This window comes from Sardina pilchardus, chromosome 20 (genome assembly GCF_963854185.1).
Source record: "Sardina pilchardus chromosome 20, fSarPil1.1, whole genome shotgun sequence".
Lineage (NCBI taxonomy): Eukaryota > Metazoa > Chordata > Actinopteri > Clupeiformes > Clupeidae > Sardina > Sardina pilchardus.
The window spans coordinates 6,789,387-6,860,337 of record NC_085013.1 but is presented as its reverse complement, the minus strand read 5'-3'; the positions used below and the strand labels follow the sequence as shown (position 1 = coordinate 6,860,337).

The window sequence follows — 70,951 nt, the reverse complement described above, 5'->3', positions numbered from 1 at the left end:
TTTATTATCAATGCTATTTCTTTTTTAGATGCTTTTCAATGCTTTTTTAGATGCTTTTTGATACCATTCTAGTTTGTAAATGAACTTCAGTAGCTAACTAAATTGCAATGTTGTCCGTTTCATTACTCTATGGCCATGTAATCATTGGGCTACTAATGTGTGAAGTCATCTCAGAGTTCCTAGGGTGTGCGGATGAATGTATATGTGGTGTACTGAAGAAGACTGAATGTGGTCAAGCGGATTGAGTCTCCGGTGATTAATACATGGTCTTGACAAAGTAATAATGCAACTCTAGACAAAAGTAAATGTTGTGGGGCTATTGAAACAACACATGGTTAATGCATGAATGTGTCATAATATAATTATAGTCAAGAGTGGTCCAATAAAATGGTAGATAATAAGTGAGTGGGTCAGTTTTTTTTGGTTGGGTGTGAAAAATGGGCAACTGGCTCCACCTCCTGGCCAGAGTTTGAACTGTGCAATCAACTGCTCCATTAAGGGCAAACGACTGTGGGGGTGAGCCAACAAAGGCACCACAGTTCTCACCCTTGGTACCCCTCTCTCCAAAACCACAAACATGTATCTTGAGACACAGGACATTTTGTATGGGACAGTGTATACATTTAGATCAGACTTAAGTAAGTCTGAGGTCTCTGCATGAGAGAGAGACTGAAAGAGAACGCTTTGTTAGACACCTTCCAACAGAAAACAAAGCCAAGCAAAGCAGAGCAATCAAACAAAGCTTCAGTGGAGAGAAAACCTCCTCCTCTAGTTCAGATATATTTGATTAAGATTAAGCCCAAGCCTGTTTTTATTTTATTTTTTTTATTTTTTATTTCTATTTTTTTTTTTTTCATTTTTTCCAACTACATAAATCTTAGGATGTCTCTGTTGATTTTGCCAGTAGAGTATTGTGTAACAGATTTCCTGTTAGGGTGGTTCCACATCCTTTGTTTGATGACTCACTGTAACATCAGGACACTTCTAACTACAGTGCTCGGCAAGAGTGACAAACCTTAAGTAAGATTAGCCATACATTTAATTGTTTACACTCATGCTTTGAATAAATGCAAATGTCAACGATCAGTCTGAAAAGAACTCAGAAATGAATAGATCACAGTGTGAAGCTCCAGTGCATCTCTATGGAGGGGGAGGGGGATGATTTGGCTTTGTTTCTGTTTGAGATGGGCAATCACCATGTGGAGGAATGCCCCTTAGGACCTATCTGTTGTCTTTACAATGGAGGATTCTCTTTCCTCAGGATCTATCTCTCTTTCTCCCCCATCTTGGTCTCTCCCCTTCGATATGCTTGTAGTTTGGTCCTTTTTTTAGCATGACATCTAGAGTGGGTGGTAGTGGTGTCACAGGGGTGAGGGGTTGAGGTGAAAGGCCATGGTGTTGGAGGCTATGGGAGAAATTTCAGTCTGATTCTCACACACAAAATGAATGGGCAGAGAAAGGATTTTCTCCCTCATTAGATACAAACCCTGTCCTTGTAATAAAATATTTAAACAGTCATATGAACGTCCATTACTCTCCATGTGCCTAGTCTGCCAATCTGAGCAGTGAGCTTAGTTTTTGCCTTTGGTTATTTTTATGATGGCGTCATTTTTTGTATTCTCTAGTATTTTACATAATGTGATGTTATCTGGGAAAACCCATCATATGGTGCAATTTTACCAACTTATGACTCTGGTACCGTCCTAGCAACATCCATGATTTTGAGAGGATGGAATCAATTTAGCTAAGGAACAGTGTCAAGAATGTTGCTAGGATGATATCGGAATCTTAAGTTGGTCAAATTTCTCCAGGGAGGGTTGAAATGGAGCAAAAATCAAAGATTTTTGAGTGGGCCTTGTGATGGGTTTTCGTAGATCACATCACATATTCCATTTGCGATTTTCCTATGAAGTCTCTGCAAAGGCAATCACATGAGGCAATATGGACAAATACGATAAAGTGATGATATCGTCCATGTGTATTCCGACAAGCTCTCTTTGCCAAACACATCAGCGATGCAACAGTTTATACCTCTGTGTGAATTTCATCATGTTGAGGCACACTGGTTGAAAACGACTCTTCTATTGACATTTTGGAGAGGAGTAAAACCTGTGAGTAACTGTGGAAAAACCATGAGAGTGGCCTCATCAGGGCTTTACTCCACAGCTGATTCTCCACTCACCACTTCACCCAGCGCCTCCCTTTGTTCATCTGCACAGGGCTCACCAGAAGTGGGTAGGCGTGGGGGTGGGAGAGCTGAAGCAGGACCGAGGGGGTAGGATGTAGCATCAGCTGTAGCTGGTTTGGGGCGGGGGATGGGTTGGGAGGTCTTGGATGAGTCCTTTGAGGGCATTGTTGATTTGGAGCTTTGTTGCGAAGAACAATTCAGTATGCGTGTTTCTCTTTTGCAGGGTAAAGTGGTGGCTCAAACAGAGAATGAGAGAGAGAGAGAGAGACTTATGGAGATATTGAATATAGGAAGAGTGGAGGGACGAGAGTATGAGAGTTAAGCAGCTGCTGAGATTTCTACATTTTAAAGTTGTGAAACGCATCAGATTGTCTTGATAATTTCCACAGTGGCTTTCACTGTTGGATGATGGGCATAAACCTCCAGTTTGCAAAAACAATGAGTAACACCGTAAAAAATTCTATCATACCATGAGTGGTCCCTTCTTTCATTGCAACACAATATGTCTCAATCTGTGTTGCATTATTTAGTCAAAATATTAAGTTAATTGAGAGAGAGAGATACAATAAATTCCTGGATTTCATCTCAATTTGGGTCAGTGCAATGACTGTCCTGAAGTTTAATTAAGATTTTCTGTTTGGTATTAGGATCATAATCTGCCAGTTTAGGATATGAAAACAGTAGCTCCAAATACAATTGTTGTGCAAACTTTGTTATGAGAATCTGAGCCAATCTGAGTCACACTAATACTCATGTAATTTTGGCTATCGTTGGAATTAACACTTAAACAGTGAGAAAATGACATGAAAATAACGGTGTTCTTAATTTATCCTCAGCCGTTGTGGCATCAAGTGATGGATCTATACGGGGTGAATCTGATGAGTAAAATAACTGACCCATGCGTTAAGCAAAATCTGTTGGTCTATAGTCAGTGGCTAGGTGATGGTGACCCCTGCGATGGCCTGTCGCCTGACCTTAGTCTGGGCAACTCTGTGGTGGCTGGGGCAACAGCTTGAAGCAGAGTGTGCGAGGGGGTGTGCCAGGCATGAGGTCTGCACGAGACAACAGTTTGTCATCAATCGTTAGCTTGTGGGTTGTATATGGGCGTGTGTACATGTGTGTGTGTGTGTGTGTGTGTGTGTGTGTGTGTGTGTGTGTGTGTGTGTGTGTGTGTACACACCAATATGAGGGCTTATGGTGGGGGATGGGGGGACATGACATTCTATTCAATTTTCAAACAAACTAAACTCTTAGAGAGAAGCTGAGAACTCAGTGACCTAGTGAGCCTGCATGTCTCAGAGTTGTGATATTTCACATTTCCTTCCAACTGAAACAAAATCCTGTGAATTTTGCAAAGCAATACAAAAATACTTTCTTTTCAAAATAAAACACTCTTATGTCAAGGGTTTCAGTATACAGCCTGTATGATATTAGAGAACAGTTAAAAAAAAGAACAACCTAGAATTCATTCCCTGCATTTAAAAAATTTTCTCATTCTGCTCCACTGCTTGTCTTTCAGTTCAGTAGCCTGACCTACCTGCCTTTGCTCCTGTCACCCCACTGTGAACAGGGCATACCGCCCAGGCATCCTCGTTCCATAGCTTTCACACTAGGCACAGAGGTAGAGGGCTAGTGGTCCTTTCTCAAATGCAAAGAACCCTAATTAGCACCTAATTGACAACTCACATCACATGCATGGAGCTTTTTAAGAGCACTTGGAGAACAGTTGGAGACTCATAAATGACCTCAAAAGACAGAATTGAATTATCATGAATAAAATGATTGGAATGCAACCAGGGACATATTATGAGGAGGGAACTTGTTAAATGTGAAGACGATGTGTGAGGACACATGTGAAGTGACTACCAAAAGCCCTAGAATTATGAGAACCCTGTCAGTTCCATGTTCAAAAGTCAACTAATTTATCTTAATGAACCTTTCCTGCATTCTGAAACAACTCTAGACTGAATACTAGAGGGATATTCTGACGGTTGATATTCAATATTCTCACCAGGGGGCCAGACAGCATTTACTGAGCACATAGATTATGGGTCCACGGCGCCCCTCCCTACACACGCGCACGTTGTACGCATGTGAGCTCGATCTTAGGAGATATGAATATGGAGGAAAATCTCAGGCATGCATTTAAATTATTTGACAGAGAAAAGTTGATATGACATGGCACCTCTTCACTGTATAGCCTACAATAAAACCAAAAAAGACGTTGTGTGACCAAAATAACACAAGGGTCATTAGTATGGCTCTAAGGGCGTCGGTTTTCAGGCTACTCACTGCGGCTGAAAGATCATAGGCGCTGCTTCTTTAAAACATAGGCGCGGTTGGAGATTATTCTCCGCCCTCTTTATGCAAATAACTTGTTCTGTTCTCCACAAAGCCTAAGACGCACTGGCGGGAAAACGCGGCATGCGACATGCGTAAAAGTCAGAGAGTGGGTGAAAACGGAGCTGTGAAAATATCGGGGTGGATTTGATAATTAACACAAGGCTTTTGGAAACCTGCAGCGTGTTGTGGAATTTATTTGAGACGTTGGTCGACGTCAGGTGATTTCTCACAGACTGCTCAAGGACTTTTATAATAGCCCGCAATCGACGAAGTATTACAAAGGGCGACTTCACGGAATACGTTGCAGCTATTGTAGCCTATATTTACACACAGCTGATTTTTTTGCGGATGTGCTTTTACCATCGATAGCTATTTTGTGTTATGGTGCATTGTAGCCCTGATGACCCGGTAAGATTTTCAGTCTTTTTCAATATTGTGCGATTCAATATATCCCGTACAAAGATTTCATTAAGTTGCTGAACATTGGGTTCTATTGTTTTGCGTTTTTAACAATTGAGTGGTTGTCCAGAGCTGCCACTCCGGACTTTCCAAATCCGCAGAGCATTATGAAATTATCTTGTATGTGTGGTCTAGAGCCAGATACAGTTCAGCAACAAACGTTATGTTATCTCTAGGCTACAGTGTTTAGGTAACCTTGCAGCAGCATATGGTATGGGAGCGGCCGTAACTTATTGTGTTGCTCTTATGCCGCACTACCGGTAGTTAGAACGCAGTCTATGAAGGCTAATCGCAACGCCTACTTTTGCCGGTCAGTGGGACACTGTGTAACCTATAAAGTTGCGTCAAAAGGCAAACCAACTAAGATTATATTTGAACTTTACCCCTAAACAATGTTACATTTGTATTGAGAGCAGATTACTCCTGGCAACAATGTGGCTCTACATTTGAAGAGCTATCTGTTTCTCTAACACATTTTAAGACTCCTTCGTTTATTTAATTAAAGCATGCTCCTGCAAGGATTTTCTTATAGCTTACAAGGAAGTGGGATGTGAGCTATAGCTTCAATGTTATCTTGATAATCTCTAAACACAATCCTTTATCTCTTTAGACGGTGAGAAGTTACTGATAAGAACTGGAGTTGCTCTTCCACTCATGAGATGCCCGGAGCCAACGCTATAGCACCGTTTCGTGAGAATTGGGAAATGGAGTTTGACCGTTATCAACATTATTTTTACGACCGCCTTGATACGGAAGAGGATTTCTTTAAATCTACAGCGCCGAGCGAGGATATATGGAAAAAATTCGAACTCTTGCCCACCCCGCCCATGTCTCCTACACGGACACTCGATGCCGCTGCTGTGCTGCCGTCACCCGATAAACTGGGATGGGCCTCCAAGCTTTTGGCACAAGATGAAGACTTTGAGGAATGCTACAAAATTGACTCTAAAGACATTTTTGGAAACCTTAGTTCTATAATCATCCAGGACTGCATGTGGAGTGGTTTTTCGGCGAGTCATCGTTTGGAGAAAGTCGTGGGTGAGCGCCCACTGATCAGACCTCTGCCCAGCATGCAAACCAGTGCCCTCACTGTAAAGGCCACTAACAGTGTGGCAGACACGACCGTCATCTGTGCTCCTGCAAGAGACTGCGTGAACCCGACTGCTGTCCTCAACATCCCCTGCAATAACCTTAAGAGGCTTGCATCCTCGGGGTCTGAGTCTCGTGCTGACTCCTCCGGTAAGAAATCGGTCCTGCAGTAACTAGATTGCCCGACTATATGTAGAAAGCTTAAATGTCTCAACAGGCGATGTATGACTGTTTCAGTTGATTTTCACTTGGAAGTAATACCTAAACTTGTCTAATTAGAGACAACCGCAGCAGCTTCAGACCTCATGCGCTTTCATCCCGCCATGTCTCACATCTCATTTGCACATATTGACTGATTGGCAAGAGATTTGGCCTAGCAGCAAACTCCACACCCAGTTCAGATATTATGCAGTGGCACGCCCTGTCATGGGTTGGAAGCATGGCGGTCTACAACTGCATAAGACCATCCCTTTCAACCTTCCCCGTTGCAGACCTAAAGCAATTGGGATCATCTTTAGTTGCACTTTACACTTAATGCCCAAATGAAAGCTAAGAACAGTTTGACATCAGTGATGGGCACTCCAAGTACTTTCCAATGCTGTTGCTTTTTACAATTGCGCTGCTGTTCAGAAATGTAAAGGACTTATTGAGCAAGGATCTGATTACTTGAATTGTATGGGCTAGATGCACAATGCCTGTCACATTTTAATTAAATAAACCTACTTTTGTAGTTCTTGTGATTGTTAGAATGGAAACATTACTAATCATCAATCAAAATCTTTGTATATGGTTTCGGTGCAGTGTTTTGAGTTTGTGCTCTCTTCATCTCAGATGATGACGATGAAGACGACGATGAGATCGATGTGGTGACCGTGGAGAGCCGACCAAACAGAACCCTCGTCCCCGTGACCATCACGGTGACCGGGGATCCTCACGGCCCTGGCACCAAACGCTTCCACGTGTCCGTGCACCGGCAGCAACACAACTATGCGGCGCCATCGCCGGACAGTGACCACGAGGATACAGAACACGCTGATGGTGACCATGGTGACCATGACGACGACGATGATGACGACGATGACGACGATGACGACGACGATGACGACATTGATCTTGGCCTCCCGTCCAGGAAGCGGCCCCACATGGAGCAGGATCACCTGTCCTCCTCTTCCTCCTCCTCGTCGCCCAACAGCCCGCACAGCTCCGACTCCGAGGACGTCACCGTGGGCGAGCGGCGGCGCAACCACAACTTCATGGAGCGCAAGCGGCGCAAGGACCTGCGCTCGCGCTTCCTGGCCCTCCGCGACCAGATCCCCAACCTGGCCGACTCCACCAAGACCCCCAAGGTGGTGATCCTCACGCGGGCCGTGGACTACCTGCTGCAGCTGCACTCCCGCGAGCACGCCCAGGCCCAGGAGAGGAGGCGGCTGCGGGCCCGCCAGCAGCAGCTCCTGCGCCGCCTAAGTAGCCTGAAGAAAGGCAAGCCCACAACAAACACTTAGAGCAGCAGGGTTGCCAAATGCAAACGGTCTCTGCTTGACTGACATGCCAGAGCTGCCATCCCCAAACTAGACCACGCAAGAGCTTTTGGTTGCTGAGTAGTATCACAAGGACCCCACACATGAACACGGGCTGAAGTGAAACCAACAGGGCTATTGGGAAGGCATTAAACGGACGTTTACGCTTTTACGCTTTTCGACATGTGCCACACTGGGGGAGAAGTGGTTGTGTTTTTGTTATGGGAGATGTACATTAATTCGACATTCTCTGGCCATGGACATCTATGTGGGAAGATGTCCTTTTGCGGTGAACCATAGATTTAGGCCTTGTCTATGGGGTCAATTCTTGACTCCATTGCCAAGTTGGAGTTTTCAGTGGGACTGGCATGTGTGTGTGTGCGTGTGCGTGTGTGTGTTTGTATAGAGAGGAGCTTGTACAAAATCACTCTGAAACTTGCACATTTTGTTATGAATTTCATCTGTACAAATTCCACTGTAAATACAGATTCTATTTGAGGACTACCTCTTGACCTGTATAGAAGCTACACGACTACTTAAGATGAAATATATTTTGCTAAAAAAAAGAACACCAATCAAAATGGGTGTTGAATAAAAACCACTACCATTACATTACTTTTGTATTTGTGGTTTTGTGTGTGTGTCCATTATGTGAACAATCATCCCTGCAAAGTTTTTAGTCTCAGTGCTGATGGGATAGACCCCTCTTTGTCTGATCAGACACTCGTCAGTCAGACAGCTCTGTAAGGGACATAAGGGAAGTGGGGAGAGCTGGCCATCTGACTACAAGAGTACTGGAGCCAACTGTCCTACATTGTGCCTCAGAGAAAGCTTGCCTTTGGCTCAAGGTGTTGCCAGCATTAAGTTACAGTTACAACATATGGAGAGTGGATCACTGTGGTAGTGATGGTCCAGCAGGCGTAGGAGTGAGCCACTGCTAGCACCTGTCCCGCACGGCCACACCTACCCAACAGCCCTCTTTATTTTCACACATGCAAAACGCAGGTGTGTGTTAGAAAAGCTGTGCTGGCTTCACGAGGGTGTGGCTCTGGCAACTTTTTTGAGGATGTCAGTAACCGCTGGTAACGTATCCTGTGTGTGAGACCTGATATACTGGCTCGCCATTTAGCCAACTGTCACTAAGATTTGTCCTTGTGCATACAGGAAAGAGATTCCTCTGGAAAGTGCCAAGGTCCCGTGAGTCTTGTGCCAAACCATTATTTGGGTTATTTGGGTGCGTCAGATATAGTGACAAGAATGTGTGGCACAAAACAATGTTTTATACTGAAAACAACTTTCTGTTGGGTGGGAATCAAGATGATTAAAAAAGGACAAACTGTAGCACTCTATAGTGATTTACCAGAGAGGGCTTCTGGACCTTGAAAACATTTTTGTGTCAATGAGAATGGAAATGTTTAAATGAGAGGAGGAAAGTGAGTGTGCCTTCAATTCATAGACCTAAGAACATGCTGGAAGCATCCAGAATTCACACCTTTCACCTGTCTACCATGCAGGAAGCCATTGTCTGAATTAAGTGAAAGTCTAACAGAGACTTTGATTTATCTCCTTTCGTTATCAGACCAATCAAGATCAACATCCTGCAAAGCACACAACGAAAAGAAGCAACTCTTTCTTCTTTGCTGCTGTTGGACATCTACTTTCACTTTCAACCCCATGTCACTGGATAAGTCAAACTCCCGCGTCTGGTTTGTGCAGTGTGAAGCCATTCAATCCAGGCTGTTAAACTCCTCTGTCCTCACCAACCAGCTTTTCTGCTTCCCCTGCCAGACTCCAGCATCGATCACAGCCCCACATGCATATTCAGGCCGCGGGCTGGCGGAGCCTGGCGCTCCATTCCAACCGCCTGCTTTCTCTGCGTTTGTCCTGTTGAGCTCCTATACAAAACCCGCCTAATGCCATGCATTGAATAGCTGCGGCATTCCTGTCTGCTGGTGGAGCTGGGGACCAGAGTGGGCTTTTGAGAGGCCAAACACAAGCGGCTCTTTCTCCCCCCGGCTGCTTCCGGGTGTTGTGATTGCAACACACGTGTCTCTGCTGCGACAATGTACGTGTGAATTGTGCAACTTCCAATCGACCAACTCCCTGAAAAGATTTCACAACTGATTTCTGTGACACCCTTGTTTGTACTCTGTATTCATAACATGGAACATGGAGTCTTATTTGAGAGTGTAGTACTTACAGATGCATATGACAATATCTGTGTATGCGAGTGTGTGTGTGTATGCGTGTGTGAGAGAGACAACTCCCCGTGCTCCACTTTTGGATTGAATGTTTACACCGTTCCTAGACTTTGCCCAGGTAATTTCTCTGCCAGTTTGTCAGTTGGCCCCAATTGTCTTTTGTCATAGTACAAACGGAAGTAAACACTTGGGCTTTGTCCTCGGCTTTATCCTTTGATGATTTGAGGTTTTCATCCAGTGCTAACTGCCAAAAAAGTTTGGTGAGGTGGGAGAGCAGATGAGGAGAGGGGAGGGGAGGAGCGGGGAGGGAAGGAGAGGGGAGGAGTGAGAACAAGGAGGAAGTGAGAGGAGTGGAGGAGCAACTGTGGGAGTGAATGACTGCTGGGAAACATCAGCACATCCGGAAGCCTGCTAGCCGTTTGTGTTATTGTTGCGCTGGGAGAAGTTGCTCTCTTTTGAACAGTTTCTCCTGCTGTTCCTGTGTGGCATGAGAATAGGCTTGTGCTGCTCGCAAATGGTTAAAAGGTTACATAATTTTTCTTACAAGCTTCCTGTGCGGAGACCTTATAGTGTAATGTGAGAATTGTTTGATAAACATACTTCAGTGTGTCTATTTTTATTCTCTCTCTCTCTCTCTCTCTCTCTAACTAACTCTCTCTCTCCCGCTCTCTCTCTCTTTCTCTCCCGCTCTCTCTCTCTTTATCTCTCCCGCGCTCAAAGTGCAGCCCTCTTAGCACCACTTCTGCCCACTGACCTAGATTCCATCTCCATTGTGGTACAGGAAGTCTGGCAGTCCACTGATCCTAATAAGGCCAATGGAATCCCTCCTCCTTTCCCTCACTTGCTCCCTCGCTCTCTCCGCGTCCCTCTCTCCCAAACACACACCTTCCTCACACATCTACTCTCTCTCCCGCTCTTTCTATGTTTACTCCTGGTTCTCTGACTGTTGTTATTCTATCTCCGTGTCCGCAAACGCGGAAGTCTTTCAGAAAGAAGTATTGCAGGCACATCAGGATTTGGGTGGCTTATCTGATTTCCGTTGCCATTTGATTTTACTATTGTTTTATTATTCTCCAACTGTCTGTCCTGCCCCCGGCTGCCTTAAAAACAAGAAACAAAGCCTGTCAGTGCATTTTTCAGAGGAGAAGTTTGACACAGATCAGAGATTTTTGTGGGCACAGCTCACAACACACATTCTCATACACACAAACAAACACACACACACACACACACACACACACTTTCTCTCTCTTTCCCTCACACACACTGTAAACACATTCTGTGCTCTGTAGGTCATTGTTTCCCGAGGCCAGTGTTATGTAAGAAGGATCACTGGGTTCATGTGCAGTCAAAGCGCTGTTACGTCGTGTTCTATCCACCTAGCTACAGCCATGCATACTCAGGAAGGTCTGCCTGTGTATATATGTGTGTGTGTGTCTCTGCCTTCGTTTGTGTGTGTGTGTGTGTGTGTGTGTGTGTGTGTGTGTGTGTGTGTGTGCGTGTGTGTGTGTGTGTGTGTGTTTGAGGGAGGGAGAGAGAGAGAGAGAGAGAGAGATTTTATGACCATGTTCTTTGCTTAGTGAAGTGGAGATAGAGCTTTTCATATGTTGAATAATTGATATTGGGGAGGAAAATGCTTAAACACCCCCAGTTTGTTGAACAGAGGAGAGGCTCACAAAACTGGATCTGCGGCAAGAACAACTAAGAAAGCTAGAACAGCAAAGGTGGAAGGAGGACGACATAACAGAAATAGTAACTCTCTTTCTCTCACACACACACACACACACACACACACACATACAGACTTTACACACATTCAAGTCTAACTGACTAGTCAGTCAGCGTGTCGGTCGATGGGATTGGCTCCCAGCATCGCAGCCTAATCAGAAGATAATCCTAATCCCATTAGTTGAAACGCCACCACCATCTGGGCCTGACCAGACCGGGTTACTGTCATGAAGTCACCAAGGATCCACTGCCAGATTTACAGGGACTGCCCTTCTGCATCATCAGAGTCAGAGAATGATAGAAGACTCAGTGATTTGACAGCTTAAACCTAGAAAGGGCTTGTTGTTGCATGTGTATGCCTTTTCCACAAAAGTGTTCTGGGTTGCATAACTTCTGATCTTTGCTCCCGTGTACTATTTTCCGTCCCTGTCGTTGTTCGTCTGTTGGATTGGTGTATTTTACATGTGTGTATGTTTCATGCACAGGTCTCTCTCTCACACACACAGTTGGATACTTTAAGGGGTAGTTTAAGGTGGTGTATTTGAGCACTGGGCTGAGTGAGGGAAAGCAAGAGAAATACAATGTGCAGTCTGTACGGGTGCTTTAGCAGGCCTATGCATCTGTAAATGGTGTGCCAGCTTTCATCTGTGTGCCTGCTGAACATATGTGCGACCGGAAAGGCACTATAGTTTATATTAAAGAAGCGGCGAAGAGTTAAAGTCTCAAAGCAAACTACCTAAAAGGCATGGAAAACCTTCCAGAAAACCACCAACAGTGCAGTTGCCACTGATTAAAGCCTTAAACTAGCAATATACTTGGTGTTGTTGAGCGGCGAAAGCTTGCCTTAGATTTTTAGCATCTTGTAACACAGAACTACTCATGTCCTGTGGAAAAATTACACATTTGTGTATCTATCTATCATATAATAATATAGCAGCAGAATTAGTTTAGAACTAGAAGTTACCCATAAAAACATACCTTATCATGTGACACAATGTGGAATGATATGTGAAGGGCATAACCTCATTGAGAAAATAAAATGACCACATGTGCAGTTGTGTGAATTTGACCGTTAGGCAGTAATTGTCCACAGACAGAATACTTGAGGAGTCTTCCTCTGTATCTGCTAACTGATGGCCTTTGAAACCCACGTGGAGGCACACTTCCTCTTGAAAATGCTTGAATGGAAAATGGTACTTTGTGGAGATCTTGTTACAGACTCTACCCTTGTTTCAGGCAATAGAGCGTGTGGGCTGAGATTGAGTTTCTGTCTGAGTGCCTTTCTCCTTGCAGGCAAGCAGATGTTGCTTTGTGTGCTAGCTTGCCCCACTGTTAATGCTGCTGGTGGTCGCCTGGGAGATGGCTGCATCGTTTGAATTTGCTTCACCTGATTGGCTGAGGGGCCTCTCTGGCCAGACAGCATGGGTGTGACGCAGGGCTTTTCTCACAGATCCCTTTGTCCTCCTGCTCTTTGTCTGTAACGAGGCATCAATGAGAACCTAACCCTAACAGCCCCTCACCCATGACCCCCCTGCTGCACCTTAACCTCCATGCATCACGGGGAGTGAGGGATAGAGGGCGGGAGACGGAGAGATAAAGGGAGAGAGAGAGAGCAGTTGTTTTACAGTTAGAAAGACCAGTGCACACACAATGCTTTGCCCATAGTTGCTAGGTGTCTGTTGCGATCTACTCAACTGGACATTTTAACACTGGACATGGTTTTAGGAAGGGTTTAGCCAAATTATTTTTTATCATCCATCAAAAATATATTTCTGTGTCAAAGGTTTGTTTTACTCATAGAGAATGTTTTACCCATAGAGAAAAATCAAGGGGGTATGTGTGCAATTTTACAACCGAGAGGCATAAATACCATGTTCAGGGTGTGGAGGCATTACATTTCATTTCAAGGGTAAAGCCCCCAGCTGTCTCTAGGTCACTGTAAGTGTGTATTGGAACATTGTTGTGGACTCACACGCCTATATATAGCTACAATAACAGCATTACGTAAGCATTTTCAACGTATGTCAAAAGCTGGTCTGGCACACATGTATACTTTTATATATATTTGATTATGACCACGCTATTATATAACAATGTACTTTTACATGTGTATTACATTTCTGTTCCTGAAATTGACACGGGAAACTCAAGTACATGGCTTTCAACTGCCATTTTGTTTATAAGCGGATTTTACGTGAAAAGGTAATGGGAGACAAGTGAAAGCATGATGTGTAGATCCTTTCAGAATGTGTGCGTGTTTATGTAGGTCAGTAGGATCAGTATAAGGGAGTGAGCGTGCAGATATGCTGTCTGCTGACTACTGGCTGTTATATAACAGCTCACTTTGTGCCTCTCTCTGAGCTTCACAGAGAAAACAGTCATTTCCTGCTTGCTGCATTTGGTGTTTCTTCTTCTCTCTCTGTATGTGTGTATGTGTGTGTGTGCACTTTCATGTGTGTAGATCTGAGAGTTTGCTTCCTCTGTAGGTCTGTTGATTAGTGAGGCTGTTTGAGGTGTTCTCTTTTAAACTACTTGTGGTTACGCCAGTCATGCTCTGGAAGTTACCTTCAGTTCCCATAGTGGTGGAAATGTGTATGACATCTGATGGGTTGAGACCTCGCTGCTCCTTTTGGTAATCACCTACTGGGCTAATTTCAGACAGCTCACTCATGGCGCTTATGTAAGACAGATGACCATCTTTGAAAAGAGAACTTCTGTTGACATTTTGTGCATAATCAGTGTTCTTCTTCATAACTCAAAACTCAAAACTGCACAGGCTAAACTCATGTACAACAGTGTAAATGAGTGTTTAACTAGGGGGGGGGGACATTAGAACAGTTAATAAAGGACAAAGGATAAGAATGCAGATCCCTCAATGCAGACCCCTCCTAGAAGGAGTCCAGTCATAGAATCTTCTGGACAGTGGAACCCTCTGACTCGGCATTGTGTCTGAGCCAAGACCCGGCTGCTGCAATAACACTGACAATAACTGTTCTTCCCGCGGCCGGCTCCACTCTGCAGTGCAGAGGTGTGGCCATAGCAATCTCCCGCCAAGGCAGATGCAAATTCATTTTCATGGGCGCTGCCAAGCAGGTTCTCTTAAAGGGCCATGTAGTCCAAACTTCTGTTATGAAGGCTACATGAATTGGATTTGTACCAGAAGGCAGATTCAGTGTGCAGTTTTAGTAACAAGTCTGGGTAAGTCAACTCAGAATGGTAACCCCCCATAAGAGCACAATGGCTTCTTTCTCCTTGCAAAACAAAGCCATTGGACTCTTCTAAAGAGGGGATTACAATTTACTCAATTTTTCCGGGGTAGTTCCCACTAAACCATATACTTCAAATACCCCTCAGTTCTACACGATTCAGGGCAAAGTGTTTTAGTGGATCAGCTATAAGTCACAAAGTATATGCAGATATTTAACAATTACACATCCTACTTTAAATATTCTGGTATAATTACTTGTCCAAAACCCTGAAGTAAGTTTCATTGATGAAAATTATTTCGTGTTACCATTACAGGCCTCTCTATAATTGTCATTTGATGTCATATTCACCTAATTTTCTTTCCAGGAGCCCAAGATGTTCAGATGCTGCCCTCTAGTGGTCACTGGATGCAAGTACATTATAGCCATACTTGAATGAATGAACGACCTGGCTCTCTCAAAAAGTTGAATCAGAGAAAGCTCACATTTGCACCAAAATGCTGTCTTGCCTTGACACAAATGTCTGTTTGTTATGACAGTCGAAGCACATTAACACATAGTATCAGGATATAACCATGGAATCGTCTAAATTACTTTTTCAAACAAACATCATGCAAATACAGCATTATGTTGATTGTTTTGCATGCCACTCAGCAGCACTGTCAGTTGGCAGTTGGCAGCCCTTGGCTGAATTAATATAAAAGTGAAATGGTGTCCAAGATGAACAAAGGCAAAACTCTGTCTCAGAAAACCCTACCTTCTAGGGCTGACCTGTATTCTGGGCCGTCGTAATAGGCCAATGTCTTATGAGCAACACCAAATAGATGACAACGATGAGGTCCAAAACCCAACAACTGTCAACCAATCCATTTTCTCCTTTCTATCTGGCTTTTCAGTGGGTGACAGGTGTGCCTAAAAAAGAAAATGTATTTTACAAGAAGCCATGCAGGCTGTGCAGCATACAGAAGTAGTGATGTTCTGCCACCTCTATAGTGTTCCTAGTAGCATAGTATGTCCCAAAATACTATAAGATTCCTATAACCTAGTTCTTTTTCGTAAGGTTGCACTCCCATTCATGATACAAAAGTATGAAGGCCTGGACATCTGCTTTTTTTCCAGCAAAGTTATTTTCTTTTCTTTCTTGTAGGCTACCAAATGTCACCTATTTCAATACGGTATATCATAATTTTCTATTTTGCCAATAAAAAAGTATAGAGATGTTAGTGGTATTATCTATTGGATAATCATCTCTTTTAAGACATTTGGCACGTGTTCATAATATTCTCTGCATTGTGGCATATAGTTCTATTCTTGTTACAGTAGGCCTACTTCCCACAATGTCAGTTACATTGTAACCTATGATGTGATGAGATGTAATGTTACAATGTCATAGAAATAAACTACCGGTATGTTACAATGTTACAATGTTACAATGGTGGGGCCCACAGTATTCTTATATCTTAGCATCCCTAAATGAGAATTAGACCATTCATATAATAGGCATAGGAAGATAATTAACGGTATACAACTATTGTAGCCTAAATGTACAGAAACAACTAAACTTTACTACACAAGTCTGGGAACGTCGGAGATTTAAGTAAATAAATTACTCGCAGTGAATGTAATTGGACAATGGCTGAGAAATCTGGTGGAACTTTTTTAGCTCTAAGTCTTGATAATATAATTGATGACAAAATGTTTTGGGATGAGGTTGCTGGCAACAGGCAGAATGTAAGGCAAAGATCAGAGAGTGAAGGGGATTCCATAGAATCAATCGTTTTGGCAAAAAAGAGTAAAACTGACGGTAACCGAGTTTTGAGAAATCAGGATGATGTGTGGAAAGTTATTTTGGTGTTTGATCAAAAGGGAGGACCAGATCTTCATCCAATACATATCACAAAGGCAATAGAAAAGGAAATAGGTAAAATAAATCATGCACGGTTTATGGGGAACGGGAGGATCCTGATCTTTGCCAATTCAAAAGAACAACAAAGTATCATTCTTAACAAAACTACGCTTAACAAACTCAAGGTAACGGCACACATTCCAGGTACAGCATCCAAGGTAAGAGGAGTGATATCAGGTATTCCAACATCAGTTTCAATGGAGGAGATCATGGAATGTTTAAAGGAATATGATTTGGTTGAAGCTAAACGATTGACAAAAGGTAAAGATAAAACAGAAAGCTTATCGATTTTGTTAAGCTTCAAGAAAGAACTGCCAAATAGGGTTCAAATGGGATACATGTCTTACTCAGTACGAGAATATATTCCACCGCCATTAAGATGCTTTCATTGCCAAAGGTTTGGCCATGCTGCCAGTCAATGTAGAGGTAAACTTAGATGTGCGAAATGTGGAGGAGAACACGAGTATGGTCATTGTGAGCAAGATGCTGTGATAAAATGTTGTAATTGTGGTGGTAATCATAGTGCTGCTTATGGAGGTTGTGAGAAACACAAGGAGGCAAGAGAAGTCCAGAAAGTCAAAATTACTCAGAAAGTGTCATATGCAGAGGCTGCTAAGAAAGTTGAATGTGAGAAGAAAGGTTCTAGCTTTAATGTTCCCCCCTCTATGACAGAACAAGCTTCTAGCAATCCAATAAGTAGAACTAATTACAAGAGTTATCCTAAAGAGGGTAGGCCTACTCAACAGATCAGTAGACATAGACTTGACTCTCATCCATCAGAATGCTGTGATCTTAAAAGCAAAATGTCAGAAGAAGTAATGTTGGTTAAGAAAAATGACTTCCTTGCCTTTATGTATGCTGTGATTACTAAAGCAACTGAACTTCCTCAGGGAAGTGACAAGATCAAAGCAATTGTAGATATTGCAAATGACTTATTAGGATTTAGTTCACAAGCCAGTGAAATTCAAGAGATATTGAAGTGTAAGTCTGATGGTCAAAAGTCTAATTAAAATCATTATGGTATTCCTCATTCTACAATGGAATGCCAGAAGTCTAATTGCAAATGGTCAAGAATTTAAAAGATACATTCATGAACTGCAAGAAAAACCTGATGTAATATGTATTCAAGAAACCTGGTTAAGACCACACCTTGACTTTATATTAAAAGGGTACAATGGTATTAGATATGATAGAGAAAAGGGTAGAGGTGGAGGATGTATGACATTTATTAAATTGGGAATTCCATATAGATTCATTAAAACCAAAGATTATGAATGTGTGGTAACTGAAATATGTAATGAAGGTAGTGGTAATTTTACTATCATTAATTATTACAATCCATGTAAAGCATTAACTAATGAATTATTGAAGGGTGTTGTTAAAAGAAACTATAGAGAGATCTGGTGTGGGGATTTCAATGCGCACAATAGTTTATGGGGTAGTAAACTGACTGATTTGAATGGAGAGGCAGTGGAAGAAATGATGAATGATAGAATGTTGGTGTGTCTAAATAATGGATGTGGTACTAGAATTAATGTATATAAAAATGAAACTTCTTGTATAGATTTAACTCTAGTTGATAGAACAATTGCAAGTAGATGTGAATGGGTAATAGATCAAAGCACAAGCATGGGTAGTGATCATTTCCCAATCATATGTGAAGTGGGTATAGAAATCAAGATTGAACAGAGTAATGTGCCCCATAGATGGAATTTTAAAAAAGCAGATTGGAAGAAATTTGTAGAAATTTGTGAGAATGATGATATATCAATAAATGATGATCAGACAATTGATGAAATGAATAGCAAGGTAAGTTCTTTTATATTGATTGCAGCCAGCCAAAGCATTCCTATTAGTCAGAATCAAAAGAAACAAATCAATGTTCCATGGTGGAATGATAAATGTTCTGAGGCTATAAAGGAAAGAAATAGAGGTTTTAAGATCCTGCGTAGAAATCTAACAATGGACAATCTTTGTAATTACCAAAGAAAAAAGGCGTTAGCCAGGAAAGTTATTAAGGAGGCTAAGAGAGATTCATGGAGACAGTTTTGTACAACAATAGGGAAAGAAACTACTCTAAATAAAGTATGGATGATGGTTAAGAAAATGATAGGCAAATTTAAGCCTCCTCATATTCCTGTTTTAATTAAAGATGGGAATCAAGCAATTTCAGATATTGATAAAGCCAATATGCTTGGTAGAGCTTTTGCAGACATACACAAGGGTAGTCATCTGGAGGAGCGATATAAGAGAAGGAAAAAAGAGGTAATGGAAACAAATAAAAATATTTTAAATGCAAAGGAGCCAGATATGTCTATTATGGATGCTGAAATTAATATGTCAGAACTTAAGAGGGCATTGAGTAATACTGCTTATTCTGCTCCAGGGACAGACAATATCTGTTATGCTATGTTAAGAAAATTACCTGATAATATATTAACTAAAGTCCTTATACTGTTTAATAAAGTATGGAATGAAGGTAAATTACCAAGCATATGGAAATGGGCAAGAATCCTTCCTTTTTCTAAGCCAGGTAAAGACTCAAGTGATCCAGGAAACTATAGGCCTATTGCACTCACTTCACACCTTGGGAAATTATTGGAAAAAATTATAGTAATGCGTTTGAATTATTTCCTTGAATACATAAATCCACTTAAAGGCTATCAAACTGGATTTAGGAGGTGCAAATCAACAACTGATGCTTTGGTTAAAGTAAGTAATGAAATTGAAAAATCTTTAATTATGAAAGAAGTAATGGTAACAGTCTTCCTGGATATTGAGAAAGCATATGATACTATGTGGAGAGAAGGTCTGCTGATTAAATTAGAAAAAATGAGAATTAATGGAAAAATGTATAATTATATACTTGACTTTCTATCTCAGCGTTCTATCAGAGTTAAAGTGGGTGATGCAGTGTCTGATGAGTTTATTGTTGAAAATGGAATTCCTCAGGGAAGTGTCATCAGCCCTATATTGTTCAACATAATGATTAATGATATATATGAAAAAATGGGAGAGAATTATGAAGGCCTATTATATGCAGATGATGCTGTCATTTGGAGAAGAGGGCGTAACATTTCATATGTTAATGAGAAAGTACAAAAGGACATTCACTTGCTTGAAGAGTGGGGAGTTGATTGGGGTTTCAAATTTTCTGTCTCAAAGTCACAGGTTGTATATTTCACTAGGAAAAAAGTTCCTGAAACATATAAAATGACATTGTACAATCAACAGCTTGAAAGAAATGAAACATTTAAGTACTTAGGATTATGGTTGGATACCAAACTAACATGGAAATATCACATCCAGTACATAGAAACTAAGTGTAAAAAGGTCATTAATCTCATGAGAATGGTCTCTGGGCAAAAATGGGGAGCAGACAGGCAATCTCTCATTAACATATATAAAGCATTGATTCGATCAAATATTGACTATGGTTGCATAATTTACAGTTCAGCATGTAAAACATCAATAAAGAAAATTGAAAGTATGCAATTTAAGGCTTTGAGGATTGCTCTGGGTGCTTTTAAAACAACTCCCACAAGTGCTTTACTGGTGGAATCAAAGGAACCCCCTATTAGCTTAAGGTATGAGAAGTTGTCCTTAACTTATTGGGTTAGGTTAAAAGGAAGTTTTAACAACCCAGCTCTGTCAGTTTTTAATGATTGTTGGGAGTATTCTAAATGCTCCAGTGGTTTTGGCTGGAATATAGACAATCTAGTAAATCAATATGGTTTGACAGAGTTGAAGTATGGCCCAGCATTAGCTCTAAGCAGTGTTCCTCCATGGTTACTCCCTGCTCCTGAGGTAAACATTGAGTTATTAGCAGATAAAAGTGAGCATCTCACCAAGCAAAGTTATTCTGAAGCCTGCTTAAGCTATTTAAATAGGACATATTATGGATACCTGAAAATATATACAGATGGTTCCAAAGATCCTAAAGGAAGATCTGGTATTGGTATTTATATTCCAGAATTTGACAAAAAATATGGGTATAGAGTGAGTGACTTTTTATCAGTTTACTCAATAGAGATGACTGCAGTAATAACTGCCCTCAGATGGGTTGAAGAGGTTAAACCTCTTAGATCAGTTATATGTTCTGACTCTATGGCTGTTCTACAAAGTTTTATATCAGGTCATACTATTCGTGAAGATTTGATTTTGGAGGTGAAACATCTTCTTTTAAATATTATTAATCTTGGATTAACTGTTCAATTCTGTTGGATTCCAGGACATTATGGAATTGATGGCAATGAAGTTGCAGATAAATTAGCTAAAAAAGCTCTGGAATTAGAACAGGTTGGAATTCATATTCCATTGGGTAAAGGAGATGCTAAAGCCTTACTTAACACAGAAATCATGCTGAGATGGCAAGATGAATGGGAGTCAGAGAGTAAGGCCAGACATTACCATGGGAATCAGAACTGTGTTGAAGGGAAAAGAATCACCTCATTGGGTCTAAATAGACATGAAGAAGTTGTTTTCACCAGACTGAGGTTGGGCCACACAGGTCTTAATGCTACATTATCCTTAATAAATAAAAGTAATGGTATATGTTCTGAATGTAAAGTTTTGGAGGATGTTAATCATGTATTGTTTAGTTGTATAAAATATGAACAGTTCAGGAAAATATGGAAAGACTTGGATATAGGAAATAACATTCATGACATATTACAGGACCAAGGAATGCAGGGACAAAGAATTAAATATTTTATTATGTATCTTAAAGATACTGGTTTAATTAGAATAATATAGGGTTTATTTATTTATTTATTTTTATTTTTATTTATTTTTATTTTTTTTTTATTTTCTATTTTATTTAGTTATGTTTTATTTTTTATTTTTATGATTTTATGATTTAAGGTATCTCTTGCCAAACGTCCTTTTACACACTCCTGTGTAGTAGTCCAGTAGGTGGCGGTATATATTGAGGAAATATGACCCGCCATTAAACAGAAGAAGAAGAAGAAGAAGTACACAAGTCTGTCATAGGATGGCAGTCGTTTTGTATGGGGCGCGCGCCTCCTGTCTACAGCATTTCCCTGGTGGCAGTGTTCGCTCCAGGCGTCCGTACGTAGCCGCTATCCCACAAAGATGGCTGGTGTTCGAGCATTGGGTGTACTCTCCAGACTTATAACGAGGAGATACCACTTCCCCTCAGGTACCAGTGCTTCGCTATACTGACTGAGTATGGATACTGAGTGTGAAATAGCTATACTTATACCTTTTATTGAAGTTCTACATTAGCCTGTCGAGTTGTAAAATACCTCTAACTGTGAGTCTAGCTAACGTTAGCTTAGCCATTGCTAGGATACATAACTAAGCGGGGCGTGACTGATTATTACCTCAGCTTTTGTCTTCTGCTTGGTATGGCATCAAGAACAAAACTTAAGGGGCAAAAACAGACTTGTTAGGTTTATGTGTAGCAGATTGAACGCGGTTAACATTAATCTACAAGCCAGCAATCACCTCGGGGACAATCACTCAGCTGACACCATGTTTATGAATGAATGGAATGGAATGGGCGGCCGCCACCGGCCACCCGGCTAATTTGTTCGGATATGGCCAACGTTAATGTTTATTAATTCACTAATGCATAAGCCAAATGATGAGGGAGATGAACTGGAGTTTGTGGAATTCTATTGTTCCAGTGAAGCAAAATAAATCACTCTTCACCACATTTGTTAGCTGTATGGTCTCACATTGACTGTAACGTTAGGTTAAGCAAAGGTGAGATGACATAACGTTACAGTTGGAGTGCGTTAAGTGTTCGCTACCTAAAGTTACGTTGTGTACGCGTTCACTTTTAATTCCAATAAGTCTGCTTTATATTACAAAAGCATCCGCCCGTTTGATGTACAGCATCGCTTCCACTGAGGGGAATGTATGGCACTTTTTTGGAATCTAGGTGAAAGGTCCAGACTCTGTCTGACTCCAGTGCCATACACTGACAGGCAATTTCTGGAGAACTGTGATGAATTGTGATACTTTGTTTCAAGTCCAGTCTAATTTAATGGTACTAACATATATCTCTCTGTAGGTCCCTGCCTCCGCAATTTCACAGTGGCCTCTTCTGTGATGGGTAAATATTATGACAAAGTAAACCTCTATGACTGATCTTTAATGGAGTGCTTCTGAATATTTGAAGAAGCCTATGCAGTGTATTTAACCAATGCCAGCGAGTCATGATTGATTTGTTTACAATTTGACATTTATAACTCCCCATTAAATGTGTTGCTGATGGTGTATGCTTTTATAGTGTGCTTCAGTACAGGGTCATACAAAAAAAAGAGAGACCCCTTGGTCTATTTGTTTATTCTGTCTTTCTAAATCAGCTCGAACACATGTCAACTATGAGATCAAGGGGGATGTTGCGGTGGTTCGTATCAACGACCCTAATTCTAAGGTAATATCAAGAAAACTAAAAATGGCGTGCATATTTTGAGTGGAATTCTTTACATTACATTAATGCATGAAAGCACATCAACCTTTAATGTCATAGAATAAATATGAACACTTTATGATTAGATTAGCGATGGAACGATTAACTTAATATTGCATGCTCTTGCAGGTGAACACACTTTCAGAGAAGATGCAGGCAGAGATGACTGATGTGATGGACGAGATCTGGGGCAATGATACAGTGAAGAGTGCTGTACTCATCTCCTCCAAACCTGGCTGTTTCATCGCAGGAGCAGACATCAAGTCAGTCGGGCTCACTGACTAATATATACTCTCTAATGTACTCTTTCCTAGATTAGGATATTCTTACACCTTTAATCCATATGAGGGTAATCCAGGATTTAAAACCTAGAATTCTCTTGTCAAGCCCGGTGCTGTTTTTTTCTTTGTTGTGTTACTGTATGTAAGTCATACCGTAACCACTGTTATATGAAACAGTGAATAATGGATAGTTAATGCAAGAGTTGATCATTTCTATTCATGTTCTGCTTAGACATGGTGTAAATAATAATAATAATAATAATAATAATAATAAAAATAATAAAAAACTTTAATTCAGAGCCAGTCAATCTGGTTTATCATAATGTAGTCATACTTGCAAAAATTTAATCATTTTTCCATTCTAAGTCCACTTGTTTCTCCAACTTGTCTGCTCGTCTTTTTCCAAGAGAGTGCTCTAATCTTGTTTTGTGTTTTTTCAACTGGGCTCCACAGCATGATCCAGGCTTGCAAGAGTGCAGAGGAGGTCACCAGTCTCTCTCAGGAAGGCCAGAAGATGTTTGAGAAAGTGGAGAAGTCACCCATCCCTATTGTGGCTGCCATCAACGGCTCATGCTTGGGAGGGGGGCTTGAGGTGGGAGCACAGTACGCCTGTTTAATTCTAATTTTATTCACACTATGTTTATGAACCGTTCAAAAGTTTGGAGTCGCTTAGAAATTTTGATTCCGCTCTATTGTAGACAGAGCACCAGCTGACAGCTTCTTCCTTCCCTACATGCTTGTTGCATATTTTGGAGCTGTGTATTTTGTCACTCCTCTTTTTGGATGAAATTGGCTCCAATCAAATGCAGTCCACAGGGTGGTGTATGTTGCTGCTAGGGATCCCTTCAACCCTTCATCAAGATCCCTTTTATCTGTTCAATATCCCCACTTTGCTACCATCAAAGCTCCCCAGATCATTCTGTGCAACTTTGTCTCACCCTAAATGTTTGAATGGTAAATATATTTGTTTATGCCGGCATTGCAAATGACAATATGTTTTTGACTCATTTGGTCAGCTGAATCATAGTGAACTGCAGTAGTGCAGTTGAACTTAAATCAGTCTGAAGATCTCCACTATCCCTTGTAATCTCCGGGCGTGTTGTGTTGTGTTGCAGCTAGCCATCGCTTGCCAGTACAGGATTGCCACCAAGAGCAAGAAGACTGTGCTTGGCACCCCAGAGGTCATGCTGGGGCTGCTGCCAGGGGCTGGAGGAACCCAGAGGCTCCCCAAAATGGTGTGTATCCATGACAACCCCTCAAATATCTCCTTCCAGTATCCCCAATAATTTGCTGAAATGTTTTGTTTCTGTTCAGTATTGTTTCACGTTGCTTTTTGATGACGTTTAAAGGAGTGTGAAAATCCTGTATTAACATACCAGCATATAGTTGTTTGCCAGTGAGGTTTTTAATCATTGCCAGTGTGTCACTAATTTAACGGACTGTTATGATCACAGGTTGGTCTACCCAGTGCCTTTGACATGATGCTGACTGGAAGGAACATCCGTGCTGATAAAGCTAAGAAGATGGGGCTTGTGCACCACCTGGTTGATACACTAGGCAAGTTTCATAAATGAGACTATGTTTTTAACATGACCATCTAACAGGTTCTCACAAGAGTGATTTCAGAATAAGAAACAATTTTAGGCTTGAAGTGTGTTTAAGGCAAATAACCTGTAATAAGCTGTAAAGTCCCCTTTTTAGCCAATTTGACTGAAAATACATGGGCCCTTTGGAATTGAATGATCTCTGCTGACATTACTGTGAACTTGTTTAACTCTGGAGTTGTTTCTCTTGTAGCTCCATACATGGCCTCTCTTTAACTGTCTTGGTGGGTTTCTGGCAGGACCTGGACTGAAGAGCCCAGAGGAGAGGACCATTGAGTACCTGGAGGAGGTGGCAGTGGATGTAGCCAGAGGCATCGCCAGCAATTCGGTCCCTCTCACAAAGGAAAAGAACCTGATGCAGAGTGAGTACTGAAATGTCAGATTAAGAATATGGGATCAAGGCACCCCTGACTTTCTTAAATGTTCTTATATGAAACCAGTTAACAGCGAGGTAATCTCTTTCTGTTCAGTGTTGTGTATGTAATAGATGTAAGATGTGAAGTATTGCGATATTTATACTACAGTTCTTTGTTTTGTCTTCAGAAATTCAGGACTATGTCATGAGCTATGAGATTGTGCGAAAGCAGATCTACAACACAGTTAAAGGCAAGGTCATGAAACAGACCAAAGGCTTGTACCCAGCACCACTGAAAATCATAGAGGTAAGTATTCCCTAAGGAACAGGTTAGAGGATGGCCCTTCAGCCTATCAATCTTACTTTGTGGAAATATACATTGTATTGAACTATTAACATTACCAATCAAAAATAACTTCTGTGATTTCTATTATGGTTGACTTGACAGTTGCTATGAAATTGCACACTCAGTTAATATACAGTAATTACTTAATAAAGCAGAAAGCACTGCTGTTGATGAACTAAAGCTTAATTGCTAAATTGTCCAACTGGGGTGGTGTCAAAAGGCATCAATATTGACCATGTTTTCTGTCTTATAGTCTGTAAAAGCAGGAGTTGAGCAGGGACCAGATGCAGGATACTTGGCTGAATCTCAGGTGTGATTTAATTATAACTGAATTTATTTACCTCATTGACATCATAATAATGCAGTTGATTTGACATTTCTTGCTTCTCTTTTATTTCCTATTGTTTACTGACAGAATTTTGGCAAACTGGCAATGACCTCTGAATCAGGGGCTCTTATTGGGCTTTACCATGGTCAAGTAGCCTGCAAGAAGAATCGCTTTGGAGTTCCAGAGAAAGAAGTGAAGTGAGTCGCTGTATTCTTTTCTCAGAATTTCTTAGCCATAGTGTGATGCCAAAATGACTAGTAAGTAAAACAGGGAGGGTATCATCAGTGATATGCAGCAGTTGCCAGTTTCTGATATATACGGGTGCATGTGTGTGTATGCAAATACATGATAAAAATGGCTGCATGTAAAATCGGCTGTGCTGTAACAACAGAACCCTGGCTATTCTTGGAGCCGGTCTGATGGGGGCAGGTGTTGCCCAGGTGTCAGTGGATAAGGGGATTCACACCATCCTGAAGGACACCACACCAGAGGGTTTGAACCGGGGCCAACAACAGGTCTACAAAGGGTAAGAGGCACCCATCTCCATCTTTACCTTTTGCCCTCTTTCTTTCTAGCTGTTTACTGTGGTTGTAAAAGCTGTCTCCCTTCCACCCTGTCACCTGCAGACTCAATGACAAAACTAGAAGGAAGAACATCACATCTTTTGAACGAGACAGCACTCTGTGTAACCTGACTGGCCGGCTGGATTACACTGGCTTTGAGCACGCTGATATGGTCATAGAAGCAGTGTTTGAGGACATCAACATTAAACACAAAGTGCTGAAGGAGGTGGAGGCTGTAAGTTCAAGCCAGCGTTGCATAGACCACAGAATGTGAATTTAGTATGCTATGCTAATATCTCTGAGAGACAGAGGAGCTACACCAGGCGCCTAACTGAAGCGTTCCGTTCACGACGCGTATGTTGCAGCAGTTAATAATCACTGTAATGAATAGAAGTAGCCACACCAGATGCGACAGTGACGCGTACATTCGAAAAAAATAGGCCAGTCTTCTAAAATGGATTTTACGGTTCGCGAACGGAACGCTTCAGTTAGTTACGCGCCTGGTGTAGCTCCCCTGTGACACAGTATCCCTTTTGAACAGGGGTTATATAATGGTATCTAATGCATATTTCATCAATTTAATTTTCTCTGCATTTCCTAATCATGAATATACAGTAATGGATTGTGATCTAATGAATGTTTTTCCCCTTAGGTTATTCCCCCTCACTGTATATTCGCTTCCAACACATCAGCGCTTCCCATCAAAGACATTGCTGCTGCTAGCAAACGGCCTGAAAAGGTAACCTTTGGTAACAAAGCATGCATTACTTTTGGCAGAGTTAAACACACAGAGCTGTATCCAATCAGACATAAGTTGTTAATGGTATGAGTTATTGACATGAACACTTTATATCATAAAGGTCCTAAATGCCATATTACAAATAGACTGGTTTTAAATCACTTGACACACAGTCTGTTATTCATGACTGAGGGCCAGGGGTCAGCAAATAACATTATACTCATTTTGTCACCATATACTTCAATTGGTTTCTACGCAGACTGATTTATGCATATCATATGACAACAGCAGGTGTGTGTGTGTTCTGCGGTAGCCTGTCTACACACAGACCCGTTTGGGCCAAGTCCATGAACGTGTACTGTGTGTCCCGTCTTTCAGGTGATCGGCATGCACTACTTCTCTCCGGTGGATAAGATGCAGCTGCTGGAGATTATCACCACAGACAAGACCTCACATGACACCACCGCCTCCGCTGTTGCTGTCGGCCTCAAACAGGGCAAAGTCATTATCGTTGTCGGGGTGAGATGTCTCTCAGACTACTAGGCTTTCATCCATCTCCCATACCCTTTTGAAAGTGCACATCAGTATTCCTTGTCATTAAGCCAATGTGTGCCCAAAGTGTTTGTCGTTGTTTTGCTTTGTTATATATAACGGAAATATTCTTCTGTCTTTGTAGGACGGTCCAGGCTTCTACACAACACGATGCTTGGGGCCCATGCTAGCAGAAGCAGTGAGAGTATTGCAGGTATGCACTTTTTATGCAAACACTCATGGCCTGATGAAACCTTTAGAGTAGATTATATCAACTTTGGAAATAGTCACCTTTTGGTGTTTAATTGTCTATCCCTGCTTATCCCTGACTCTCATCATTTGTTGCTTAGACCAGGTACAATAGATCACATCTAGCCTACAGGGCCAAAGAGCAAGACTGGAAACCTCTAGTGTTGAAATTTAGGTCCCTTCACAGGTTGATGCCATTGCTCCTGGTGGTCCTTTGATTGATTGATGGACAAAAGTCATATAATGAAGCTAGCAGGAAGGGAAGGGAAGATTCTGTGTTCGGTGCCATGGAAGTTGCCTTTTATTGCATTTTTTACAGAACCGAGATGCTCTTTTTGTACTTTTCTCAGGAAGGAGTGGACCCTAAGAAGCTGGATGATCTGACTAAAGGTTTTGGATTTCCTGTGGGTACTGCCACCCTTGCTGATGAGGTTGGCATCGACGTGGCAGCCCATGTGGCAGAAGACTTGGGCAAAGCGTTCGGCTCACGGTTTGGTGGTGGCAATGTTGAGGTGCTGAAGACCATGGTGGAGAAAGGATTAAAGGGTAAGAGAACTGGTGCCTTATCCATAACATGTCTTTATGTGTCCATAACATGTCTCTCTGTGTCCATAACATGTCTCTATGTGTTCATAACATGTCTTTGTGTATCCATAACATGTCTCTATGTGTCCGTAACATGTCTCTATGTGTCCGTAACATGTCTCTATGTGTCCGTAACATGTCTCTTTGTATCTTTAAAATGTCTCTATGTATTCATAACATGTCTCTTCAGCTTTGCTATATGTTCCTTGTCTTTGTTTTCGTGCTCTGTGACCAAATTAGTACCAGTTATTTTGAATTTAGGACAAGGTCTGTCTGTGCGATCCTAAATTAGGATTCCTAAATTAGGAAATTCTTGAGTTAGGATTGTTCTGTAAAGGCCAAATTTCTATCTTCAGTCAAGATAGGATTTCCCCCCTAATGCAGTCAGGAAACATGCCTCTGTAATTGCAAAAATCTTTAATGCCATCCTAAACTGAGATAATAGCCTAGGATTTCAGAGGGGAAGTTTCTGTAATGAGGCCCCAGCACACCATGGTCTTCTGGGTTTACCATTTAGTTCCCTCAGACAGCTGCATTGATCGCCTCTGAACAGTGTAACATTAAGATGAAAGTCAAAACAGTAATGTTCAATGAAACATTGTTCTAAACTCTATACTGTGCACCCAGGTCGTAAGTCTGGAAAGGGATGCTATGTTTACCAGCCAGGAATTAAGAGTAAAGATGTGAACCCCGATGCCCTGGAGATCCTGGAAAAATTCAGACTGACCCCGAACCCAGCAGTGTAAGTGTCCATGCCTTTACCATCCTCATGGCAACACCAACAGACCAAGCCTGGTACTCGACTGATTAAAAAACAACTCATGCAATTCATGAGTGGATATAACATAGTCAGTAGTTTCAGTCGTTCTGATATTACGTGTTACATTAGAGTACACAAATGCATGAATTGAGTATCTTGGAGGCAGTTTAAACTGAACAGGAACCTGCTGGAAATCCGCTTCTTACGGAGTCAGAAGTACAGTAAACTGTAACTCTGTTACTTTTAATACTTTCCTGTGTAATAAATATGAAATTAAATGAAATGAAAAGTCTATGTTGACCCTGAGACTCTCTCTACAGGTTTTCGGACTCGGACGTCCAGTACCGGCTGGTGTCGCGCTTCGTGAACGAGGCTGTGCTGTGCCTGCAAGAGGGCATCCTGGCCAACCCAGTGGAGGGAGACATCGGAGCAGTGTTTGGTCTTGGATTTCCACCCTGCCTCGGAGGTATGCTATTAATCAATCAACCAACCGATCAATCAATCAATCTATCAAAACCACCTCAGACTGACTGACTCTTGAGCGATATTCTGAACATATTCCTCTCCTAGTCTAATCTATGTAGTGTCATTTGGCTGGCTTTATGCAAGAATCATGGCGAGACAGCCATTTTAACTTAAGTTATATGATCATATATCATCATTTAATTGTCTGGGATTATTTATTTTTTTACTCTGGAGATAAATCCCCTGTGCAGCCAAGATTAATAACTTAATTATTTAACCAGCTTTCACATTACTGACTCGGTGGGAGATAACCATAAGCCCTTTAATGCCTCTTTAACGACCCCTTTCTCCAGGTCCCTTCCGGTTTGTAGACAGCTTTGGGGCAGGCGCTCTGGTGGACAAGATGAGGCGGTACGAGGAGGTTTATGGACACCAGTTTACACCCTGTCAGCTGCTGCTGGACCATGCCAAGGACCCCAGCAAGAAGTTCCACAAGTGACCTGGACCGCACTGTGCCACACCCATCACTCCTGCTGTTGTTGCCGCTGGACTCGAGATTCTTGGAGGCTCAACTGGTACACAAAGACAACCACTCTCTCTCTCTCCCTGATGAGCTAGGCATGCAGGAGGATGTTTGCCCAGGGATCTGGCTTTACTCAAGACAGGACACATCTCTTATTATCAAGAGACTGGCTCCAACTTTGCAATTTGAGTTGCCTTTAGCAGTACAGATATTCAGGTAGCCTTTGGCTGATGAAATGGCCTTTTAACAAAATATAGTTTTTTTTATTTAATTTTTTGTAATGTTGTATTTTCTACTACATACGGCACAGGGTTTTTTTGGAACAGCAGTTTACAGACACTACAATGATGGAAGGACTTTTAAGGCCATTCAATATCTGTGTAGACAGCAAAAAGATAAAAATATCTCTACAGTATATACACTTGTGAGTAAGTGTATACACATAGTTAATATATGTAATTAGCCATTAAATATTGTTTCTGAGAAGAAAATGATTTAGCACCTAAGTAAAAAAAATTCAGTGCCTAAGTATGGACTTCGGCCTGTTTTCATGCACTTGGCCTTTTGTGATTAAACTGATGTGAAAACAGTAAAAACATGGAAGTGTTTGAATTTAAAATGTATATGGCTCCTGCAGTTTGTTTATGTCAGGAACAACCTGACTATCAAATGTGTGCATCATTCTTTTGAAGCCTGTATTTAATAGGTCATTGTCAAGTCAAGAGAAAGATAAAAAAAAACAGATTAGTTTATGGCTCACACATTGCACACTACAGAAATGGGATGATTTTGGATCTGGAAAATTAGGACACACAGCTCTACCCTGATGTGACAAATACACTTACATATGATGGTATGGGCCATGATCGTGTGAAATAAAAGGGTTATTAACAGGAATGGACTTACTATAATACCCAGATTAGACTTATCATAATACCAAGAAAGCTAGCTGTGAGTTGAATACATTTGCCACAGTTGCATGCCTGTCAATTAGTGCCTAATGCAAATTCAATGAACTGCGTAGACCTGTAAGAGCAATTCAACCAATGCAGAGACTATATCTGCCTATAGTTTGCACTGTTGTGACGTACCCTTAAATGTATTGATATTGAATACTGGTGTGTGTTCATGTAATAGCAATACAGATGAACAAAAAGAAAGTGGATTTGTTTATTAACCTAATATTTTTAATCCTGGACAGCTGTGTGTACACACTCATTATCTGATAACCAGCTCCTAAACAGGCATCACTGTAAAAACAGATCTGTAATCATGCACATGGATAAAGTATTCAAATCTAAGCAATTTGTAATGATGAATTGGACATGATAGTAGTTTATGTCTGTCTCGTACTAAATGTCATGAATATAATGCTTTAAAACACTCAACGGCGACTTTAAAACACATTCATGTCACGTTTATTGCAGTTCATTTTCAGAAGTATCCTCCTCTGCAAGCTGACAAATTAAGCCTGTTCAGACTTGAGACTGGCAAAACTCTGCTGAATAGGTCCCACAGTTTTAAAGTATGGTACAAAGTGCGTGCGGGTGTTGTAAACGAGACCAGTCATACTGAGAGACATTACTAGCAGTCGCACTTCTTATGAAAAGGTTAGTTCTTGAATGAAAAACAACTTTTTTTTGGGGCTGATTTCATCCATTTCATTCCAGAATGTGTTTTCACACAAAGAAGTGAATAGTGCTCACAAAAAGGTTTCCCTAGACTCACACCAGAAGAAAAACAGCACTTCCAAGCAACACTATGAAACTGGAAAAGAAACAAAAATGAAAAGTTCCATACAATCAATAAACAGTTAGTGAGAAGATAATTTGCATAGTTGACAGTACGTGCACCTGTTAAAAGTTAAGGACACAATACGACAAAATCAAGTTGGTATGATACAATTCTGAATTCCCTTTAGTTTTAGATTGCACACTAAAAAAACAAAACAAAAACCGTGCAAGACATGTAACAACAGCATACAGAAAAACAACACCCTGACAGACAGACGCAAGAAACGCAGAATGGGGAAGGACCCATCGGTGAAGCTGACTCAGGAAAACTATAAACCAAACCATGCCAGGAGTCTTTCGCAATCAACAAGGTTGGGTTAAATCTCAGACAACGCTACGTTTTTAGCAAAGTCCGACTATTCAGAAACTGTTAAGACACGCTGTTATTTCCTAAGGCACCCGTTGTTGTGGGTTTCTGGTCGGCTATAGTTAGGCAGTAGGGTACTCAAGGCAGCTGTGTGTGTGTAATACGCTGTGTGCTACCACTACATGGCCAAACGTGACTATCATCATACATTGTCCATGAGTAAGTAGCATGTCAGGCACAGGGGTGAGAGACCAGAGAGTAGCATTGGCAGTCACGCTAGGAGCAATCACTGCAGTGTACCATCAGTCCAAAGAACAATCACATAAATGGTCAGTTTTTGTTAATACATAGAGGGTTAGGATGGTCAGACTAATATATGAACGCCACCCCCCTCCCCTCCCCAAGCCATCCAGCAAAGAGCCAGTTCATAGATTTATACAATCATCAAAAACAACCAAACAAATATGAATGAGATAAAGGCCAGGTGTACTCAAAAACATTTAAAACAAATGATATTTCATATTTTAGATATTTTTTTTGTCAACACTGAGATGTCATTTAGGGGGGGTAAATCAATAGCCTTTATATGCAAAAAGGTGGTTGTAATACTATGATACGTGATAGGAAGACTTAGAAGTAGGAGAGAAGAATTGAAAGTTGAGAGGTCAAAGGTCATCAGCAGCACTTGTTCTTCAGTCCTGCACCCGTGCTCCCACTGTTAATGTCCATGTGCTCTGCGGTTGGCTCTTTCCCTGGGGTCTGTGGAAGACGTTGAAATTAGTTTGCTTCCATTACTGGCTTCAGCAGCACCTAACCAATTTGGAATTATCTCACAGCACTGCGATGGCTAAACGTCTGATGTGATGCTAGTTTAGGAGTAAGTGAGTGTAGCAAGGCTGCATGACTTGGGGGAAAATATCCACTTGCGATTTTTCTGACAGATACTGCGATTTGCAGCATGATTTTTGAATGTCAGTGAATTGACTCAATTCAATATTGTACATATCTTTGCCGACCACCTGTGAAGCTCACCAATCAGAATTTCTGTGCCCCTCGTGCACTACGCACACCCACCAAGCAGATTAGAAGTGGCACAGTCAAGGAGGATGACATGAATATAGAAGTCACAAATGCATCAAAATTAAACATGCACGATTATCTGTAGCTTTTGCGATTAGGTCCTTGCGTTGGTTCATATTGCGATTGCAATAATGGTACAATTTGTAGCGACACTAACATGAAGTGAGTGTTAAACAATTTACAGAGTTTTTGATGCCATCCATTAACTGCAACATGAGGATGTTCACCAGCTTCAGGTCACGTCCCAAATGCAAAACCACAACCTCATGTAAAGGCCACAGCCTAGCGACATCTGACGCACATCAACACCAAGGTTTAGAAAATAGTTCTAGCTCTTAAGTGCCAAATTCACAGACACAAATGCCGTTGCCAGCGGGCATTGGCCTTTCACTAGCCATTCCAATAATACTGTCATAGTTGTCAAAACACAACTTTTATTACACAAAACTACCATACCAAAACCTGTTTACAAGCGGGATAAGTGTACCAGCACCAGCACTACCTTGTGTGGAGAAAGAATTCATAGGTTTCATCAGGTCCTTTTCCACAGGTGTATTAATCAAGCACCATGCAGTCTGCATTCATAATCTAGGTGCTTGATTGTACACACCTGTGGAAAGGGACCTGATGAAACCCATGAATAGGCGCCTGCTCACCACTCACCTTACTCAGGATATCCTCTGCCAGACAGATGAAGGCCTTCTCGATGTTGATGTTGGCTTTTGCACTAGTCTCGAAAAACCTAATGCCATGCTCAGCTGCAATCTGAAGGGAGAGCGGAATACAAAAGAACATTAAAAACTGTGCTCCTTCAGAAACAAACCAATGAAATACATCTGAATGATGGTTCTGCTTTTCTCCAAAGGAATATATTTAGAAAAAAAGCTTTAATAAGTTCAATAATACAAGTGTCATCTATACCAAATTCAACCACTTGACCCACTGCCTCATGATCAACTAGTAAGCACATTATGAGAATGTATTCGGTCAAATTCATCCAGTGCATGATACAGCCTGCAAAGAACCAAGCTGCTTTACCAAGTCAACAGTGATGTGTGTATTAAAATGAGGTGAAAGGTTGTGACAAGTTGACACCGGTTCATCACCAAAATGTCAAACTACACGATGTACAAAACCCAACCTGTGTTTTGCTGCCACAATAAACCTGAAGCATCATGGATTTAGGTGCTTACCTGTTCTCCCTTTGCAGTGGGCACCACACGCTTGTCATCCATATCACACTTATTCCCCAGCAGCATCCTCTCCACTTCCTCACTGGCGTGCTGTCAGACCAGAGTTCGCATCCATTAACATTAACCCAAACTGTCAAGCTAAATACCAACGCATCTACGGCACAATTCTATGGAGTTTAGAAATGGCCATGGGGAGACCTAAGGCTTTCAGCGCCAGTTCAGAAATAAAGGAACTAACCTCATCAATATTTCGCAACCACTTGGTGATGTTCTCAAAGCTTTTGCTGTTGGTGATATCATAGACCAGCATGATCCCCATGGCTCCTCTGTAGTAGGAGGTTGTGATTGTGTGAAATCTCTCTTGTCCTGCAGTGTCCCTGGACATGACATGACATGACATGAAACATTAAGGAGCAGTTCAGATACAAAGGCAAATCCATAAGGTGGGGACCAGCTATTCAAGACTGAAAAACACATCACATGGGTTAGGTGTTAAGATTTGTCACCATGTTCACCGATATTACCAGATGCAACAACATAATTTACACGATTCAGTGACTAGTTCACATGATTAATTTGTCTACTTACCATATCTGGAGCTTGATCTTCTTTCCTTCCAGCTCCACAGTTTTTATCTTGAAATCAATTCCTGAAAGAAAAACATTAGATTGAGTTGTAAACAGTCAAAAGAGTGAAGCCAGTGAAAACCTGTTGGAAATGAATGTTGAAGACACACAATTCTTAGATTATTATTTATCATATTAGGATATTACATCACAGGGCACACTACCTATTGTGGAGATAAAAGTTGTATTAAAGGCGTCGTCGGAGAAGCGGAACAGCACACACGTCTTCCCGACCCCCGAGTCTCCAATTAGGAGGAGCTTGAACAGCAGATCGTATGTCTTCTTCGCCATTTGTAGATCTTATACAGCGATGCCCTGACAAACTTCAAATGGGACAAGTTGTCATTTAACAAGGTACCAGTCTCCTGACGCCAAGCCCTAAACTAGACAAAGTAAGCTAACAAATGGCATCTGAGGTTGACGTGACACGTCAACATTACTCGGGGTCATGCATTATGCTTTGCTGATATAACTTTAGAGCCAGTTATCAATGAGTGGTCAAGCACGTCTAATGTGAAAGATGACAACGTTATAACATTGATATTAGAAGGCCGTGGTCATGTATCGGGAACTGCAGACACCCAACGAGCTCAGGCAAAACAAGTTCCTTTCAAATACAGCTAACACAAACTAACGTTAGCTAGCAAGCTGACTTACCCAATGAATCACCTAGGCGGAGGGCTTGAGTTCAAAAAGTCAGCTAAAGAGCGTTAGCCCGTACGTCAGGAAGTGGCTAGCTATCAGTATCAAGTCATCGCATGTCACTTCGCTTAGGTTAAACGAAGCATGCTTTTTAATTAAATTACTACGTGAATTTAAGCTGACAAAGTCAGTCACTCAGACAGTGCAAATTAGCGAACAAAGGGTAACTTTGACTGGTCTGCTTAGTTAGCTAACTAGCAGCCTTGTTAGCTAAGAACTTGCTGCGGCAGCTCTCCTAGAACACTGACACTCGGAAAAGAAAACGTAGAAATGATCTTCTTCCTTGCGCACCAAATAGGTTAGCTGACACACCTGTCTTGATACAGAAACACGTCCCGCGCACAAAAGTACAATAGTTCGCCCCTTCTAATACGCATTGGCTAAACTGCTTCACGCTAACGTTAACTTGCTTAGCTAACTAGGAAGTGAAGACTGCTCCCCGAGACACTCCAGACGACTGGTGGCCAGGTACAAGCCCGAAACGGCAGAAAACCCATTAACCAGCCAAATACAAATCTGTCTAAAAATGTTCGTAAACATCTCACTTATTTTTGTATTCTAACCTTATGGCTATAGCATGTTGAACGGACATTATGGCATATTCAAACACATTGATTTAATTAATTACTTGCATTACAGGGTACATGGGTAATGCGTGGCAGCAAAACCAATCTGGCAACTTAATTACTGTCCACTTCCTTTTTTGGAGCCATCGAATGGCAGAAATATTGACCATAGGCCTAGGGGCAAGTTCAAATTCAAGACGTTTTGCACGTTTCCATGTTTTTTTCCACCCTGGAAACTTTCAGTAGTTTTCCCTCTCTGATGTGCTAGTCATACCGATTCTGTGCAACAAGGGCAATATTTCCTTATTGATGTGCTTCAACCATAGGGCTTCAACGCAGCAAATTCAAACTGAGATGTTTGTAGTGCGCTTGCTTATGATGTGGTGGCGTGGGAAATAAATTACGAGGGAATTTAACAGACCTGTATTCACAAACATAAATAAATAACTCAGTTCCACTGGACTATAAGACGACAAAACGTTTGGTCTGCCGCACTCTGTGCCTGGATGTAGGCTACTTGGTGGTACTGCAGTTGTAGCAAGTGTTTTATTTCACAGAAGTGATACAGAATTCACTTTGCTTTTATTCTTTTAGGAAAATGTTAAATGTTTTTTTTTTTTATGTGGACTATTGTTTTCTCACATCTGCTCTGGTCCTGCTATGGTGGGAAACATACAAGAGCCTGGAACCACTTATTATTATATTTTTTTGTACTTGTCAAGTTGGCCTTCAACTGCAGTACAGAATGTGGGCGTGGTCGATAATTTTAATGTGGGCGGGAATACACGGCGCTCCTCAATTTTCACACCAATGGCAGAGAAGAAGGAACACAGGACACCACATTTAGGGAGGAGTGTCAGGTAAATGACAGTCCAGTTAACCAACCATTAGGAAAGAATTCGCCTAGCAACTCCAATAACCGTTCAATGAGGGCTGGGTTGTAAGGAATTCATGTAGTGATAGTAATGACAAGGATTCTAGCTTAGTATGCAAGTGTTTTGGACGATATCTGGCCGTTTTCGGCCTCTATTATTTTAACTATAGGTAGTACAATCGACAGTGTGCTATCAGCTCCACGGTCATAGGTTTGTGTAGAATTTAACCCAGTGTAAAACCCATATCATAAGCCTTCCGAGTAACGTTAAGATGCCGTCCACTTCGTTGGAAGGATCATCTCAAGAAGGTGACCTGTTTACTGTGAAGCACGAGCTAAAAAATAGTAAGTGGATTATCATAAATATTTTGAATGTTTCTTTTGGTGTTGGGACGTGTAGTCTGAGAATTAGTGGCATTGCCTATGTGGGAGAGGTTGTACTAGCAATGCTAGTGAACTCATTGGCACGGGTGATAGTGCTACGTTAAATCTTAAAACCAACAATAGCACAGTAACGTATGGGACTCTTAACTCAAAGACGGTGATTATAAACATATGTGTTCCTCTGAAAACTACATGAGACATGAACACGTGAAAGACGATGAACTCCGGTCATCCGATCTGACAGCTTCAGGCAACGTCAATGCTAGGTTGCTATGTTAGCGGTCCAAAACTTGCGTAGCTTAATGGTAACTTACATAGGTGTTGTATGAAGTGGAATTTAACAAGCAAGTGAAATATTCAACTTTTCATTTGACTTAACTGCAACGCGAAACATGCAAAGAGGTGATTTTCAAACTAGTCGTTGATGCTGTGTTTTCTGTCAGCAAGCACACAGCACAGTTGAGTTACAAATCAGGTTACAGTATTGATTGATTACTTATACAAATATGCATGGGTTTTGGCACAAGGAAGTCTGCCAAGCCTGGTTCCAAGCGCTAGTTCTCACAAGTAGGATGTTGAAAAGAAGAGCTTTCTGTTACAGCCATGTCAGCAAACTGTTAGATGAAATGCTTTCATGTCATTTTTGAACAGTCAACCTTGAGCAGTATTACCTGACCAAGTATTATTAGACACTGCTTCTGCTTGGAGGCAATTGATTTCTCTTTTGTTCAGCCAGGACTTAAAGGTAAATCTCTGTAGTACTGCCTTCCTTGTTCATTTTGTCCAGCTTGCCTGGTACATGTAGTGTGATTTATTTGCACAGCAGTGCAACTCATGGCCTTAATCAAATGGGGTTTAATTGCCACTGAGCACTCTTATTATTTGGTGCCACAATCAGCCATTATCTTGACTCTTCAGTGACTAAGTCTGTGAATAGTAGGTACTAAGAAAGTGCAGAGTTGTAATGACTGTGTGTACTTCCTACAGCACACATGTCCGTTTTGAGATGTGGGTGACTAGTAAGGGCTCCATCACATTGGGCTCCCAGCGGGCTCCATCAAAATGTACAAAATGCAGTCCTGTTATGACACTCTTTTTGCCTGTTCCTAATCCTAATATCTAATAGACAGATAGCAACCAGAGTAGTAAAACCCTTTGTCCTTGTTTATATATTTATAGGCTAGGAGATAGTTGTTATGGTGAGTATAGCATGAACAAGCATCATTGTCTTTTATTTCTCTCATTCTTCCCATAACCGCTCACCCTCCTTCTGATTTGCTCCTCTGAGGCTTTTTTCTGCGATCATAAATGCTGGATCTTGACCCACTTTGGCTTTTGTGTCTGTCTGAAACAAGGACGGAGAGGAGGCAGAAGTGGTAGAAGCCTACGTGTCTGTCTCGGGGGCTCTCTCTAGGTTTCCAGATGTGCTGCTCATTGCACAATCGAATTGCTCTCACACTAACCCGTTGATATGAGGCATGAGGCACCAGTCTGCCAAGCATCTATTTCCTAATACTGCCCACGATGCCGAATGCCAGTAGAAGCTGATAGCCATATGTCCCCACCTCCCACCCAGCCAGTCCTACTGTTCGGTCTAGCCCAAGCAGTGCTGTCGCGCAGCAGGGGAGCCATGCTGAATGGCCTTGCTGCGGGTGCTATTAATAACCCGCTAATTTCCCACAGGGCCCCAGGAGTGGGTGACGGGGGGGGGGGGGGTGTTGTGCAACATGAGCCAAAAGTTTAGTCTGAGTCCCAGTCTCCCGGCAGGTACAACAGAGAGTGTTGCTGACTATGGGTACAGCATTGCGTTTTTTGATCCAAGTGTGTGTGTGTGTGTGTGTGTCTGTGTGTCTCTGTGTGTAGAGATGATGAGGCATCAATTTAGTCAGAGTCAGAGATGTGGAGCAGATTGCTTGTGTGTGAGTGAGAAGAATGTTTTTTGCTGATCTATCAGATTTTGCACAGACACTCACTACAGGCCTACACGCACACACACACACACACACACACAATATACACAGAGAGATATGGATGTCCGAGTGAGACCATGCTGTCCCCCTGTACGGTCAACAACAACAACAACAACTGCACGTCTGGGGGTCTGTGTGCTTCCGGAAGCTTTGACAGCCGGAGTGCGCTCACTCCAGTGCCCTGCACCAGGACACGGACACATGGGGAAACATGTGCTCTTGCTGGCGCTGGAGAGCGCACTCTCACGCATGCTCTCCCAGAGACACAAAGCGGCTCTCACATGCTCACATGCCTCTCCCTACTCAGAACACCCACTCCGATGCATACATGCATGACTGCTACTCCACATTCCTGTGCACTCACCAAAGCCATGCAGTCATTGCATTGCATTTATCACATGCATAGCCTATATTATGCACAGAATGGGCAACACAATGCTTTGAATGAGACGTTGTGCACGCTACAAGAACACTGTTCTCTATCAGTGATGGAGCCTTTCTTTTCTCAGCCAATCTTCTAGGAAGTGAAAGCTATTTATTTTGGACAAAGCATACTTGTCCATGAGAAATGCACTCACCCCCCCACACACATGCAACCACACACTGCTCTTTCAGCTTGTTATTATGGCCGTCTGAAGCGTGCATGCCTAGAACGGTGTCAAACACCAGAGAGGGAAAGGAAGTCCGTTCAGATCTCTGATAACATTTCTTGGGTGCCAAAAAATCATTTAAGAGCAGTCAGCATGTTTTTCCTGTCCGAGAACTTCAGCGCGTGCATTCCATTCAGTGTGCGTTCCGTTCATACCATTCAGAACATGTTCATGTTCCATCCATACCATTTTAGAACATGTTCAGCTAGACCCTGTGAGGCAGACTGTCTCTCACCAGTCTTAAAAAACCTGTAAGGAGCCTGCTTGAAGCGGTGTAGCACTCGGAAAACAATTGTGCAGGCGTTAAACAATAAATGGCTAATTGGTGCCAGGATGTACTAGATGTAGCTGCTTAAGCATGCGCTCCTAATGATACCCATGCCCCTTGAAGGCAGAGAGGAGGGGAAGCGGAGGCAAACGGAGGCAAGAGAATAACAGAGCATTTCCACTCGCTGTTGTGTCTTCCTATACAGTTGTATGCTTGCATCATTCATGATGGTCTCATAATGAGCCGCATTTGTGGAAATGGCAGTTTTTTTTCCCTGCAGAGTGTTGCTTCAGAGCGAGATGAGACAAGATTCTGTTAGCAGTCAGAGTCACTGTGACCACACAAGTGAAGACATAGAGCAAGGGGGTCATATTAGGAGAAGCCAAATACAGCTTAGAGCAGTCGCTTTCTCTCAGTAACGTTGGGTCATGCTTTATTCATAAATTGTTCAAGCAGCAAATTGTTGTACTTGAACAGGGAGTAATGTTTCTCTGCTCTGGTAATACAGCACTGCTCCTTACACCTCTCTCTCTCTCTCTGTCACTCTCTCTGTCATTCTCTCTCTCTGTTTCTCTCCCTCCTCCCTCAGCCAACCTCACAGGTCACGTGGAGAGAGTCGGCATTGAGAATTTCGAGCTCCTGAAAGTCCTCGGCACTGGAGGTGAGTGACAGCTAGGCCCAGTCACTGGAGTCTGGAGCACAGAGCACACAGAGTGCTTGGCTTCGACCCCGGTTGCTTTGTGATTACTGGCCTGCTGTGAGATGCGGCCAAGAGGATTCAAGTCAGATAAGAGGTACTCCAGAGAGTCCTGTATGACAGTGCAGCTTCACAACCTATGTCCTTTGATCATCTTTTACTTTTAAAAACATTTTTTTTTGAAAGACTTACAGGTGACACAGACAAGCATTCTCAACTTATATAGAGTTGGAAACCGTGGAATGTTATGTTGTTCAAAAAGAGTGCGTGAAACAGCTGGTCATTTCTTGATGAATTAGCTTATCAGTGTTTTTGACATCCTCATGCTCCTCATACAATTGCCTCTTTCGTGCTGTTCTGTTTCCCTTTACATGTTTTAGCAGTTTTTAATGAGTGTTGCAGTCATTCAGAGTTCTCCATAATAGCGACGAGCTGTCTGCCGTCTGTTGTGCAGGTTGTTTTGTTTTCTGTACTATTATAGCTTAGTAAATTATTGACGAACGTTATGGACCCCCTGCATGGCCTTTCACTGTTGTTCTCTCTGTCACTTCATATCCCCACAGCCATATTTAGTGGCGCTCTATGGCAACACTTTTGAGGCATTAGCCACCGGGGTTACAAAATGACCTGTCGACAGTGAAACCGCTAAGCCTCCGTCACAAACTCCGTCTTTACCTACCGCCCTCAGCTGGACAAGAGACTAGATGAAGAAGTAGCTATAGACTGTGGTGTTTGTTAGACTGGCAGCGAGCGTAGGACGGAGCAGCCAACCTTCTCTCTGTAAGCACTGTAGGAGCAGATTCTCCCTTGAGCTGGCCGCCATACTCGAGTTGTGCTGCTGGAGACTAGCCCAGGGCACTCTCCCGGTTCGCGCTGATTGTTCTGGTCAGGCCCGCAGAGTCCTATTCTGATTTGGTGGGCCGTGCAAAACGACTCACACTTGTGCTATGCTGGCGAGGCCGACGATGAAGCAATCGTGTTTTTACCAGCTCCCCAGGGTATTGCTTGATGTATGAATAGTTCCTCTTGTGGTCAGTTCTGCACCTCAGATTTAGGAGCAGGGTTTTCAAAATAGCTTTATGCCTCTTAGCCTCATAGTGCCATATTAAGGAATGCGTTTCCCCCTGATAAGTCACTTTTCCCTCCACTACCTCTCATCCCCCCTGAAGCCCATGTTCTTTACCTGATGATTTACACATTAAGAGGCATCTATCTCAGTCAACACAACACGAGTGATGCACTGTTAGGCTTAGGGATATTCCAGACTATGATAAAAAAAAATGGTAATGTTTCTCCTCTACTGCTAGCAAATCATGTGGCTCTCTATCTCTCAAGTTCACTTTTTTTTTAAGGTCCTTTATATAAAAGGTTTCTGATAAATAACCATACTTTGCTGATGAATAACCATACTCACCAAGAACACCTTGTCATAATCACGTCCTGTTGTAGCGTATGGCAAGGTGTTCTTGGTGAGGAAAGTGAGTGGCCATGACGCGGGGAAGCTGTACGCCATGAAGGTGCTGAAGAAGGCCACCATCATCCAGAAAGCCAAGACGGCGGAACACACACGCACCGAGCGCCACGTGCTGGAGCACATCCGCCAGTCGCCCTTCCTCGTCACCCTCCACTACGCCTTCCAGACAGACACCAAGCTCCACCTCATCCTGGGTAAACACACACACGCACACACACACACACACACACACACTCACTCTCTCTCTCTCTCTCTCTCTCTCTCTCTCTCTCTCTCTCTCTCTCTCTTTTTTCCACTATGCCTTTCAGACAGACACCAAGCTCATCCTCATCCTGGGTAAACACACACTCTCTCTCTCTCTCTCACACACACACACACACACACACACACACACACACACACACACACATTCTCTCTTTTTTTTCCACTACGCCTTTCAGACAGACACCAAGCTCATCCTCATCCTGGATATATACCCACACACACACCCACACACACACACACCCATAATAATGATGCCACTAAATGCTTTATTGTCCTCACAGTGTGTACACATGTGTGTGACCTTTCCAAATGAATAAAAGGGGGTTGATGTTTAATCTCATGTTAATTATTATCGGAAAATTACAGTTTGCAGCTTTTGCATATTTGGCTGTTGGTGCTGGTGTAGATTTCCTCTTACGTTCTGTTTATGCTGGGTTAAGGTTAGCAGTGGGATTTGTTGGGATGATTGATGTGACTCCTTTGGGCAATCAGAGCATGATAGTAATGCTACTAATGTGCTATTACAACAGAACAGTGGAATGCAAACATGCTCCATTTTAGAACGGCAAGCATCTAGCTTAATTCTGAACACTTGGTTGTACTGCAGGCTTTGTTAGTGAGCTTGCCAGAGGAAGACAAGAAGGGGATAACCGGTTGGTGTTCCTTTTCCCCCTCTGTGTGCTTGTCTGGACAAGCCTGTATAATAACTACCTTTTATGAGAACATTTTGACCCTTCCTGCTGAAATCAAGAGCATGTTAAACATGAATAACATCAGAGTAGAAGTAGTGCTGATATTGCAGCTGTTCATGGTTAAGCAGCAACTCTGAGGCACTGTTTTATGCAAAATATACCAAAGTAAAATTGAGGTGTGTACACGCCCACTGTGCAGATTATGTGAACGGAGGGGAGCTCTTCACACACCTGGTCCAGAGTGTCCACTTCAAAGAGCAGGAGGTGGCGCTGTACAGCGGCGAGATCGTGTTGGCCCTGGAGCATCTGCACAAGGTCAGGAGTCGTCCGTTTCAGCTGGACTTCAGTCTTACAGTATATGCTCTTAGAGCTGTCGTAGGAGACTTTTCCTCTTAATTCTTCCTAATTTGTTTTTTATAACGTTCCTCCAGATTCTGGTAATAAATAGTTTAGAAGAGAATTCAAAAGCATTAATGATGACACTTGTATAACTGTTGCATTTTAAATAATATCTTCGAGGCGGTGGCAGCATTAGTGTTTGAGCACAGAAGTGTTTGCTGAACGAATAAATGTAAATCTTTCCTTTTCACCCAGCTGGGGATTGTGTACCGGGACTTGAAGCTGGAGAACATCCTCTTGGACTCCCATGGACACATCGTCCTCACAGACTTCGGGCTTAGCAAAGAGTTCCACGAAGTAAGAACACTGACTTGAACACAGTGAACAGAACAGTTTTTTTTCCCCTCCACTTTTTCTTTTACTTTCTGCCTCTAAAAAACTAAGAAAAACCGCAGGGCTGGCCACAAGTCCTCCCCACCCTGATATGGACTCTGATCCTGTCTGGCTGAGAGCAGTGTGCAGACGTTCAGTATTGGCCATTAATCAGCTAATGTTTAGACGTCCAGTAGAAGAACGTATATGAATGGCCAGACAAGCAGGCTCTGGCCAAAAGTCATATTGAGAGAAGGCTTGTGCTGGTGTGGGTTTGTTTGTTGTAGGCAGAGAGAGGTAAGGCTGTTTGAGTTGGTGTAGAGAGACTGGGAGGCTCATTGCCTTGCTAATGGAGAAGTGTTTACTTTTACTCATAGCCGCCCAGAGAGAGAGAGAGAGAGAGTGTGTGTGTGTGTGTGTGTGTGTGTGTGTGTGTGTGTGTGTGTGTGTGTGTGTGTGTGTGTGTGTGTGTGTGTGTGTGTGTGTGTGTGTGTGTGTGTGTGTGTGTGTGTAAGAGAGAGATAGACGAAGGGAGAGAGAATGTGAATGCTGAGCAGAAGAAGGCGGGGAGTGTGTGCACAGAACAGCAAGAGGAGATATCAGAGCATTCTTGGCCCAGTAACATTTGGACAGCCTTCAGATATTTTTTTTATATATATATTAAAAAACAAGCCTTCATTATAAAAATAACTGACTCAGGAGTTTGCAGAGCCAAAAATAAATTCCTTCAGCCGTTCCTGTCTGCCCAGCAGGATCGCAGCTGATGCCATATTTCCCAGAATACTGCATCACCTCTCCAGTGGAGGTGTGATGTGCGATGGCACTGGGTTGGCTGCAGTCTGAACCTACGCCCTGTTAGTGTCCTGTTGGGCAAGTTCTGTAGTAGTCAGAACATGTTGTGTGTGTGTGTGTGTCTATGCATTTTATGTCTCTGTGTTCATCTGTGTGTGTGGTCCTGTGTGTGTTCTCTTTTCTAGGTGGAGCGAGCGTACTCTGTGTGTGGGACCATCGAATACATGGCCCCAGAGATTGTGGAGGGAGGAGAATCAGGCCACGACAAGGTCAGATATGCATAAACAGCTCCATCATATGCTCCACTTAACTGAAGTATGTGTGTGTGTGTGTGTGTGCACGTGTGTCCTTGCATTGTCAGTAAGATGTGTGATGGGTTAAGTTTGTGTGTATAAATGTGTCGGACAATGAGTTCAAGTGTATGTACAGCATACAAAAGAGATGAATGTATGTGCATTGCAAGCTGTATAACTGTGTGTGTGTGTGTGTGTGTGTGTGTGTGTGTGTGTGTGTGTGTGTGTGTGTGTGTGTGTGTGTGTGTGTGTGTGTGTGTGTGTGTGTGTGTGTGTGTGTGTGTGTGTGTGTGTGTGTGTGTGTGTGTGTGTGTGTGTGTGTGTGTGTGTGTGTGTGTGTGTGTGTGTGTGTGTGTGTGTGTGTGTGTGTGTGTGTGTGTTGCAGGCAGTGGACTGGTGGAGTTTGGGTGTGCTGATGTATGAGCTGCTGACGGGAGGCTCCCCCTTCACTGTGGACGGAGATGAGAACTCCCACTCCGACATCGCCAAGTAATCAAACACACACACACACACACACACACACACACACACACACACACACACACACACACACACACACACACACACACACACTGTCCTGACTACAGCCCTCCTCACACTTACACAACACCTCGGCCCACATTCACTCACCCCACCACGTGTCTCAGAGACCATGATCTTTGTGTGTGTCTCACACAGGCGCATCCTCAAGAAGGAGCCTCCGTTCCCCAAGGACATGAGTCCCCTGGCCAAAGACATCATGCAGAGGTTCCTCGTCAAAGACCCAAAGAAGAGGCTGGGCTCGGGGCCCTCAGGGGCCCAGGCGGTGAAGAGTCACCCTTTCTACCAGGTGTGCAGATCACAGTGACTGAATGAATGACGCACGCACATATACTCATAACACACATTTTGTACGCCTGACTGACTCATATCCATCATGTAGATTCACTCATATCGCTACATCATGAGAACACTCTCGTCCTGAATATCAGATCATCTCATGTGCTCATATAACACACACCTAAACTGTGATGTTGTATGCCATTTATCATCATTTTATATAAGATGACAGAATATTTATTCCTATTTAATTGCCCCACTACATTATGCAGTTGTGTTTAATTAGTGCAGATTTCAGTGCATGCCCTGCTCGTGTGAGTGCACATTTCCATAATATTACCTTACCTTCAACTCAAAGCATAAATATATCTGTATTTATAGAATAGGAGCACATTACTAATTAAGATACCTTCACGTACAGAAAATCAATTGGGAAGATCTTGCAGCAAAGAAGGTTCCGGCTCCCTTCAAGCCTGTGATCCGGGATGAGCTGGATGTCAGCAACTTTGCCGAGGAGTTCACGGAGATGGATCCCACCTACTCCCCAGCAGCCCTGCCACAGAACTGTGGCCGCATCTTCCAGGTGTGTGTGTGTGTGTGTGTGTGTGTCTGTGTGTCTGTGTGTCTGTGTGTCTGTGTGTCTGTGTGTCTGTGTGTGTGTGTGTGTGTGTGTGTGTTGTGTGTGTGTTTATTTATGGTTTTCATTTCACCTCCTCGCCTCACGCTGCGGTGGAGTATCGAAATGAGTGTAATGGTGATAGCTGGTTGTAGCAGGTATCATCACTCTCCCAAATTCCCCCTCCCCCTAATGGAGGTGTTTTGAAGGCCAGCGGTTTAAATCCCTCCATCGATCTGCATTCGTTCTTTTGATGGACATGATGATTGAAGCTGACGAAAACAACAGTGATGATGACGATGATCATCATTTTGCTGCTGCTACTACTGCTGTTTGATGAAGAACAAGCACTGTAATTGGCTTGACTGTCTGGGCTCCCGTCTAGCCAGAGTCAAGGCCTGGTAGACCCCCCCCCCCCCCCCTCACATCCCCCTTCAAATCAGACGAGCCGTGGGGGCTGTTAAAGTTAGCATGTAATTACAGCCACGCTCGCCAGCCTTCCAGCCAGCCAGCCAGCCACCCACCCAGCCGCCTGCCCCAACGCCTGCCCGCCCGCCCGCCTGCCTGCCCGCCTGCCATGGAGGGTGAGGAGCATCAGTGGTGAATGGGCGAGGGAGTGGCCTCTCTGGAGGAGCCTTTTGAGCTGCTGGAGTGTGGCCCCTGGCGCTCCTGAGCCAGCTGATGTCTGTGGCGGTGGAGGTGGAGGTGGCGGAGGCTGAATGGGCCACCGGGCGCGTGATTGCCTTCTGGATGCTCCAGCCGCCGCCTCCTCCTCAATAACCCGCAAGCCCACCCACCCCCATTAAAGCGCGGCGCACAGCACTTCAAAATGAGAGGTTCGCGTAGCCATGTCTGCTCTCGAATTGCTCTGTGTGAAAACCTCTGATTGCCAACTTCATCTCACGCCTCGTCTGGCTTTTTGTCTTCATTTTATTTAAAAAAAAACATGCCTGCCTAATGTGAGAATTTTTAGCCATCGCTTTATTTATGTATTTATTTATTTATTTACCTACTTACTTTCTTGCTTCTCCTTTAATTTGCCTGGGGCAGGGTTTTTTTTGTGTGTGTGTGTGCGCGCGTGATGCCAGTGATTATTGCCTCAGTGTTCATGTCGTTCAGTCCTTCCCTTTTGTCCTCCACATATATTTATCTAATGTGTACCCAGGCAGTCGCCTCTCGTGCACGCTAACGCAAACTAAATGAAGTCACATTATGAGACCAAGATGTCATCTGTGAAGCGCGGCAATCACATGCCGAAGCTTAGCAATTAAGAGCGCTTTCATAGCTCCATCCTTCCGTCCAGCCGTCTTTTCCATTCCTCTGTAGTTAGTCACAGCTGTGTGTGTGTGTGTGTGTGTGTGTGTGTGTGTCTGTGTGTCTGTGTGAGAGAGTGTGTGTGTGTGTGTGAGAGAGAGAGAGAGTGAGAGTAGAATTAATACCGCCTCAGAGTCTCTCCCCGTAGCCAAAAATAGACGGCGGCGCTGGCTGAGTGCGAGACGCTGCGAGGAAATGAAAATGGAGGACATTGTGGGAAGCGGGCCCTGACACAAATGTGTGAAGACAGCAGATGTGTCCCCACAACTCTCCCGTTTGTCAACACACTCTTCAGGGCTGGGAAGCAGCCCACTGGAAGGCCGGTCAGCCATGCCCATAGAATCTGAAGGAGATGCCCTCATTAGATGCTAAAACGGTCAATCTAGCAAGCCTTAAATCCGCTAATGTCTCTTTTTTTTATGCTCAGAGATGTCGTTGGTGTGGTTTTAGAGACGTAGATGCTATCGGTGATGAGGATGGCAGCGAGCTGAAACGAGGAGAGGAAGTGGTTGAGGCGCACTGGCAGCCACACAGTCACCAGAGACTTTGAAGCCGCAACTGGGAGGCATTATGCGTTTCTCTCGGGAGTGGCGGTCTCGATAAAAAGCCTTGTAGTTGCTCGAGCACTTGCAGTAATGTGTTAATGATGCTGGCAGAATTTCTCCTTTATGTCAGCTCTTCTCTTTTATAGCAGGTTTTTTATTGTTACATTCCTTGCTATAGTCACTCGTAAAACACTCATAGATTTGTTATGGGAGTTAAATGAGATGTATACAGTTAACATTCGCACCTGAGAACGTTTTGATAATGATCTGTGTGTGTGTGTGTGTGTGTGTGTGTGTGTGTGTGTGTGTGTGTGTGTGTGTGTGTGTTGCCAGGGCTACTCGTTCATGAGTCCCTCCATCCTGTTCAAGAGGAACGTGGTGATGGACGACCCCATCCAGCTGTGTGGAGGAGCGGACAGGCCGGGCTCGGCTGCTGTGGCCCGCAGCGCCATGATGAAGGTGACCCGCGCACGCCGTCTCCCGTCTCTCACCCACCCGACCAACAATCCGCCTCTACCTTTAGTTTATCTATCCATCCGCCCAGTTCTCTCCATCCACTCCTTTTTCTTTATCAGTCTGTATGTCTTCACCTCCCATTCGCCCATCTGAATCTAATATCTCTCGGTCTAGCCATTTCTCACCACACTGTGGTCCAACAGCTTGGATGGTGAGCGAAATAGCCAACTGAACCTGCACACCCTCAACCTGTGCATGTCTGACCAGACTCCTGAGTCAAGACTCCTGGGGGTGGTGGTAGCGTAGTGGTTAAAAAGCTGGGCTAGCATGCAGTAACCTTTTGAAGTTGTGGGTTCAATTCCCGGCTTCCACCTTGAGCAAGGCACTTAACCCCGAGCTGCTCTTGGGACAGTGACTCTTAATGTAATTGACATATGCAAGGACAATATAAATGAGCTTTGAGTAGAGGCGTCTGCTAAATGAATAAATGGAAATGTTCTCTTCAGTAGTCTCAAGAGGAAGGAAGCGGAGAGCACTCTCATTCTGACTTCTCTCTGGGGAAGTGTCAGCGTGTGGGGAAGAGTCTTAAAGTGTCTGAAGCAGATAGAGTGTGAAAGCAGCACACCGGGGCAATGGGGGATAAAGGCCAAAAGCCTTGTTTGTGTTTGTTTGTTTACGACAATCTACAGGCCATATGGGGATATTTGTTGATGTCTGCTTGATCAGTTATGTGAAGCCATGGGCTCATTTGTATGGCTCGTGGAAGTGTTTTGATAAACTCTCTGGATGTGCAGTCTTATACGTGTATATGTATACTAGAACCTTGTACAACGGTCTGTCTCACGGTTTTACCCAGGACTCGCCGTTCTACCTGAACTATGAGGTGGACCTGAAGGAGTCGGCTCTGGGCGAAGGCAGCTTCTCCATCTGCAGGCGGTGCACCCACAAGAAGACGGGGCAGAGCTACGCCGTCAAGATCGTCAGTAAGAGGTGACTCTAGGCAGCTCCAGGAAACACTAGACCGCACAGGTCAAGCCTGCTGGACAGGTTCTGTTGTAATAACAGTCCAGTTTGGCCAGTGTTGAGACAGTCGGCTTGATTTTTTTGCTCAAGTTCAACAGTAAAGATGAATAACTTGTTATAGATGTGCAATATATAATAATAATAATAGTTGGAATTGAATTGACTGTTATTTGTTTCTTTATTTATTATATATTTATTTATGTATTTATTTGTAAATATATTTTTCTAAAGGATGGAGGCTCAGTCGCAGAAGGAGATAGCAGCTCTGAAATTGTGCGATGGGCATCCGAACATCGTCAAGCTGCATGAAATTTACCACGACCAGGTGAGGATTCATGTCTTTCCTCTTGCCAATTGCCATTCATTGTGGTCTAGCTAGCATATGTTATCAATGACTTGCGTACTGTGTCTCTGTTAATGGCCCACACTGTTTAGGCGGTTGGAAAAAGTGCCTTTGACAAACCGTTTCTGTGTCAGATGCTCCTTCTAATGATCAGACCGGTTTGAAAGATGCACATTTTAAACGAAGTGCCTCGCTGTCGCTGGTGCAGATTCCTGCAGTCCAAACCCCTCTATGTCTGTGTTAGTGGTGTGCACATTAGAGCTCTATTTTAATCCTCCATAGATTTTTATTGGAGTGCATGGAGGCCAATCTCCCCTGTACCCCCTACTGTTACAACATGAGCACGCACGCACACACACACACACACACACACACACACACATACACACACATACACACACACGCACACAGCGCCACAGGCTTACTTATGTACCAATCTGGGGCACAGTCAGAGAGATCAAAACCTTTCCCTTTTGTGGTGCCCTACATTCCTATTTATTTATTTATTTATTTGCGTGTTTATTGCGGTTAATTGCCCTCTTAATTGACATGGGTTGAATCCGTGTTCAGACCTGGGAAGGCACTTGAAAGACCGTTCTGGAAGAGTGCGCTGGAAGGCATCCATTGTGTTCAGAGAGAGATGGAGACTGCGACAGTCAGATTGTGCTTCTTAAATTAGGTCATCAGTCCTTGGTCTGTTTTGGCTGATGCACGCTCACATCACCACTATTTCTTTGATTAATATAGCCCATTCAGCCCAATTACCCAAGTTGCAGCTCTTTTGCCTTGTGATGTGATGCAGCCTAAGGTCTGTGCGGTTTGAAGTCTGGAAGCAAAGGGGTGGGTTGCAAGTGATTGTTGCCAGGAGGCAGTAAGGACCAGACTAATGTGTCTTAACTGTCTAACTGTTCATTTACCTTCTTTATGTTCCATTTCTTTTTAGTGTTTCTCATGTAGTCTTTTAATGGTTATGGTTAGTGTAATGACGTCACTTTTCTGAACCAATGAGGGAACAGAAAGCGGTCGAAGGAAATTCGTGAAGCATCCGCGCACTGTTGAAAATATCAATGGATTAAGAACCCCTGTAAACCTAATCATTTCTGACCTCGCTAAATATGGAAAAGTTTCTGTTACAAAGTACTATTACTATACATGGTAGGCAGACGCCCAAAATATTGCCATATGAACGTCAATTCATACTATGAGTGCTTTCCATCACAATTGCTAATTAGACTCGTTTTCTCCGGGGATAGTGTTGCGCAGGTCCTCCTCGGCCGGTTAATTCGAGAGGTACCAAGCACAAGTAATGATCCTAGTTGTGGACCGGTCAGAGGCTACAGTGCTGACCTGGGTCGCTATGCTCACCTGGAAATAAACATCTTACCAAAGCTACAGAGGGTTCACGGTGTGCTAAGGTTCTAGATGCCTAATCCCAGACTACTATAATAAAACCAGCGACCCATCACAGTATAATACAATGGTCAGTTCTTCTAATAGCATGCCACCTCCACTTGATTAGCCTGTACGGCCACGAGAACTAATCCTAGCCGTTCCTTGTGGCTCACCGTAACCCAAAGGATATCTAATTGCCGCAAGAAAGCCATGCGGGTCAGAGTTTAACAATTTATTGGACAGGTGCAAGTTATTCATCCAACACATTACAGAAGTACATCTAAATGCATAGTGTGAAAGTTACTTCAACAGGTTAAAGGAATTACTTAGGCTATCGTGCAAAACAGTCAGAGAATGAAAATACAGTACCAGCTCAGAGGATTGAAGACTACACACCTACTGTGTGGGAGCATCTGGGTGCAGAATAACTCCCAGAATAATGTGTTGATTTCCCTTTTATAGGTTACCCAGTTTGTGACAGGTTAAGGACATTTGAGAGTAGTCACATGTTTGGAGGTCGACAGGTTAAGGGTTATTCCTTTAGGGATCACATGGGGGATGCTATGGGTGAGACTGAGTACCATTGTTTCCTTCTGTGCTAATCAAATACAACATCACAACGTACACTGCATTTACATTGTCTGTGGGACAGAGACCATTGTGTTCCTCAGTGGGTATCAGTGAAGACAAATACATTGTATTTACATTTCTTGCTTCCAAGCTAGTTTCTCATGTGAAAAGGTAAAAGGTTACTCAAAGTTGCTGTATTTTTCATAGCTAATCAATAGTCCACATTATGATTGAAAGAAATGTCATCAGTCTGAGAATTGGGATCCTTACAGACCTCCCCTTGACCCCCGTGGGTCATCCTAGGATTGGACCAAGTGGGGTTACTAGAATAGGATCCTTAGCAGCTGATGATTGTAGTTTCCATAGAACCAAGGTCAGTTCTTCTGAAGTTGGAGGATAGGGTGCCTGAAGTAGCTCTGTGCCAGGTTCAGGTAGTCCATTTGTAGAATGACCTGGCAGCATTGTGCCAGGTTCGGGTCCGTGTGTTGAATCAATGACCTGTTTCATGAGACTCCTAGAAAGTCTCTGTGTCTTCTTCGAAAGTGTCCTCCCGCCAGGAAGAAACATGAAAGTCTAGCAGGCGTTGTGCTGAGTATATCAACCCCCCAAGAGTTAATCTTTCTCAGGATACTCCATTGTGTGCTCGACACCTGGATGGCATCAGCATATCCATGCAGTGATTGAACATTGATGAGCTTTGTGTTATTATGGGAGAAAGGTTACCACATAGTACAGATATAACATATTTAGATGTTTCATGACAACAAAGTAAAATAGAAAACAAGGTATCAGTCTCTTTTACAGGTAATTTACAGATAATGTGATCCCATTTTCAGAACTTAATTCTTTACCACTATGCCCGGGGGGTGTAAGGTAGAATTTAGAAAGTCCTGTTAGAGGTAGATTGAGGGAATGTAAAGAAGTTAGTGTAACTGGTGCATACATTTTTCTGCATACATCATGAATGTTGTTAATGACTCTGAATGTTTCTTTACTAACGCCAGTCACCTATCAGGATAAAAGATTTCTATAAGATCACTTAAAGCATTTCTAGGTGACTTGCATAGGCACAAATCTAGCATCTCTTGTCTAGAGGCAATAAACAAATCTTATGCATATACTTTACAAGCTAAGGCATGTTCGATGACACTGATATCTTTGGAAATGGTGTGACTAGTGGTTAGAAACGCCAGCGCTTCAAATTTTACTAGTTTGAAAATATTCTTATTACTAATAGTGAAGTGCTGAAAAACCAGAGGCCTCCTGGTTTACCAACCATACTGAATATTAAGACTAAATCAATACAAGCCTATCTCTATGCATAGTTTTCATCACATTTGTTACAGTGCATATACATATAATGACAATACATTGGTGATATTTAAAGCAATTTCAAAAATAAAACCCAGGATAGCTTACATGTGGAAAATAAAACTGGTTAAAATAAAAGCTAATGTGGCTTATGATAGAGGCGACTGACCCCTCACAGAGGAGTTGTGTAATAACACATAGAGCTATTTCCAGGACACAAAAGCAATTCTCCTCACTCAATGTTTTGTCAAAAAATCGGGGAAGCACGTCTGTGTCCACTATTAAAGTACGATTTATGTCAAAACGTTGTCAAAAATCGGGGAAGCACGTCTGTGTCCACTATTAAAGTACGATTTATGTCAAAACGTTTTCGTTCAGAAAAGCACTTATTATCCTAACGCCCGCGGCTAACTGAACAGGATAACTGAAAATAAAACTGGTTAAAATAAAAGTTCATTTGATATCCAAATTGTTTAGTTTTGAGGCCGAGAAAATCAGTCATGTTAAGGCAATGTATTCTTGTTTTTGGACATTAAACTGGAAAGGCTACACAGATTACAATTCAGCTTTAGGACAATTGTACTACCAACATCTGTACAGTCTATGCTTTGTATCAGAAATAATTTACAGAGTCTTTGCACTATAACTTTTCAGACAGCAGCATGCAATAAAATCAGCTTGTAACAAATTGTCTTTAGCTAAACGTATCTTTGGCAATGTGCTTGGAATTAATTTTACAATGATAGCTAGGTAGCCTACATATGTAAGGTTACACAACTGTAAAATTGCAAAACTGAGTTTAATGTTCGCACTAGTCTGCCATTCACGTAATCAACCATGTGTGGATGTCCGCCCCTTGGCAGACTATTGTGACATTAAAAAAAAAATAGGCTAAATAATCAGAAAGACACGTCTGTGTTTCCGAATGCAATTTTATATTTTATGAATTAAGAAGTAAATCAAAGTATCTTACTATGTTGTTGAATGGTGGAATAATGTCAGTCGCATTGTCCGTCTTACTATGTTGTTGAATGGTGGAATAATGTCAGTCGCATTGTCCGTCAGTGAAAGCATGGATCAAACTGGTTAGAGTATTTGTAAACAGGAATCCGTAAAGTAAACAAATGAAACAGCATGTCATGTTATAAAGCTACCTGGTATAGGCTATATTTAACAGTTATTGTCTAGGGTGATTCACTCTGAGCTTAGGCAACGTAGGATGTTTCTAGACGTACAGTATATGATCATATCTCTGACTGTCTGTTACGAATCCCAGTAATTATGGTCTCCAGAATAACAGAGGGTATGTTGACCCATACTACAAATATGTACAACTATAAATGATGTGGGTGATCATAACTTGTCCTCGAAACTGGTCTTAAAAATAATACAATACTCACGACAGCTGTAGACAGGGAAGGAGTTTAAATCCCACATTGGTAGTCTGCGTCACTGCGTAAAAACTGAATATTGCGCGGAGCTTACTTCTTACACGTGATTGGTTTAAACGAGGTCACGTGTCCTCACACGGGGCACCACCTGTAATGACGTCACTTTTCTGAACCAATGAGGGAACAGAAAGCGGTCGAAGGAAATTCGTGAAGCATCCGCGCACTGTTGAAAATATCAATGGATTAAGAACCCCTGTAAACCTAATCATTTCTGACCTCGCTAAATATGGAAAAGTTTCTGTTACAAAGTACTATTACTATACATGGTAGGCAGACGCCCAAAATATTGCAATATGAACGTCAATTCATACTATGAGTGCTTTCCATCACAATGTGCTAATTAGACTCGTTTTCTCCAGGAATAGTGTTGCGCAGGCCCTCCTCGGCCGGTTGATTCGGGAAGTACCAAGCACAAGTAATGATCCTAGTTGTGGACCGGTCAGAGGCTACAGTGCTGACCTGGGTCGCTATGCTCACCTGGAAATAAACATCTTACCAAAGCTACAGAGGGTTCACGGTGTGCTAAGGTTCTAGATGCCTAATCCCAGACTACTATAATAAAACCAGCGACCCATCACAGTATAATACAATGGTCAGTTCTTCTAATAGCATGCCACCTCCACTTGATTAGCCTGTACGGCCACGAGAACTAATCCTAGCCGTTCCTTGTGGCTCACCGTAACCCAAAGGATATCTAATTGCCGCAAGAAAGCCATGCGGGTCAGAGTTTAACAATTTATTGGACAGGTGCAAGTTATTCATCCAACACATTACAGAAGTACATCTAAATGCATAGTGTGAAAGTTACTTCAACAGGTTAAAGGAATTACTTAGGCTATCGTGCAAAACAGTCAGAGAATGAAAATACAGTACCAGCTCAGAGGATTGAAGACTACACACCTACTGTGTGGGAGCATCTGGGTGCAGAATAACTCCCAGAATAATGTGTTGATTTCCCTTTTATAGGTTACCCAGTTTGTGACAGGTTAAGGACATTTGAGAGTAGTCACATGTTTGGAGGTCGACAGGTTAAGGGTTATTCCTTTAGGGATCACATGGGGGATGCTATGGGTGAGACTGAGTACCATTGTTTCCTTCTGTGCTAATCAAATACAACATCACAACGTACACTGCATTTACATTGTCTGTGGGACAGAGACCATTGTGTTCCTCAGTGGGTATCAGTGAAGACAAATACATTGTATTTACATTTCTTGCTTCCAAGCTAGTTTCTCATGTGAAAAGGTAAAAGGTTACTCAAAGTTGCTGTATTTTTCATAGCTAATCAATAGTCCACATTATGATTGAAAGAAATGTCATCAGTCTGAGAATTGGGATCCTTACATTAGTGTTGTGCTTTTGTGATCATGGTTTGAGCATATGGAGGCAGGATTCCAATCTTTTCCAATTCCGGTATTGGGTTAGGATTAAAACCTGCTGTGTGTGTGTGTGTGTCTGTGTGTGTGTCTGTCTCTGTCTGTCTGTCTGTCTGTCTGTCTGTCTGTCTGTGTGTCTGTGTGTGTGTGTGTGTGTGTGTGTGTGTGTGTGTGTGTGTGTGTGTGTGTACACGTCTGCCTGCCTGTGTGTGTGTGTGTGTGTGTGTGTGTGTGTGTGTGTGTGTGTGTACGTCTACCTGCCTGTGTGTGTGTGTGTGTGTGTGTGTGTGTGTGTGCTGATGTGTCCAGCTGCACACGTACCTGGTGCTGGAGCTGCTGCGGGGAGGGGAGCTGCTGGAGCGTATCCGGCGGAAGCAGCACTTCAGCGAGACGGAGGCCAGCCGCATCATGAGACGCCTGGTGTCCGCCGTCAGCCACATGCACGACGTCGGCGTGGTGCACCGAGACCTCAAGCCTGAGGTGACACACACACACACACACACACACACACGTTCACATATCACACACACACACACACACACACACACACACACACACACACACACACACACACACACACGTTCACATATCAAGCAGACATACACACAGACACACACGTTCACATATCCCACACACGCATGCACGCACACACACACACACACGTCCACATATCACACACACACACACGTTCACATATCCCCCCCACACACACAGACATGCACGCACACACATACACACACACACACACACACGTTCACATATCTCCCACACACACACAGATAATTATACACACACAGAGGCAGTCACATGCCACTTACAAACAGATATGAAACATTCACACGTGCAGGGGAATGGAGAAACAGTTCATCTGTATGATGATTGCATATCTCGTTCAGGTCATGCATATGCACACATACTGTATAAGCAGCCCATTGGAGTATTTCCACCATGTTGCGCACACACACTCACACACCCACACACACATTTGAAAATCCGATGCACAAACATACATGCATGGCAAATGTATTTCTGTAATTTGTACATGATCCAGTTGAGCCATGTCTGATCGTGACCCATTCCGCTCCTGCTCATAGAACTTGCTGTTTACGGATGACTGTGAGCACTCTGAGATCAAGGTGATCGACTTTGGCTTCGCCCGGCTCAAGCCCCCCGACAACCAGCTGCTGAAGACGCCCTGCTTCACCCTGCAGTACGCCGCGCCGGAGATCCTCACCTACGACGGCTACGACGAGTCCTGCGACCTCTGGAGCCTAGGGGTCATCCTGGTGAGTCATCCTGTGTGTGTGTTTGCGTGTGCGTGCGCGTGCAAAATTGGACAGCACAAGATACTATAAGTGGGTACTCATTGTCTCATTTTCAATTTGTTCAGGTAGTGATTCACAAAAGTTGGCTATTACTACTTGAGAAGTTCTGAACTCCCATTCACTTGTTTATATTTTGGACAAAAATAAATAAATCATACTGCCCATTACATCACATTACTGACTTGTTGTTTCAAACCGTAGTACAGTACAGTTAGTCCCAGTTATGAGGAAAAGTCAATTTCCACTGTGCTGTGGTGGAGGACACCGTAACTCCCCTGCTAAATGACTACATGCAATTTTAATTCCAAAGCCGTTCGATGAATCCCGGGATGTGTGTTGTAAAGGAGAGGGAAAAAACAATTGAGGGAAGAGGAAGTGGAAAAACGAGAGGGAAGTGATGAATAATGGTAAAACCATGACTTTTAAATGAAGTTAGTGCCCCCTAACATCCGCTCTAAATGTTTGATCGCCGTCACGGAGGGGCTAGTGAAAGGTGTTTTGTGGGACAGGACACGTCGGGCGTGGTCTGTTGCGCAATCAGCAAATGCCCCTTTGATGTTGTACATGAAGCTCCACGTTTACTGCAGTCAGGGATTTTTTACGCCATTTCAAGCCCATAAAATTTTTCGTCACATTCGGTAGTCACCTCCTCGCGACCGCTACTAGCTGCCCATTTCATGAGCACACGGTGAAAATATCCGGTCTCTCTGCAGGCAGCTCAGGCTCCGAAAACTGGAAACAGGCAAAGTCAGGGCAGCCTGTCCCCCAAACAAAACCGTAACCCTGCGTGGAGTTTCTCTTGGAAGACTGAAGTTAGTATATAGTAGTAGATAGTGTCTTTCGTTTGGTTCTTGGTTAATATGAAATACAATAGTTTTTTGCACAAAAGCGTCTGCTTATAGATTTAGATATAAACATGAGCGCAAACAAACATGACTTTCTGTGCAATCCATGACTGCTCCTTTAAATTATATAATGCCTTCTCTGGCAGTTGACCAATCAGGGATTGCACTTTTAATCTCTGTATCAGCTTATCGTTTGCTTTTGTCTGGTGTGCTCAGGGTGGTCCTTAACGGTCACAGATGTTTGTTTGCCATGGCATTACCAAGGGGACACTGGCCATGGAATACAGGATATGAAGGGCTCTTTTTCATATGGAAATGTTCTAGCCACTTCTGAAGATGCTTCTGACATGCAAGTTTCTAACATGCAAGTCTGAGTCTTTGGTTGAATAGAATGATTAAAAAATGTCTAACAAAATGTCAAAATGTAGCTCTTGTAATAGCAGTTGCTCTGGCCCATGCAAAGTTGTTCTGATCACAAGCAATACTTGTAGTTGGATGGATATGGTAGACCTGCTGGTTTTTGAGCCATTTAGTGTGGGAAAGTGTGTGTGTGTGTGTGTGTGTGTGTGTGTGTGTATGTGTGTTTCTGTGTGCGCTCATCCGTGAGTGTGTGTGTGTGTGTGTGTGTGTGTGTGTAAGAGAGAGTGTGTGTGTGTGTGTGTGTGTGAGTGTGCGTAGTTGTGTGCATGTGTGTACCATATTTACTTCCACTTGACCTGCACTAGACCTGAGTCTAGCTGGGGTCTCGCTGGCTTTGCACTCATGCATCCACATAGTAGAGATCTCACGTTATCGGAGATCTCCTGTCCCTCCAAGAGGCCCTGACCCTCCAGGTCAACCCCCAGGCCTGCGTGACTGGTGCCCCTGATAGCAGGCTGGCTGATAGCACTGAGCTCCAGCAGGACCCTCAGGGAGGGAAGCTCCAGAGCGAGCCAGACAGCAGGGGCCCCCTGGCCCCCACAGCCAGGCCAACGGGACAGGAGCCCTCCACACGGAGGCAGAGGGAGAGGGAGAGGGAGAGAGAAGAGAGGGAGAGGGAGAGGGAGAGAAGAGAGGGAGAGGGAGAGGGAGAGGGAGAGGAGAAGAGAGTGAGAGAAGAGAGTGAGAGAAGAAAGTGAGAGAAGAGAGGGAGACACGCAGAAAGAGAGACATACAGAGAGAGAGACGCAGAGAGAGAGACATACAGAGAGAGAGAGACGCAGAGAGAGAGACACAGAGAGAGCAAAAGAGATTGTGTAGGAGTGTGTGTGTGTTTTTGTGTGGGTGTGTGTGTTCACGTGGGTGTGTGTGTGTGTGTGTGTGTGGGTGGGTGGGTGTGATCTGCTTGACTAATCCTGCATGTTGAGCCGCGTCCTCTTGTGTGCCTGTGCTCCAGGCTCGTCTGTCTGAGAGCATCACATCAGAGCACGCAAGGCAGTGCAGCACACAGCGCACCACAGCGCTGCTCCTCTCCTGCCCTCAGGGGGAGTGTGTGTGTGTGTGTGTGTGTGTGTGTGTGTGTGTGTGTGTGTGTGTGTGTGTGTGTGTGTGTGAGAGAGGAAGATGGATAAACAACTATCTAGGGACATGTTTTAAAGGAATATGAGGGATGTAAGTGAATAGAATGGCATAGAAGAGAAAAGAAGAGAGACAGAAAGACGGAGAGGGAGAGAGAGAGAAAGAGAGAGAGAGAGGGAGAGAGAGAGACAGAGAGAGATAGAGAGTGTCCTGTTTGACAAAGCTTGGCCCTGTGACCACGGTCAGTCTGTCCAGTTTTATGAAGTGGCAATGGGAGTGCTCCTCTCATTGGACAGTCCTCCCCACAGGGGCTTTCAGTCTGAACACACTGCACACACACTCACACACACTGCGCTCACACAGTTCATAATACTACACATATACACACACACTTTTCATAATACTACACATTTAAACACACACTTTCATAATACTACACACACACACACACACACACACACACACACACACATGCTCACACAGTTTTCATACTACACACACACACACACACACACACACACACACACACACACACTGTGCGCTTACACACACACTGCATATACACACACACACGCACTCATTCACTCACACACACACACACAGGCACACACACATTCACACTGCACACACACATGCACATGCACTGCAAGCACACACACCTACAGTACTCACTCCCTCACTCTACACAAGCGGCCTCTCTGCCCTGCCTACACTCCCCCACTCACCCTCCCTCTTTAGTTGAGCCATTTCATGTTTTCTGTTTTGATTCTCCTCCTCAGGCAGAAGGGCCATTGGGCTGGCTCAGACGTTAGCGGAGAACGCTAAATTGCCTCTGTGAGAGACGGCTATTATTATTGCCGTCGTAATTCATGTGCAAATGATGGTGGTGTTGGTCAGGCTCGTTCTGGGGCACGGCGGCGTCGAAGCCGGAGATGACAAACACGCTCTTGTTTACGGAGCCGTGACCGTTGTGAGCAATGACAATTCGCGGCAAATGCCCTCTCGGAGCAGACTCAATGAACACACAATTCACTGAAAAGTAAATCAGAAATTACTAGCTGGCCCAAGAAATAAACGTGTTTGTACATATTTTGTTTTGCATGAAAATAAATCACAGTAATCGCCATGTGTGGCTAAAGAGCCACTCTTGCTGAGCGTGCGGTGGAGCTAGCGCTGCTGTGCCCTGCCAAGGGTTTGTCCAGGCCGGAGGAACTGGTCGGACTGGTGACACTGGTTACTGGATACTGGTTTACATGCGGCCACTGGGGAACAATACGCTCTCTGTTGGGCCCCGACAAGATGATGAGCACGATGACAATGTTCATTACTCTCCCCAAAAACGGTCACTTTTAAAACTGGCCCTACTGGTCATTTTGCGTAAAAGACAAAGCTTCCCAGCTTTGTCTGGTACAGTGTTCAGGTAGTTCTAACGTTCCTTCGCTAATCACGGGGCATTAAGAGATGTGGTGTGCGGGGTGTAGTTAGTAAACCTGCAGTGTGACTATTCCCCCCCTCGAGCAACAGGGCGGACGAGCACAGGGTGTGCAGATTTGCCTCTGCCAGGGAGGGAACATGGAGTGATGTCCCAAGCTACTGGGTCAAGACGTTAGCGGCAGGCTGGTGATGCGCATACGTGATGTGATTTGTCTTATTGCTTATTTGCGTGGAGAATCTGGGTCTGAGAACATGTGACTTGGCTGTGAGGCAGCATGACCTACCGAGTAAACCCTGAGAGATAACACTATGAGGTTGGCAGTGTGCCTGAATAAACACTCCTCTTCTTCTCACACTCCTGTGTGTGTATGTTTGTGTGTTTGTGTGTTTGTGTGTTTGTGTGTGTGTGTGTGTGTGTGTGTGTGTGTGTGTGTGTGTGTGTGTGTGTACACAGTACACGATGCTGTCGGGCCAGGTGCCCTTCCAGTGCCAGGAGAAGAGCTTGACCCACACGAGCGCCGAGGAGATCATGAGGAAGATTAAGCAGGGCGACTTCTCTTTCGAGGGGGAGGCCTGGAAGAGCGTCTCCCAGCAGGCCAAGGACCTGATCCAAGGTGAGGGGAAGACCTGGGAAAGCACCGCGCTCTCCAGAGAGGCCCATGTAATCTTTTCTCATAATGAATGTTGAGCGTCCTGTTTCTGGATCATGGAACATGAGAAGTTAAAATAGCAGCCAGCACAAGCACACACTCTCACAGACACACAGAGACACACACACACACACACACACACACACACAAACAGAACTGTTTTGTCAATGAATTATTTACTATGACATAATTTAGACATTTGATTCTGTCCTGAGAATCTCACTGTAATCATATTGTGTGTGTTGTGTGTGTGCATTTATACCACTGCTTGGTCAAATTTCCTATTGTGATGCGCTGTTTGGAACGTGCATTATTTTTCTATATACCGCACGGCTATGAAGTAGTTCCCTACTTTTGGGCTTATTACACTTGAATATTAATTCGCCAATGTCAATGTAACGGTAAAAACAACAACGTTGTATCTAAATAATGCACTTATCGAAGTGTAAAGTCCCCTCCGCCTGCGGCGTCTGGTCCTTATTACCACTTCGAACGTGTATTATTTTCCTATAAACGCACGGCGCATCGTTGATTATCCCTTACGTATCTGTGCTTGCTTGTGTGTGTGTGTGTGTGTGTGTGTGTGTGTGTGTGTAGAGCTCCTGACGGTGGACCCAAACAAGCGGATAAAGATGTGCGGCCTGCGCTACAACGCCTGGCTGCAGGACGACAGCCAGCTCTCGTCCAACCCCCTCATGACGCCGGACATCCTGGGCTCGTCTACCGCCTCGGTGCACACCTGCGTTAAAGTCACCTTCAACGTAAGAGAGGGCCAGAGGGAATGGGGTGTGGGGTGGAGGGTTTTGGGGACTGGAGGGTGTGGAGGTCTGGGATAATGCCATGAAGCCATCCCACCTGAATTTTGGTCAAAACAAAAAAAAAACTCTTGATAAAAATGTTGATAGTGAAATGTTGATAATGAAAACTAGTGATACAGAAATGCCATGACTTTTATTGTGGAAATATTACTGTAACAATGTAGAGCAATTGTGGGAAATCTTTGAATTTGTGTGTGTTTTTGTTGTTTGTGGGGTTACCTTGTGGGGTAGAAAGGGCAGGGGGATGTCAGGCAGAGGCAGGAAGTGAGATGGAAGGAAAACAAATATGCCACTCTGTGTTTACTTTCTCTTGAGGAGAGGTCAGCATCATGGCCAAGCCGTTCATAATTAGCCAATTATGAATTGTTTTCTTTCAAGAAGACCCTTTGGACTGTCACTTAGCCATGTAGACACTGTCAATGTGTCCAGTCCCCGTCCTGATGTGTGCTTGACCCCCTGTGCTTGCCGTCCCCCCTCAGGCCTTCAACAAGGTGAAGCGTCAGGGCTTCCGGCTGCAGACGGTGGACAAGGCGCCGCTGGCCAAGCGCCGCAAGATGAAGAAGACGAGCACGAGCACGGACACGCGCAGCAGCTCCAGCGAGAGCACGCACTCCTCCTCCTCCTCCTCGCAGTCCCAGGACAAGCACTCCCCCGCCGCTACCGCTACCGCCGCCACCGCCACGGGGCTCGCCGACGGAGCAGCCGAGTCCGCGCCTCGCCCTTCCACCAGCACGCCGCTGGCTCTCTGCCCCGAGGAGGAGACGGCGTCGCTGGGGAAATATGAAGAGGAGGAGGAGGAGGAAGAGGAGGAGGAGGAGGAGGAAGGGCGAGGGTGTCACCAGCCTACACCGCTCTGAGCGAGGTCTTCCAGCATGGGTTCTGGTAACCGCAGCAGGGCTTTTTCTTTTCCCTCAGACGGGGTGGGGGTGTCCCCCCCGTCCCCCCCGGGGACCGACCGCCCGGCCCCACCCTCCTTAACCTCCATAGTAGAAACCTCGACTGCATGCACTGTCGCCTCCAGCCAGCATGCATGAACATGCACACGCCTCCCTGCAAAAACCACAAACGAAAAAAAAAACTAACAAAAAAACAAAACAATAGCAAAACGACAAAAACAAAAAAGCAAAACACATCGCACAGGTCAAGCGCATGCCAGGAGCCGGAGTCTCCCACGCTTCGTTCACCTTTAGCAATAGGCTCGTTTTTCCACCGGCAGACTGAATGGTTCCACGCACGTTGCTGCAGAATCGGACTGCGCGTGGCGCTGTTTTCCTTGGCACCGTTTGGTTTTTCCTCGAGGCGTGTAAAGCTGTTCGCCGATCGGTTACCTCCTCTTGTGCGTGTTTGTTGTCAGCCATTGGTGTTGAGCGAAGACGGCGACAGATCGAAAGACCAAAACGAGTTCAAAACACAGCTACGGTTCATCGCGGTGTCAGTCTTTCTTGAGTGAGGAACAAAGGAGATGAGTGTGCTGTGGTACACAGGGGACAGGCAGCTGACCCAGTGGGTCCTGCCGTCAGATTTTTTTTAAAAAGGTACTTGCAGCACAACCGAGGGACACAAAGGTACGGTCGTAACCGTACCCACAATTCCGTATTGGTGTGGCGTTAGTGGTACGACACCGGCGCCGTAGTAACCATTCAGGCCGTGGTGGAAATGTTAGAGCTAATAATATCAGGCCAGACCACTCCAACAGTGACTTTTTCATCAGGGAAACGTGTCCGTGTGTGTTCTGCGTTATGCTACGTGGTTGCGTATACGCGCCTGTGTGTGAGTACGCCTGTGTGTCTGTGCCCAGCAGCATGTTATAAAGGGCTGCTGTTGCACGTGTGGCGGCGCAGAGGCAAGTTGTCGCAACGCCATCCTTTCACCTTGGCCGTGTGTGTGAGAGTGCCAGGTGGCACGAGTAAGGGTCCACACACACACACACACACACACACACACACACACACAAACAGGATCAGCTAATTAAATGGAAAGGCTGATTTGGAGATCAAAAAGGGATGAAAACGATTAGGAGTAAAGTGATTTCTGCTGTGCTTTTCTGGACAGCACAGAGCGCTAGTAACTTTTCTAGCCAAGGAAAACGTGTACAGAAAGGAAAATGGCATATTTATTGAAGATTTCTATACGAAGAGAGTTTTTTATATGATGACAATTGTTACATGTGTTAACTTATATCTGTGGTATACTTGGCATATCTCTTTGTTTTGAGGGGGGGGGGGCCTTTGTGAAATGTTGAAAAAAAATTAAGGTTTTATTTTTCAAAATAATGTTTTAGATTGTGCCCTATATGTGCCATAATATTTAATATTTACCTGATCCATTATGTCAGTGAGTTTAGTCTTTTTAACTGAAAATGTTTTAGGGTGTTTATGTAAAAACCATGTGCGAGTACGTCTACACAAGTTTACACATACATTCATTATTTTAGTGACGTCACAACCATAGTGAAATGATGTGCTCGACTTGTCTGATATTTGTTTGTTGTTTCAATGTGATTTTTTCTATGCAGAATGCAATCTATGCCCTTGAATTTCACATCAAAATCTGTCAAGACCTTTCCAGAAAGCAAAAATATTTGTTCTGAACTGTTATGTGTCCATTGACAAAAGAGACAGCGAGTTGGCAGTAGTCATTTGCCTGACTAACCCGTGTCCAGTGACCCATATGTGAGTGTATCTGTACTTCCTCAGTTGGCTTTGGGGAGGGGGATATCTTAGCCAGAGACAAAATGATGTTGGATGGGGTTGGGCTGAAATGACTGGGTGGGGTCCTCTCCCTAGAAAATCTTGGAGATGTCTGTTTTGTTCTCATCAGCCAAAACGTTCGAACCTCTGTGATGTCTGGCCTGTGTGGCCTTGGATATGCCATGAGGGGACGTGAAAGGGGACAAACGGTTGGTCAGTGGCGGTTGGTCAGTGGTGGACGGTCAGTCTAGACTATAAGGTGTCCTATTGGCATGGTCAGATGTGGCTGTTGAAGTAGTATGTTACTTGCTAATTAATGGCTGCTCAGATGTTGACGTATTCCTCCACGTGATTCACATGTCGTTCCTGTGGGTAAGACCCAAATTGACTTTAGCACTCTTTTTTTTCCCTCACCATGCTGGTGTCCAGCTCTGAGGGACGGCTGTGTCCGTGTGGCTAATTCAGCTCGCTGCTCTTGGTTTGATGGGATACAGCATTACCCTTCCAAGGTCATCTACTCCCTGCCAGTACCATGGCGTAGCCGCAAGCTTCATGGTGATTGCACTAATTGCATTGAATCCACTCTGCATATCATGGCTGGTGGGTCTGAAGCACTACCAAACGCATGTAACCCTGACCTTGACCAAGCCCTGAGAGTTGAGTGATGTCTTCTTTGTGGCGGTTGGACCCAGTGAGTGCAATAGAACGATCCAGCTTTAGCGTGTGCACCTCTAAGCACTGGCATGTGCTTTTGGCGATCGAGCCTTGTCTGTAGCTGCCCTCACGCTCCAGAACAGTCGACCAGCTGACGTCTCTGGACAGCCTACAACGTTTTTTTGTTGTAAATCTAAATGTTTGTGAAGCGAGCTTGGACACCCTGAAAGGCGTTGCGTAAATCTCAAGTTCTTATTATTTATTAGCGTTGGTAAATGGGGTCCAGTGGTTTGCGGAGCTGCTGGGGCGCTCTCGGATGGGGGGGGAGAGTTGGGGAGAGTTGGGGAGGAATTTCGCCCCGGTGTGAGGAGGACGTGCGAGATCAGCGGACACTGCTGTGTGTAAACCGTTTGTCTGCCAGCGACCTCCGCATGATCACCACCATCTGATACCTACATCAACATGTGCTCTCCTATAAGGACACACACACACACACACACACACACACACACACACACACACACCTCTCTCTCCTTTTTTTTTCGCTCGCTCACACACTCTGGCTGCCCACCCGCAGTCACTTGTGCTGCCTCCTCCTCCTCTGCGTGTAATAATAGAACAGAGAGGGAGTTTGAGGAGAGCTGGAGAGGGCCGACGTGTCCTACGCTGAACCTTCCTCCAGGGATAGCCAGCCTTTGTTTATCCCTCCCTGTGTGTGTGTGTGTGTGTGTGTGTGTGTGTGTGTGTGTGTGTGTGTGTGTGTGTGAGTCTGTGTGTGAGTCTGTGTATTTGTCTGCGTGTACTCTCGAAAACTATCCAGTTCAGTAGATTTCCACTCATTAACGCGCAGAGCGTGTCCTTATTCCAAGCCCTTATTCATAATAGCTGTGTGTACCCTTTTCAGTGAGTCCAATATCAAAGCAGGACTATTTGGCCTGACCCCTCCCTACCTTGCTGTGAGTCAGTGCCCTTTACTGCCTGTGCCATAGAGAGGGGAATGTTCCCCAGGCTTCTCAGCCATCCAGAAGTTATTAGAATTATGCAATTGACCCTTTGCCTAGACTTATAACTAGGATTCTGCTCTTGTCTTTCTGTCGGTTCTATTTATGTTTGTACGTGTGTGTGTTAACTCTGTTGGCTATTGTGTTGTGTTTTTGAGGGTTTACGCTTGTTGGTTAGTTTCAAAGGCAGTTTCCTCTAGTTGGGGTATTTCATGATATGTAGAGCATGGTTGAGTTGCGGTTTTTGCGCCAGCTTGTCGGTGACCCCATTCTCCAGACTCGAAAGCCTCTGAGTTCTACCGATGATGGCGGTGTGGCTGTACGACGTGGCCATTCGGAACGGTGGAGTTCTCGCTTTTATTGCTCGCCAGGCCACGTTGCTGGAGAGGGCAGAGTTGTAGTGGCTTCCTGTCTTTGTAACGGAGTATTTTCTGATGCATGTCTCATGGGGTCACGTTTGGTTGCGTGCTCTGTGAAGGCACATTATACGGGCGACAGCAGATCATCTCCCGTTAGGCTCACTCTTCTTTGACAGTGGTCGGGGGGACGGGGGGGACGGAGAGGGGTCTTTTTACATGTGCAGTGTGTGTGTGTGTCCCAGTGTGTTTAATTGAAATAACGCATCGTTTTTTGACTCGGCTTGTGTTCGTGTGCTGCAGCTGTGAGTTCTCCTGTGCGTGTGCAGACTGTGCGCACGGCAAAAGCCTTTCTTAGAGTCGGAGAGTGACCTACTGAGCATGCTCCAAGTCTTTGCCTAAGGCTGGGTTCACTTTGTGGCAAGATGAGCAAAACAACAAAAAAGCTAGAACCTCACATCAAACAATGCAATGCACAGCTTTAAACTTTATTTACACACAGAGCATGGACACCCACAACCCTCCCACCCCTCCACACACACATACACACACACATACATACACACATACACACACACACACACACACACACACACACACACACACACACACACACACACACACACACACACACACACACACACACACACACGCTAGTCTTGATTTCTATTACTGGCTGTCTTTTTTTCTGCACCACTGTGAGGACCTCGTGGTTGATCTTCAAAAACCAAAACGTTCAATTTCAAGTAAGCTCTGGTGCTTAGACGCATGCTCCATCCGCGGGCCGAGAAACGTGGTCCACGGTGGAGAGGTGCATGACCGTAGAGTAGTGTGCAGCAGTGGCATGATGTCAGATGTACAGTGTTTTGGTCTCAAGGTTTTCCAACGTAAGATGTTTTTAGATGGTTCTTCAGTTAGGGGGCGAGGGGAGCCTTCTAGAGGTATGTGAGAGCATTTCAGTGAACCACCAGGGGGCAGTATTGACCCAATTTTCAGCAGGCAGAGATCTCTGATCTTGAGCACCATCACTACCCACTGTGCAGCATTAGCAAGCGAGATACATATGCATTTAAAATGAGAAAAGGAAAATAGCTTTCACATGAACTTATTTTATTATTATTGTTATTATTATTATTATTATTATTTTGATGTTGTCATCTAGCTGGGCTAGAGGTCAAAATTGTATATAAACATATTGGTATTTGAAAGAGTTGTGAGTAGTTATTGACACTGCACAATATGTTCTGTGTTAACTCATAGGATGGTGTGTAATTTCCTTTATGTCTACGTTTTATTTTGTAAATGTTTAAATTTATGAAAACTATAATAAATAAGAGGGATCATGGATCTCATCAATGTAGACATGTTAGGTTTTATTGCTATTTCTGTGAGTGTGTACGTATGTGTGTGTTTTGTCAAAGATGAATTCTGATGCAAAATCATTGAGTTGTTGCACAGGAGTGAGTGGGATGCAATGGAGTGGAATTTTCTCCACTCTCACAAGGACTTAAGTCATGAAGCACTCCTCTTTGTAAACAGGTCCTGTTTGGGCTACGAATTGTGTTTGCATTTTTTTGCTTGATATGTGAATAAATATATATGTTCAAGTTGCTCATAGGAATAAAAAAAAAAATAAGGGCTTTAAAGTTTTAAAAAACGTTTTTATCCTGAAAAATGTTACATTGCTGATGTATTGTCACAATTTAAAAAATAAAATTTATAAGGTCACATGTATGTACGTGTGTTTGTAATGCTGTCGGCAAGCGTCATGGCGCAGAGATCATAATTGCGTGATGTTCATTTTCAATGCTCTCTTTAAGTTATATGGCTGTCACACAGCAGTGCTTTTATTGAGTCTCAGTGGGTTCGTTTGACAGTACAGGCACCCACCGTAGGCTCCACTGTACACTCACTTGACCCCCTCACCCAGATCATAGCCCACTTACCTGACCCAGTATCGCAACCTTGACCCCCAGTTACCAGAGGGAGCATTCTTAGACAGGTCTCAAAGGAGATTTACAGCCTGATAAGTAAGATGCGTGTTTTTGAGAGCTACTTATTCCCCCTGGCAGTGTAGGAATGTACGCTCATCTATATAACTTCGACAGGTGCTGGGTATGGGCACAAACGTAGTCAAAAGAAAAACTATCCACATATGCTCCCGGTTTAATGGCAAAATACCTGACGAAGACCTGGGTCTCTGTACCTGATGAAGACTTGGGTCTTCGTACCTGACGAAGACCTGAGTGGTTGAAACATTGTACTTTGCCATTAAACCGGGAGCATATAAGACAGTGAGCGGATAGTTTTTCTTTTGACTTATTCCCCCTTAACCATTAACAATTTCCCATGTAGTTTTGCGTTTTTTGCTGAGAAAAGCCACGTTTGAGATTCAGAGATTCATGACTGAAGCTACTATTATCTAGCCTGGAAAATCCAGACCTTGGTAATCTTTCAGATGAAGGATCTGGCCACGAGTAATGTAATGGCCCAACTCAAAGGACGGCACAAAGCATGCATTTGAAAATCTCACTGCACATAATTGGACAACACTTACTTTGACTGATTCTGGACTTCAACGCAATTGGATAACACTACGACCAATGTTTACTGACTTTGAACGTTACAGCGCTGTCGTCATCAGTTTAGCTCGCCTCTGGCCCGCCTATATCATATTCACCGAAGTGATTGGTCTCCCCCGATGCCTGGGGTAAAAGTAAC

General features: G+C 43.6%; 4 protein-coding genes across 5 annotated transcripts; 3 read left to right on the top strand and 1 right to left on the bottom strand.

The window, feature by feature from the left end:
* The first annotated feature begins 4,605 nt into the window (after positions 1–4,605).
* Positions 4,606–8,206, top strand: mycla (MYCL proto-oncogene, bHLH transcription factor a). The gene is made up of 3 exons (XM_062522460.1): positions 4,606–4,939; positions 5,601–6,229; positions 6,911–8,206. Exons 2-3 carry the CDS (start codon positions 5,650–5,652, stop codon positions 7,579–7,581), a joined length of 1,251 nt encoding a protein of 416 aa, XP_062378444.1. The 5' UTR covers positions 4,606–4,939; positions 5,601–5,649; the 3' UTR covers positions 7,582–8,206.
* A 13,477-nt stretch (positions 8,207–21,683) lies between these two features.
* Positions 21,684–31,004, top strand: hadhab (hydroxyacyl-CoA dehydrogenase trifunctional multienzyme complex subunit alpha b). The gene is made up of 20 exons (XM_062522454.1): positions 21,684–21,798; positions 22,678–22,719; positions 22,973–23,043; positions 23,209–23,342; positions 23,814–23,952; positions 24,476–24,595; positions 24,815–24,917; positions 25,204–25,326; positions 25,508–25,626; positions 25,919–25,975; positions 26,081–26,190; positions 26,385–26,519; positions 26,620–26,791; positions 27,209–27,295; positions 27,674–27,814; positions 27,972–28,040; positions 28,426–28,621; positions 29,288–29,402; positions 29,741–29,886; positions 30,239–31,004. Exons 1-20 carry the CDS (start codon positions 21,732–21,734, stop codon positions 30,382–30,384), a joined length of 2,292 nt encoding a protein of 763 aa, XP_062378438.1. The 5' UTR covers positions 21,684–21,731; the 3' UTR covers positions 30,385–31,004.
* Positions 31,005–31,810: 806 nt separating this feature from the next.
* Positions 31,811–36,550, bottom strand: LOC134067292 (ras-related protein Rab-10-like). Of its 2 annotated transcripts, none has more exons than XM_062522469.1 (7): positions 36,422–36,550; positions 35,572–35,730; positions 35,370–35,430; positions 35,020–35,158; positions 34,782–34,871; positions 34,252–34,353; positions 31,811–33,267 (listed from the first exon to the last, which is right to left on the bottom strand). In XM_062522469.1, exons 2-7 carry the CDS (start codon positions 35,696–35,698, stop codon positions 33,184–33,186), a joined length of 603 nt encoding a protein of 200 aa, XP_062378453.1. In that variant the 5' UTR covers positions 35,699–35,730; positions 36,422–36,550; the 3' UTR covers positions 31,811–33,183. The 2 variants fall into 2 exon arrangements, with proteins under 2 accessions (XP_062378453.1, XP_062378452.1); XM_062522468.1 differs by having other exon boundaries at positions 36,065–36,544.
* A 1,100-nt stretch (positions 36,551–37,650) lies between these two features.
* rps6ka5 (ribosomal protein S6 kinase, polypeptide 5) lies at positions 37,651–69,951 on the top strand. The gene is made up of 17 exons (XM_062522452.1): positions 37,651–37,894; positions 41,411–41,482; positions 42,968–43,186; positions 44,148–44,263; positions 44,543–44,644; positions 45,637–45,720; positions 46,130–46,233; positions 46,423–46,573; positions 46,985–47,146; positions 49,372–49,497; positions 50,351–50,484; positions 50,749–50,842; positions 57,270–57,440; positions 58,055–58,246; positions 62,516–62,675; positions 63,309–63,472; positions 64,009–69,951. Exons 1-17 carry the CDS (start codon positions 37,822–37,824, stop codon positions 64,384–64,386), a joined length of 2,502 nt encoding a protein of 833 aa, XP_062378436.1. The 5' UTR covers positions 37,651–37,821; the 3' UTR covers positions 64,387–69,951.
* Positions 69,952–70,951: the final 1,000 nt, after the last annotated feature.

Coding starts and splice junctions, on each gene's coding strand:
- mycla (XM_062522460.1), top strand. CDS start 5,650: ATGCCCGGAGCCAACGCTATAGCACCGTTTCGTGAGAATTGGGAAATG. Junction 6,230..6,910: donor GTCTCGTGCTGACTCCTCCG/GTAAGAAATCGG, acceptor TCTTCATCTCAG/ATGATGACGATGAAGACGAC.
- hadhab (XM_062522454.1), top strand. CDS start 21,732: ATGGCTGGTGTTCGAGCATTGGGTGTACTCTCCAGACTTATAACGAGG. Junction 28,041..28,425: donor AAGCAGTGAGAGTATTGCAG/GTATGCACTTTT, acceptor TACTTTTCTCAG/GAAGGAGTGGACCCTAAGAA. Junction 29,887..30,238: donor ATTTCCACCCTGCCTCGGAG/GTATGCTATTAA, acceptor CCCTTTCTCCAG/GTCCCTTCCGGTTTGTAGAC.
- LOC134067292 (XM_062522469.1), bottom strand. CDS start 35,698: ATGGCGAAGAAGACATACGATCTGCTGTTCAAGCTCCTCCTAATTGGA. Junction 35,159..35,369: donor AAGATCAAGCTCCAGATATG/GTAAGTAGACAA, acceptor TGTCATGTCCAG/GGACACTGCAGGACAAGAGA. Junction 34,872..35,019: donor GGTTGCGAAATATTGATGAG/GTTAGTTCCTTT, acceptor CTGGTCTGACAG/CACGCCAGTGAGGAAGTGGA.
- rps6ka5 (XM_062522452.1), top strand. CDS start 37,822: ATGCCGTCCACTTCGTTGGAAGGATCATCTCAAGAAGGTGACCTGTTT. Junction 44,645..45,636: donor TTAGCAAAGAGTTCCACGAA/GTAAGAACACTG, acceptor TCTCTTTTCTAG/GTGGAGCGAGCGTACTCTGT. Junction 57,441..58,054: donor ACCGAGACCTCAAGCCTGAG/GTGACACACACA, acceptor TCCTGCTCATAG/AACTTGCTGTTTACGGATGA.